This window comes from Patiria miniata, unplaced genomic scaffold (assembly GCF_015706575.1).
Source record: "Patiria miniata isolate m_02_andy unplaced genomic scaffold, ASM1570657v1 HiC_scaffold_20, whole genome shotgun sequence".
NCBI lineage: Eukaryota > Metazoa > Echinodermata > Asteroidea > Valvatida > Asterinidae > Patiria > Patiria miniata.
Window position 1 is genome coordinate 13897706 of NW_024037059.1, and position 55455 is coordinate 13953160.

The 55455-nt window shown below is 40.7% G+C and overlaps 4 protein-coding genes across 5 annotated transcripts; 3 read left to right on the forward strand and 1 right to left on the reverse strand.

The window, feature by feature from the left end:
• Positions 1-5688: 5688 nt before the first annotated feature.
• Positions 5689-15122, forward strand: LOC119728441 (monocarboxylate transporter 12-like). The gene is made up of 4 exons (XM_038200682.1): positions 5689-6162; positions 8293-8436; positions 11854-12663; positions 14372-15122. The coding sequence occupies exons 1-4, from the start codon at positions 5961-5963 to the stop codon at positions 14494-14496; spliced, it is 1281 nt and encodes a 426-aa protein (XP_038056610.1). The 5' UTR covers positions 5689-5960; the 3' UTR covers positions 14497-15122.
• A 2212-nt stretch (positions 15123-17334) lies between these two features.
• Positions 17335-31663, forward strand: LOC119728442 (multiple epidermal growth factor-like domains protein 10). 2 transcript variants are annotated; one of them, XM_038200683.1, is made up of 9 exons: positions 17335-17487; positions 20596-20643; positions 21591-21715; positions 23395-23588; positions 25073-25168; positions 25555-25647; positions 27983-28075; positions 28173-28283; positions 31579-31663. In XM_038200683.1, the coding sequence occupies exons 2-9, from the start codon at positions 20626-20628 to the stop codon at positions 31632-31634; spliced, it is 786 nt and encodes a 261-aa protein (XP_038056611.1). In that variant the 5' UTR covers positions 17335-17487; positions 20596-20625; the 3' UTR covers positions 31635-31663. The 2 variants fall into 2 exon arrangements, with proteins under 2 accessions (XP_038056611.1, XP_038056612.1); XM_038200684.1 differs by having other exon boundaries at positions 28188-28283.
• Positions 31664-32534: 871 nt separating this feature from the next.
• On the forward strand, positions 32535-37658 carry LOC119728443. Its single transcript, XM_038200685.1, has 4 exons — positions 32535-32784; positions 34594-34869; positions 35905-36180; positions 37152-37658. Exons 2-4 carry the CDS (start codon positions 34677-34679, stop codon positions 37559-37561), a joined length of 879 nt encoding a protein of 292 aa, XP_038056613.1. The 5' UTR covers positions 32535-32784; positions 34594-34676; the 3' UTR covers positions 37562-37658.
• Positions 37659-45983: 8325 nt separating this feature from the next.
• Positions 45984-53673, reverse strand: LOC119729005 (extracellular matrix protein A-like). Its single transcript, XM_038201486.1, has 7 exons — positions 53196-53673; positions 51787-51863; positions 50831-50902; positions 48537-48632; positions 47694-47840; positions 46763-47047; positions 45984-46172 (listed from the first exon to the last, which is right to left on the reverse strand). The coding sequence occupies exons 2-7, from the start codon at positions 51851-51853 to the stop codon at positions 46009-46011; spliced, it is 831 nt and encodes a 276-aa protein (XP_038057414.1). The 5' UTR covers positions 51854-51863; positions 53196-53673; the 3' UTR covers positions 45984-46008.
• Between the last annotated feature and the right edge of the window lie 1782 nt (positions 53674-55455).

Consider the following 55455-nt stretch of genomic DNA (forward strand, 5'->3'; position numbering starts at 1 on the left):
ATCCTGCTGCTGATGTACTTGGCAGTTCCTTGTTGTTTGCAGGAGTAGGATACGACGACAGTGGCTGAATGTCTACGTGTTGTCCTGCTGCTGATGTACTTGGCAGTCCCTTGTCGTTTGCAGGAGTAGGGACATGTGTAATTGGTGCAGAAGCTGTTGGGTCATACGATGACAGTGGCTGAATGTCTGGCATTCGAGATGGAGGTATGTGTTGTCCTGTTGCTGCCAGTGTACATGGCCTGGAGGCCACAAAGGTGACACTTTGTGCAGAATGAGGTTGCATACATGTAGGTGCTGAATGAGGTTGCATAGGTGCAGAATGAGGTTGCATAGGTGCAGAATGAGGTTGCATAGGTGCAGAATGAGGTTGCATAAGTGCAGAATGAGGTTGCATACAAAATGTAGGTGCAGAATGGGATACGACTTCAGGAATTTTAAAGCCCATAAAAATTCAGTTGGTTACATTATCATAATGTCACAATACAACTTGCATAAGTTGTAACACACAAAAAAATTAAGAGTGAAGTTCTATTGAGTCTCCTACAGCCTTCTTCGACTGCCTTTAAACACTCGCCTTGTCAGTAAACCTCAAACTTCTGACAGAGATTTGTCTTACTCTTAAGGTTCACAAACACAATTCTAGTTTTAAAGAGTACTTCTATTAAGGCACCTACAGCCTTCGTCAATTGCTTTAAAACATTCACGGTGCCAGTATACATCAAATTTTTGACCAAGAGTTGTCTCGTTCTTCAGAATTTCCTTGATTCCTCAAATCCTCAAGGGATGCAGTTGCCTGTTTCCCTTCGCACCCTTACAATTGGATTCCCTGATCTCTTTCTCTGAAAATAACAAGCGGACTAAAGATAGGGCAAAATTTGCCTCCAAAGGACGAACCGTTCTTTACGCCCAAATTATGTTCGAAGACAGGGGATGAAGGGCAGTGGAGCTAGATCTTGTGATGGAGCGAGTCGGTGATGTTGGCGGGGGATCTGTCTGTGTCAGGGATGCTGAAGGTGTTGGTAGCTGATATAAGACTGGAAAGTCAGAATGCCTGATGTATTCCTTGATCTCACATACGTCGTTCGCCATTCTGCGGAGCATCACCAGATCCCTTGTTGGTAACGTACCACCTGGTTGTGGGTGGTGATGGGGGAGCTTTTTTTTTTAGTGGAGACCAAGGATCCTGTATTGTAAACAAAAATATTGTTTGTCTTCACAATACATGTACTTTCTTCCAAATATATCCTCCTAGCAAAAAAATTGTCTTCTCAATAATTCCTTTTACAATTTTTTTTTTTTTAAATTAAAAAAAATATCATCCCTTCCCATCTCAGCATACCTGGACCAGAAAGGGTTTCAGTTTTTTTAAGGTGACTGGCTATCCAGCGTAGCACAGCCCATTCAAGTAACTCTTGACCCAGTCCATTGCATTGTTGAAGATGTGCTGTTCCTTCCTTTTGCGTTCGTCTGGGGTGAGGGCCAAGGGCGGATCCAGAACACAAGTTTTGGGGGGGCCAAAAAAAATTTGGTCCCCCAAAAAGTGGGTCTAAAAAATTACGGCGTGAGGTTCCAAAAATTTTTGGATTCTAGATGCTCTGTGGTGCGATCTGAGGCAATTTCTGACCACTTTAACCAATTTTTTGAGGAAAAGATGGTGGTGTACTCATTGCCTGCCTTTATTGCGATTTCACATTTTTGGGGGGGGCCATGGCCCCCTTTGGCCCCCCCCCCCCCCCCTGGATCCGCCCTTGGTGAGGGCCTGTCTGTTGGGTGGAAGTTCCTCAGTGAGCACTGCCGGTATCGAAGTGGAGGTTCAAGGCTGAATGGCCGGGACTTTATGAGAAGATAAGGGCGTCCAGCTTGCACTGCTTGAAGAGGTGGCCATAGTAGGTTTCATTAACTGCTTGGTTCAAGTTGAAATCCGGTCCATTGTGTTGTTGAAGATCTCCCGGTCCTTCCTTTTGCGTTCGTCTGGGATGAGGGGCTGTCTGTTGGGTGGAAGTTCCTCAGTGAGCGCTGCCGGTATCGAAGTGGAGGTCAGTGCTCGGGTGCATGGGGACCACAGCCGCTCCACGGGGTTCGAGGCTGAATGGCTGGGATGGTACAAGGTGGCAATTAAGGCATCCAGTTTGCGCTGCTTGAAGAGGTGGCCATAGTAGGTTGCATTAATCGTGTGGTTTACGGTGAAATCCGGGCCGCCATCCGCAATTAGTACAAGGTGTGACCTCTTCCGCCACCCTCCGATTGGTAATGATGTCATTCATATGAGTCGAAACGTGACACAGGTTCTGGGGACTTCTGTTTACAATAGTAGCCTTCGATCTTCTGGGGAGCCTAAAAAGAACACAGGTTTGGAAAAATTAGGAAAAAATACGACTCTGTTTTAATATCAGAATGTTTGTGGGCGGAACTTCCTGGGCAGTATTACATTTTATGCCAAACCAGGTTTTTTTTTCGATAACAAACTACCAGTGACACTGAATGAAACATTAGGAAGACAGGAAGGCAAAGTTAAGTCAAATATTGCGTAGGGACTTTCACGTGCAGTAGATAGCCGAGTCTCATGTTTAAAGTTAAAAAGTGTACACTTTTAAAGCTGGTTATAGAGCATGTTTGGGCAAGAACATATCCAATATAAATTAAACACAAGCATCATTCATTGTTCGTTGAAATTTGGTTGACCAAAAAAAACCAAGCATTTCATGTAAATTTAATTCAAGCGACAAATAAGTTGACTCACTCATACTTTTCCCGACCAAGATTTTCTTTGCTTAGCATTTATGGAGCCGGGGAACCATCTGATGAAGGTAGCCACAGGGATCAATGAAGTACCAGGGAGTGGGAAAGTCATGGTAAGGGTTTTTTTTTTTTGGATTATTTATTATCAAACCCTTGTGACCAGATGGTCGATTTGCGGTTTAAGGTACCAAAATTATTTTAAAAAGTTAAAATAACAGTTAAAATCACAGTGGTCATTACATTAAAAATATATACTACATTAATATTAGATATAAGAAATAAACCAAAATGGTACAAACCCACCCTTAATATTCAATAGCAAAGCCCTATACTCCTCATTAAAAAAAACAAGCTACCAGATTAAAAGGAAATGAGCTGAAAAAAAGGTTTGGTCAACTAAAAATTCCACATACCGGTACACAACGGGATGATTGAAAAAAACAAAAAACAGGGGCAGTCATCAGCGGTAAAGAACCGATTGATCTGGATGTGCCTGTTCACAGCTTCCACCTCGTCGCCATGAAGAATCTTATTCTTGTTGTCCACGGAGTACACCAGAGACGACTTTTGGAATTTGGAGGCTAACTCCAAGGCGTACCTCACCAGTACCTCATCTTGGGGAAATCGCACCTTGAATGCTTTTTTTCATATTGGATGCATTGTCTGTTATTAATTATTTGATATTATAATCATCAAGGACTACCTCAAACGATGAACTGAACTTGTCCCAGGAGTGGGTGCCTTGGAAACGTTTGCAGTTCATCAAAATGGAGTTTAGCTTCTGGTTTTCAGGATTTCTTTTTTAAAATAGTTTTAAATCACAACAAGATTGAAAATAAACTGTGTCTAATCTGAATTTCATTCCAACAGATTTCAACAACACCTACTGATGGGCTTTTGATGGGTTGAGTTCAATTAGAACTAATAGTTAATAGACACGTTAATAGTTAATAGTTAATAGACAGTTAATAGTTAATGGCCCGTTAATAGTTAATGTCCCAGACATAATGTAATTACAGTACCAAGTGGTGGAGTACTAGCTGGGCTGTCTGTTGAATTGATTAACACTTGCAATTCCTACAATTCAAGTTGCCAGAAGAGTCAGTATTTAGACCATGCCCTTACTGTAAAACAAAATCGATGTTTAAGCATTTCTTTACCCATTCACACATACGGAAAACCTTTAAAATTGTCTTGTCCATTCATACTGATTATTTACCAGAGGTGGCAGCAAGTCTTTTTTTGCAAGTCCAATTCAAGTCACAAGTCATTGTTTGCAAGTCCAAGTCAAGTCACAAGTCATTAGGTCCAGTCACAAGTCAAGTCACAAGTCATTTGGTCTAAAAACAAGTCAAGTCACAAGTATCTTTGTCCAAGAACACGTCAAGTTGCACATTATTTTGTCCAGCTGTAATAAGCTAAAAGAATTAACCTGGCGTGAACTTACGAGTTATTTTGAACATGCCTCCTTAATTCCCCTTTTTCAATGTGTTGCAATTACTATTCTTGTAGTTTATCACATATCTGTCGGATATTAGCCCTTTGTATACTTTAATAAATTTACTTTACATTGTAGAAATAAATGTTGAGATGACCGTGAAAAAAAGACTTCCTCACTCGATTACATGTAGTACACTAACACTTTATTGTTCAATTTTCATGTAAACTAAACGCCTACCAATGGGTTAGGCTATCCGGTATTTTACATGCAATTGACAAAGGCCTGCTTTCTTTTCATGAAAGGTTCCTTTCAAAGTTTGTTCAACCAATACATTAAGCAAGAGACAATTGGTCATTGAAAACTGTAGTTTGTTGTGACAGTCTTATTGAACACTTTTTAAACTAGTGGGAACTATTCATTTTACTGGATTCAGTCACTGAGGTCTATTTTCTGGAATGAAAAAGCTAATTAAAAGTATAATAGCTTAATTAAAGTGTATTGGGTCGCTCGAGTAGCGTCTGACTTGGGTTGGTAACAAGTCATTTTGCAATCCCAAGTCAAGTCACAAGTCATTGTTTGCAAGTCCAAGTCAAGTCACAAGTCAAAGCTGGTATTTACAAGTCAAGTCACAAGTCACAAAAATAGCGACTCGAGTCCGACTCGAGTCCAAGTCACATGACTCGAGTCAGCAACTCTGTTATTTACATGTATTATTTTACGTATTTGATATAAAGTCCAATGCAAGTTCAACTGATGAGTCATGAATTTGACGAAAGGGCAATTAGCAGCATTCAAAATGAAAATTGAACTGTCAAGAGAATGTTGTTCACTTTTATGATTAAAAAAAGCTGCATCAGCGAGAAACATCCACTGAGTATTGTTACAGTTTGAAGAAATTGAAATAACCCTCAATTTGAGAGAGGGCCTAAAGCTGCTGATTGGCCTCTTAAACAGAGCATTTCATGTACGTGATGTATGTGTGTGGACAGCATTCTCAATTGTCCCCTCATTGGTAAAGACAAAGCAACATGAAGGAGAAATGCAAGAATGCATGCCAGTAACCAGAAACTTTTAAAGACAGGTTGTACCCACAGGTTGTTCAACTGTGGGTCTCGGTGCAGAAACCAGAACTCACATGCAGTTTGTTCCACATCATCAGAAGCTATTTCATCAGATATCACGATCTATTTTCTACAGTATTTAATTTCTCAGTTCATTGCTGAGCTTTTGGGCATTGAGGTATTCAAAATGAGACGGAACTGGGCACAGGCTAAAGTGGAGAAAAACTTCTTTTTTTGTAAAACCGAGTGATGGTGATTTTTTTTCTTTCGATTTTCCGATTGATGAATTATTTGTAATCTTTGATAATTTGGAATAGTCTGCGGTGCCTGCCTGTGCTTTACGTTAGCGGTTTTTTTTGTATGCGGTGTCTGGCCGGGTAAAAACAGAATCAAGCTGTCGCGGCGTGAGTAACGAAAACACGATTTTTTTTTTTTTCAAAGTTAAAATGTTACAATCGTATGAAGTATCGCATTTCATGTTAGTATGAGCAAATTGGAAAGGAAAGAATTATTTTTGAGGAAGTGTGGACGTAATAACTACAATCGAACGTGAAAACACGTATACACCAGTCTAGACAAACTTCTCTGGCGCCCTCCAGCGAGAGTCAAGGTGCAGTCTATAATGATCGCAAAGCCGCAGAAACTTCAGTTGATCTTTGCTGCATGCAGTGAATGGAACACGTTTAGAATAAAAGTCGCTATAATCTCTGTTAGACATCATGGCGTCAGCCGATTCACAGAGAGAATTTGATTCCATCGGCTGTGCCCTGGTTCTTCTGTCCTTCACCGTCAACTTATTGTATGGATGTGTATTAAAGAGCCTCGGTGTGCTGCTACCGACACTAACGGACCAGTTTACGACGAACACATGGATCATTGGCATTGTGACATCATTGATAGCCGTTGCCTCAGATATCACAGGTGAATGTTAATTGTCAATTAAGAGTGCGTTATGGTATATGGCATGTTTCCATTTGGCACGTATTGCTCCATTATAGATTTGACATTTATTGCTCAATTATATATTTCGTCATGTGTTTTCATTTTTGTTTATAATGTATGGATGACTGGTCCTTCTGTGTAGTGTATAACAACCCAACAGGAGTTGTGAGCTGTCCCTGGTACATATAAAGAAGTACAGGGGACAAAGCAAAGCGGAATCCCAATTAGCGCAAGGTTGCATGCAAATCATAAATACAGTGGATGAAGCCCAACTAAGACTGTACGCCCAGCTCTACGCAAGACATAAAGGGAGATGTTTTCTTTCTTCATTGATAGTTTGGCCTGCAACACGACAACAGTCATTTAAATTTCTGCTTGACTGAATCAAGTTTTCACCGTTGCCGCCCCACCGTCCACTCTTAAGCAGCTTAAAAAAGTGTAGATTTAAAACAAGTAGCTAACTAGAGAGATAAAATATTAAAAAGATTAAAGTTAATTAATCGAGTTGAATTAAGTACGAGAATAAAGGAAATGATGGTTAAAGGTGAACTAAATTATGAATACAACTAAACACAATAATTACTTGAATTAAACCGTTAGTTGACAGATATACATGTGATAACCATCAATGCATGCCTGACTGAATTTTGCCACTATACTATGCTTGGAATCGGATTTCATATAACGTGCGTGTATGCAGCATTCGTAATATATCATTATACACAGACTCAAATTAAAGGAACCTTCACACATTTCTTCTGTTCTTGTAGCTTGTGCCACAGCCAAAATTGTATTGCCGGACACCGATTGTACTATCCGGTTAATCAAAGACATAATCGCAATATTAAAGCCATTTGCGTGTTAAATTTGAATAAAATCTGGAACGCTGACTTAATACAATGCTTTGCACGTTTTAACCTAGCATTCTCCCGACCAAAGAGACTGTTACTATATCACGTGATTCGGGGCAAGCCTTATGCTAGCAACCCCCAGCTCCGGCATGGTCTGGTGTCTTTGTGCCATTCTCACCCATTGTGAACGATGTATTGGTGCTACGCAAGAGCTTGCCCCGAATCATGTGATTAGCAACAGTGTCTTTGGTCTGGAGAATTCACAGTTAAAATGTGCCAAGCATTCTGAGCAAGTCATTGCACCAGACGTTTTTCAAATGTAAATACCAAAGGTTATAGGTTACACGCAAATGGCTTATTAGCGGACACGCCAGGTCCGAACAATATAATAAGATCACGCAAGACAGCAACGCATGGGCACACCGGTCTCAAACCATGGGCACTGGGCCTAAACTGTAACACATGGGCACACCATCAGGCCCGGACAAAACATATAGCAATATCTTCCCACCAATGTTGCACACTTAGTCGGGGAGTTGAACATAATGCACGCAAAAGCGTAAGATTACCTAACATTTCATTGGCTGAAGTTATTAAACCCCATTTGGGATCAAGGTGATTTTTCATTTCACAAAACATAACCCGCCCTTGAACTAATAGGACGCCATTGCGCGACGTCGCTTCAAGGAATTATACAGGCTGCGCCGTCCAGACCACTTGCCCGCCCGTGTTGAAAGACAGGTAGAATAATATTTTCAATTATTAAGACACTGCGGTAAAACTGGGACAATAATACGCGGAGTATAATATCTTTTACCCTACATGTTATTATGGTAAAAGGTGATAAGTTCACACATAGCGTGTACGGTGTACAGACCGGCGCGGGCCGTTTCACACATATTCGTTTAGTCGTTATTTCATAATTCTCAACCCAAATTGTATCAAGCAGTCTCCGTTGTAATAAGAAAACATTGTGTCACGAGATCCCCGGATTATTTAATCGTATTTTTCAACGATAGTGAAGAGAAACTTGGAAAAACAGGTGGCTGATAATTGATATGTGTAACTTGAGCCCCATGGCGTTACGTAGACTACTGTACGCGCGAGCTGAGTTGGACCATGGTTGGACCATAGATCAAGGAACAGGTCATGGCCACAATTCTCTACCTGTATAAACGGCTTTGTGTGGCGTCACGGTCCGCAGACCCGTTCACAGACTACATATTCATTGAGACTCAAAAACTTTTATTTGTCCAAGGTCTATTCACCGCACCTCTGGAAAATCTGTTTGGTAGCCGCAGGGTGGTCGTCGTAAGCACTTTGATGATGTGCCTGGGTCTACTCGTAGTTCCGTTTGCAACAAGCGTCTTGCAGCTAGCCGCTTCTTTAGTTCTACTTGTAGGTAAGGTATCAAAGTTACAACAAACATCTGACCAAGAATCAAGGGGCCAACGAGAGCCATGCTGCGAACCACCCCCCCCCCCTCCCCCCTTCTCTACCAACTCCACCTCCCCCCCCCCCCCGAAAAAAAGGTGACGATTTATTCGGTATTAGAAGCATGGCAGTAGAAATTTGTCTCGCAATAGTCAAGACCAAAATACGACGAAGGATCCCAGTATACATTCGAGTTTATCTCAGATTTTAAAAAGACATTTTTTTATAAAGGGAATATATCACCGTTTTTACGAACAGCCACACACACTATATAATTATGTTGATTTTGAAGAAAAGTGTTTTCGAGATAATCGCGAAAGAAGTTTCTCATATGTTAAAACTGCACGAAATACTTTGCAACAACTTTGTGCAGTAAAAAAAACTTCACATGATTCTATGAGAGCTGAATTTTTACAGGAACCCAGTAATTAGATATAATTCTACTGTATTAATTAATAAGTAAAGATATGTGGCTCTTCGTGAAAACGAAAATTCAAGCTTCCTACTTATTGACCTTTTCTGTTCAATAAGTTGTGTACACGTTCAAGGGGCCAACATGTATGTGGCTCTTCGTGAAAACGCAATACTCAGTTTTCGAGATATCTACCCCTTGCATCATTAATGTTATTTTTGAAATTAATGATGTGATGCTTACAGAAACATGTCAAAATGGTGAAGTACAATGTTTTAAAGCAAAATAGTGAAAAAAATCGAAATCGAAAAAAAGAGGTAATTTTTGGTATGTGTGGCTGTTCTTGAAAACGGTGATGTGTGCTTGGCCGGTTTAGGCGGTTTTAAACAATTTGTTTAAAGCCAGAGTCCACTATCCAAATACTAACTGACGTAATTATTGTTGAAAAACATACATGTACATGTACATGGTTGAAAGATGGCAAAGTGACTAAACTCCCTGTGAAATTATTCTTTCTGGCAAGCTGTCATTTTGAAGAAATCAACGAAAGAAGGCCTTTCCAACGGTGCGTCTTAAGAAGCACCGTTGGAAATTTCCGTAAGTAGTTCGTTTTTGTATTCGGTGAAGCGCACGCAAGCGTTGACACGACGCACACGCGCGTGCAGTTGCTATAATTCGTCGGATCGGTGCGCGACATCGCGTGGCTGCAATTGGCTCAGTGAGAACGTGTCTCGGACGCTGAATCCAGGCCCAATTCAAAACATGATTCAGCAACTTTTGATTTGAAATCGGGATCCTAGAATGTTGTTTTTCTCGAAATATACAGCTGAAGCTGAGCTAAAACTTCATCAGGTTAGTTGTTCAGCACCCTTCTTTAGAGTTTGATCACTTTTGTTGCTTCAAACGAACAAAATGCACAAGTTACAAATGATGGACTATACCTTTAAGAAGCACCGTTGGAAATTTCCGTTTACTTAGTAGTTCGTTTTTTATTCGGCAAAGCGCGCGCAAGCGATGACATGGCGTACACGCGCGCGCGGTTGCTATAATTCGTCGGATCAGTGCGCGACATCGCGTAGCTGCAATTTTGCACGTACCCCCCCCCCCCTCCCCCTGCAAACAGGAGGCTGGGAAGGGTCACTGATATCTAAATAAAGAATGGATAGCGGATATCCCGACCTCGTCCCCAGGGTGTCGAGCAGTACGCGCCCACCGCTACCTGCTCTCTCAGCCTAGTATTGGATCATTTGCATGTGCAAAATGTTTGAACACGTATGCAAATGAGGAATAGTCTGGTGCCTACATGTACGTCACATTAGCGTTTGTTTTTGTATGCGATGTCTGGGGTAAAAACAGAGTCAATTCGTAGTAGCGCGAGCATGGCGTGAGTTACGAAAACACGATTTTTATTCAATTAAACTGTTTCGATCTTAACGAAACAATATGCAGTATCACATTTCATATTAATATCAACAAATTGGAAAGGAAATTAATATTTTCGAAAAGGCGTGGACGAATGATCGCGAAAACACGTACTGCACGTTGTGAATAAAAACACCAAGTACACGATAAAAATCCATAACTAGCCAATTGCGGTATCGAATCAGGATACAGGAGGAAAGTTTCCTATCCAGGGTTTGCTATTGGAAACCGTGTTGGAAATAAAGTAAGCACTGGGGACGAAGTTGGGGTTGCTGCCAATCACTTGAAAATAACATATACATGTACGTTTTTAACATGATGGCGCGCGTCATGTACTGTATAAAGGACGTATGCGATATGCGATGTGGATTTAGGCACAGACCGAGCGCAACCCAGACTTGGCCAAGTCTATGTGAATATCGGACTTTGAAATAATGACTCACTGGTAGTATATTGCGCATGCATATGTGGGGAATTTGAACGTTCAACCAATGAAACGTAAAAGGCACCGGATTTCATGGGAGTCAAAATTTCATGTGACACTGGAACAGTGTTTAAGACCAGCTAGCCATGTCTTCATCATCCGTTTAATACCGGCCACGTGACGGGCTCTCGACCAATAGGAATGCGTAATCGGTCCTAGGTATTTTTGAATAAAAATTAAGTGAATCGCGATGGTACAAAAGAAATCATGGTGCCAATAAAGACGGCAACTTGTCCTTTGTAGATCACCAGCCGGTCTCACCGGTCCGAGTCGCCAATATGGCGTCAAGTTCATCCATTGTGCGGCTAGATCCGCTATCCAGTCTTAATAGAGATCAGTGGAAAGGGCTGACGAATTAATGCTCTGATTGGATAGATCTTGCGTGACCACGACCCTGCAAGGTTTGAAACGGCCGTTAAGACTGAGTCATTCATCACTCTTTTATTTCCATTCATTAATGCGGCGCCCTTTTTTTGGTTAAAAACATAATGTAGGACAATCTGTAAAAATTATCTGAATTGTAAATTTTCAACTCCCGTCAGTTGCTCAGGCTCCGTTTCGAATTCACGAAGGCTCGAAATGCATATCATTCGACGCTCAAAATGTGTCCACATGGTCCGCAATGAAAAATAAATCACATCCGGTATGGTGTGTATGCATTTCTATGGCAAACTTTTCGGATAGTATTTGCGCGCATTGGCTAACAGCAGTCTCCAGCTTAATAGATGCTTTATACATAGGCCATAATAAATTACCCAGAATACCATCCCCACTTCCTTCACCAGATTCTGTGAAGCTCCAACCTCGTCCCCAGGGTGTCGAGCTGTTCGTGCCCACCACTACCTGCTCTCTCACCCTGGTATTGGATCATTTGCATGTGCACGATTTTTGAACACGTATGCAAATGAGGAATAGTCGAGATAGTAACCCGCCGCGGCGAGATAGTAATTCGCCGCGGCTAAATAGGAACTAAATTTTTCTTAATTTCTCTTGGCCCTTCTACGCTTCCGTAGAGTGGCATGAACAAGATGAAATTTATAAAAAAAAAAAGTTTTTTTTTTTTACAGGAACGAGTATTGGAATCCTCAATGTTCTGAGTAAAGCTTTACTTGCGAAGCACTTCCGTCGACATTTAACCGTCGCCTGCGGCATGGGCAATATAGGGCAGGCGATGGCTCTTCTTGTTTTTGCCCCCATGATGCAGCTTTTCCTGGATACATACGGCTGGAGAGGGGCAACACTTTTGATGGCTGGGGTCTGCTTTCATGCCGTACCATTCGCTGTCCTCGTCAGAGATGCTGATCATAAACCAAACTATCAGCCCCTGCCAAGTCGAAATGAGCATCACGAAGCAGACTCACCTGGCAAGAACTGTCCTCTTTCTGCATTTTGTCTCCGTCTCTACAAGGCTACGAACCTCAGAATCCTCCTTGAGTTCAATTTCGTGATAATGTTTATGCTCCGATTCGCACTCAATATAACCTTCAACACGTGGATGGTCTACTTCGTCCCCCATCTTGTAGCCAAGGGGTTCTCGCCCCAAGTGGCCGCCGCGCTTTGCTCGCCGGCAGCGGTAGGGTACCTCTTCGGGACAGTCATCTGGGCTCCTTTCATCGACCGTGGTCTGGTGAAGTGTACATCAGGGATAATCGTGAGCAGCTTGGCTTTGGCCATCTCCTTTTTGGTAGATCCCTGGGTGAATAGCGTCCTTGGTATGGCGGTCATCAGCTTTTTGCTATGTCTATTCTTATCGGCGTTGTATACCCTTAATGATGTATTTACTAAGGAACTGTATGAGGCGGAACGACTCACGAGTGCGTTCGGATGGATTCGAGCTTTCGGATTTCTGCCTAGGCTAATTGCTGGATTTTTCCCTGGTAAGATACACAAGTTTGAAATAAATTTATGATCAGGAAACAAACCAAAGAGTACTAGGGCTGTAAGGATCCGTTTTATAATTTATGTGTACATTATCAAATTTAATGGAGCAAAATAATGTACAATGTAGTTACAAGTGAAGCATAGGCGTAGACCGCGGGGGGGGGGGGGGGGGGGGTTAAGGAGGGTATTTGCCACCCAATATTTTGTAAAGACTGCTCTTTTTTCAACCATTGCCCTTTTTTCTGAACAAGTGCCCTTTTTCAAAAGAAGTTGCGCCCTTTGTGCCATCTGCCGTTACGGGTGCCTTTTTTGTTTAATTGCAAGCGTGTATCGCCCTGAAAAGCACCATATATTGTCCGTTAGTGTGCATAATCGTCAGTTTTGAGCAGCGCCCCAATCGACAGATGGCACCAGCCCCCCCCCCCCCCCCCCCCCCCCTTATCCTCGCCTCGGCATGCGCAATACTACCAATAAATAAATATTCGAGTCCTAAATTCATACTACACCAGCACAGCTGCGCTCTGCGCGACGTGCTCGCCAATCTCCACATAAGGAGTTGTTTACGAGTACTCGGGAGAGGTACAAACCATTACATAGTAGTTAGAGGGGTGTTTATAAAAACATATATGTATTTCTTGGCTCGTTTTGACCCATGGACCGAAAAGGTATTTATGAATTAGACTTAATGACAAGTCGTTAGATAGTCGTATTTTGTCTGTGAACGTTACTTCAGGCCGAACTGCATCGGTGCGGCTGGCATAATACTAGTACGTAATCGGCCGGGTTGCGACATATCTAACGACTTGACGATTATGTTCTCGCACCGTTATTCATATATGCAAGCGGCGCAATACATATGCAGTGCATTTTTGCGGTGAGATCCAATCGCACACCGCTATGCAAATGAGGACTCATTCATCCCGTTACAGAGTGAGTTCTTCTCAATGCGTCGGGGACATGTTTGCAGATCGGGCGACGTTTGAGCTGCCAAATCCCTCAGCTTGATCAATTGTGTATAGAAATATAATGTATCATTGTGATATACTTGATTTATTTGAGTCGTCTATGTCCTATAATAAATTTTGTAATGTTACACAACACAAAGTACAAACCCTCGAAGTAATGAGAATGACCTTCCGTAGCGGCCTGGAATGCACGCTGGAATCTGAACCAATCAGAGTGCTCGCATATAATTCGCTAGCGATTCAAAATACTCCCATATTTTGTGTACAAAATAGAAAACGTTTTCGCCAAGTCGGTTATTGAACATCAATAGTCAGCATCATTTAGTCTGGGAACCAGGCTACGCGCATTGCAGTGATATTTTGCGTGCATGGAGCCAGTAACCGGCATTGCGTACTTTAACAATAACCGACTTGGCACCAATTCTATTTATGAATGGGAATAAATATGTGCTTGGCCGGTATTAAACAAGTCCGTTTAAGACCGGCTTGGGACACCGTGGCCTGGTTGCCAATAATTTCCTTCTTCTCCGGCTGGGGCTATTATCAGCATGCATTAACCCAGCCGGTCTTAAACGGACTTGTTTAAAACCATTTTTTCCTTATTAATAGTGTCATTTGGGAAAAGAAAATGTCCACTACACCATCAAATGCCATCGCCATCAATATAGGCCTACTTACACTTTTTTACACAACTATATGTATTTTTTTAAATAATCTTCTAAGTTTGTTCTTTCTGTAGGTTGGATTTATGAAACGAGAGGTAGCTACGACGTGGCATTCGTCGTCTTCGGCTTTTCGCCTGTTGTCTCTCCACTCCCGATGGTTTTTGGACAACTCTGGAAGAGCCATAAAGAGAGGATTTAGGGTGTTAATTGGTGTGGCAATAACCACCATCTTAACCACAGATTCCGATTCATGATATACACCTTCATACGGAACTGCAATTCTCAGTTCATTGCTGAGCTATTGGGCATTGAGGTGTTTAAAACAAAACGGAATTGGGTACAGGTCGTAGTGGAGGAGAACAAACACGAATGGGGGTGTGTTTTTTTTGTGTTTTTTTTTCGATTTTCAGATTTGTTAATATTTATCTTTGAAATGTTTACTACACATTATTTAAAAGAAATAGTATTCGTTGATTCAAAGTGTCTTATGGGAGAAAATAGATGGAATATTTCATTTTCACGAATACATGTGTACATAACTCGAAACTTTAAAGACCTTTTTCTCAGTAGTTTGCTCTTGACATGTTGATACATTGTAAATAAGAACTCTAAACAGCCATTAATTGTCAACGGAATGTCCGATTGAAGTGCAACAAAGTAACTTGTGGGGAAAAACTGGGGGGAAAAATAGCATTAGTCTTAATGTTATTTTCTGTTGTAGCCTTGGGACATCTGAAAGTGGTGCTCTTTTATTATTTGTGGAGCTTATTTAACCCCATGCGTACGGGAAGCGGTCATGGCAGCGGCCGCTAATCCTCATTGGAATGCAGTTGCCAGCTGTGGTATGCCGTGGCACACGGCTAGTGGGTAGTTCCACAGCTGCTGCTTTTGTGCAGTCCCGCTACTACACAAAGGATGTGCAGTCATGCGGGCCACTTGCTCTATGTGTGGAGGAATGTCCCCATTACACCCCGTCCTTAAGGGGTTAAGAAACAAAAACAAGATAAAATAATATTTTCAGCACTTTGTTAAACGATGGCTCCCACGGCTATCAAGGGGCCATGGTCTGCAATGATCCACTTTCCACATTAATTTTGTTTATTTGATATTGGTCTATCTCTGTGTCAAATGTGGCACCTCTAACACTAAATGCACCATAGGTTAATTTGCTGTTCCACCCACTATACAGCCGATTTGAGTGATTTAGGGGCACGGTAAGCAAAAATGGATATAATGAGCCCAAGTTTCAAGACAGACCAAATAGGGTAGGGGCACAGTATTTGAGGGTGTCCTCGAAGCAATATACACCTCGATAACACGAATGTGGATCAACTTGGGACCAACCACATTTTTCTTGGTTACCCACCATCCTATGCAGATGGTAAAAAGTGACACTCGGTCACGGTGGGACCGTTATTGTGAGACAGCAGTGGCCCAAAATATAGTTTCATGTTTAAAAAAAAACTCCAAAAATTCAGTGGTTTTTTTTGCTAGAAGGCAAAAATACCGGCTGTTTAACTTAAGAGCACTATTTTCGGATGTCCCAAGGTATACTACAACAGAAAAAAACAGGTTCGTATGGGTGTAACAGTGCAATAAAATTCTCATAGACACTAGTGCTAAATGCCCATAATTCAGAATTCTTTTAAAAATACTCGGAACTCTCACAGGCATTTAACCTGCACAGTAAAATGATGATCAACATGTCATCTTTCATTTTTTTTTTCATTTTGTGGTGGGTTGACCGTTGACTTTTCGAGGAATTCTAACTCAAAGAAGATGACCCCTCTTTTTCCCAAAGTAGAAAAGTAGTCATCATGAAAAAGGATCCCTCCACAACAAGACAAAATAGTGCCACTTTCGAGTCCAATTAATTGCATTTAAAATGCTCAGATTTGGAAGCTTCAAGTCCGGGCCAGAGGTTCATTGCAATATCTCTTCAATTCCCCAATGATATGCTCTCAGAACTCTCTAATATAGAATATTTTGAGGGTATAACTTTTATTCATGAGCTCCGTGGATGGGTTTAGGCCTATTTACAGGTGTACACCCGTATAATTAAATAGCAGCCTGAGACTCCCGGACTATATACCGGCAGTTTTAGTGACGAATGGAGCTCGAGGATAAGATGTATTGTTCTTATTGGTAGAATAAAAATGAATGAATGAATGAATGAAGTAAAGAAAGGGGTCGATTTATTTTAAAATTAAAACAATACTTAATGTTGTCCCGCTGGCTCGCCCCTAGCTTCGCATGACTGGCAAATTTGCCTCGCTGCGACAGTAAGGTTATCTACGCTTGGTGTAAGTTCTCGGGTGGTTTGGAGTAACCTCTGAAGATGAGCGGCGACTGTCAGTACTTTCCTTATAAAGCATATTTATATTTAAACTATAGGAAACTTGGGCAAAAATGGGGCTAACGCGGGAAAACAGGTAAATTAGGCACTAGACCGAAGTGATCTTAGCAGATTGTAAGACAAGTGACAGTAACGTCTTGGACGACATTCAACGGGGAGCCACTGAGCATCGGGCATTTACACCAAGTGTGACTATTGTGAAAAATGTTGCCTATTAATGACGGCTTCAAATGGTGGATCAGTGCGTCACAAGGGACAATCCACATGCCTGTGTCTATCCGGAATTTGCGTAATATAAGTGCATTTGTAAAAATATATAAGCGCCCTCTTTTACTCCGGCAATTAACTTTGAACCTGGAACACAGTCTGATGTGATAGAAACGACTGTAACATAGTCCAGTTTCCAAGTACCGATTTTAACCATGATCCTATTCGACCGTTTCTTAAAGTGGGTCATTTTTTCGGGACAAAGTTTCTTGCTCTATGGTACGCCAAAGTACACCTCCTCCCTCCCCCGCAAGCAGTCCCCATCCACGTACATGTAATCAGTTTTGTCAGTCGGCAATGTCCACTGCATGCCCACCCCATCCCATGGGCCCACCCAGTGTTCTTTCGTCAACGAATAGCGCCATCTATTGTCTGATCAGATTTTTCTTCTTTATTCTTTTTTGTCAAGAGAGGGCGGTGTACTCCCCGCGGATTTGATTAGGGGATTTCCCATGGGATTTCCCCAGAAATCTCCGCGTTGATGACGTTCCCAGAATTCAGAAAGGAGTGGTTGGTCCCCAAATTCTTCTTTCATGACCACTTCAGAGACTTCATGAAGCTCAATTGGTGAGATTTTGATGATTAGGCTAGCCTACAATCCTGGCCAAATCTCGCTGCGCTCCATCAGCTGTAGCCCCACTACTAGTGGCCACATGCACACTAGTGGGGCTCAGGAAGTGTCCCAACCATTTTGGCCGGGATTGTAGATTGAGTATTAACTCCAGCTCTAGAGCTGGAGGCACAACTACATGTACGTTAAGAACCGGGTCGTAAGAATCCCGAAATCCCGGACTGTATTTCCTCAGTGCATTACAAAAACGGTCCATTTTCCCCTATATTATAATCCCGACCCAGATTCCATAATTCGGCGATCGTGAAATGTACATGTAGGGCCCCTGTTTTGTTTTGATCAAATTGGAGTCAAAAATGTTTTTTATTGCTCAAAAATCACCTTTACAATCAAAAGCAGACTTTTCTCAATTCTATTTCTAATAACACCTGTTTTGCAATTTTGAAAAGATTCTTGGGGTAGAAATCACGATTTTCCTGCGCGGTTTGTGCCTTGCGATTCAGGGCGCTGTGCGGGCTCACGGTACATCGCGCGGTGATCGCCATCTTTATTTTCAGGTCGCGTGTTGTCGCCGTGCTGTCATCGTCATTTTACCCTCAAATTTCCCTCAAAAAATCAAAACCCTGCCCTCTATCTATGACATACCTGTTTATTGAGAATGACGCCAACTAGTTTGGTAGGCCCAATAATTTTAAAGTGGATTTTGTTCCCTTATAGGAACCGCGCCCTACACTTAACGATCGCACATAATTCATACCTCATACGATGCAGCAGACATTCATGAAACTAGTATTAGTAATAATCGACTTCAAACAGAACAACGAAGACTAAAATATGGAATTTTTCGATGATTTTGGTGGCGATTCTCCAGAAATTATGAGAAAAAATGATCGCGCGACACTATTCTGCCGACTGCTTTGACTAAAAAAAAACATTGGCCATCAAAAACATCAGATTAACCTCAAAACAGCCTCCAAATTACTAGATATGCCACCTGAGGTACAAGGAGAGATCGATGAGTAAAATCTAGGTACATGTACTAAAGTTTGCTTACGAGTTGGATGAAAAGTGAAATTTCCCGTTCAATTCCGAGAGCTCCCCTCATGATCGATCGTGAACACGTTAAATTTCCGACTCGTGTTTGAACATCGCGATGTGGACGTACGTGCCCAGCGTTCATTCAATGGTCCCAGCACGATTCCGTTACCGAGCGCGATACATCGATTATGATAATGAGTAGACTGCATATGGATCTCGCTTGTACACACGAGTGCATTTCGAACGATGATACGGAGTCGGGAACTAGGGTAGCTATCAGCAGAAACCAGTTCAAGCTAGTCTGCTTACTGCATGAGGTATGAATTATAGAATCTGGGTTGGGATTATATACGGGAAAATAAACCGGGGAAATGGACTGGGGAAATACAGTCAGGGATTTCGGGATTCTTACGACCCGGTTCTTATAACGTAGTTGTAAGAACCAGCTCTAATGCGATAAGCATATGAGCATTGTTCAGTGCGGGCCATAGACTAGGGTTAGTCCGAGTAACTAGGACTCTACGAATCGCCTTTTTTAACATTTGAACATGGTCGGGCGATAGTAGACCAATCACAGGGCACTTTGATTGCATCACCTGGATTGGTAACGTGGTTGTGCCTCCAGCTCTAATGTGATATGCATTAGAGCTGGAGACACTCAAGCTAAGTTCAAGCTTAGTCCGAAAATTTGGGACTCTCAATATGAGAGTCCCACAACTGAAGGTATTGAAAACATGCAAAACAAGAAAATAGAATGGCACACTCATTTTGAAATCACTTGACTTCCCTCTTATGTGCACAACAGTGAAGTAAAGTCTCCTGTGAAAAGACCCACGTAGACTGTACAGTGCAGGTGTGTAATATAGCATGATGCCCAAGTGTGTACAGTTGACATGTTATGACAGGAATCAGGAAACAGCTGCCAGGATTCAGAAATGTCTGTACACAGTAAGAGAATCCTGGGAATACTTGGCAACGATTGGTTTCGTAGTGTGTGTCACTTTCTGTATCATTGTGGGTTAAATAGACGTGTACATGTACATTTGTTGGCCCTACTAATTTTGTTAAAGGGTTCGTGTACTAATTTTTAATGCAATCCTTGAAAATGCACTGCTGTGTCCCATTTTACCCCACTTTCAATTTTTGTTTTGCCATTTTGAAGGGTATTTTTAGCGTCTTCCTGGAATGACATCACAGCAACAGCAACACAGTTGTCCGGAAAAGTTTGGACAATTTCAAATGTTTAAAGTGCACTTTTCAATATCGGAAACCAATTTTTGGGATGTCGATTTGTTTTCATACATTTAAGAGGAGTAGAAAGTTGCACAAAATGTGTTCTGATGAGGTTGGTGATGAGTATCACATGAGGACTATTCAAATGCTCTCATGTAAGTTTTACTTACATACATTGTTGTACACTCACCAAACTTAATGCACAATGGGTACTAGTCCGATTTGCGTAGATAGGTGTATAGTTGTTTAGTGTAGCACTTTCGTCACAGATAGCATTGCTGACAATGACACAGAGCATTAAATAAGTCCTACGTATGTTTTTCAAACACGTGTATGTCCATTTTTATTTTAAATGGGAAATACCCAGACTTGGGCTTTAAGTGCTCAAAATGATGCAAAAGAAGATCAGGCCAACTTTACTCTTTCTTTAACCGGCAAATTTCTCCAAAACTGGGCAAAAGAAAAGTTCCTCAGTATTTCACCAACCAAGTTTGAAGACTCAATTCCATTTTTAAAGGAGACTTTTCTTCAATATTCGGCAAGTGATTTCAAAATGAGGCTAAAGACTAGACTTCTACATGTCCATCCATGGTCCAACTGTTTGACAAGACTGACTTCTTCATTCATTGTCATTAGTCTGGTGCCTGACTAAGGAGAAGTGTGTAGAAATAGTGACCAGTACCCGACATCCTAGATATTTCTTGTATTGCATGTTTTCAGTACGTTGGGACTCCCATACACATATTGAGAGTCTCAAATTTTCGGACTGGGAAATACCCATCTTGGAATGTGTTTTGATGGTAATTTAGTTTTTCTCTTGCAATTCTTCTCAGGTTGCTTCAAATACATCTACTGCAATTACCATGAACATGAATCTTCTGGTGAGTTATCTAAAGAAAAGTTCAATGTAGGGCTGTCCTGCTTATAAATTGAATATTTGAATATACGATCATCAACCCAATATTTGAATATAGGCCTATCTAGCTTTTTAACTGGTTTGAATATTCGGAAGGAGCAAACTATGCACCACACGACTGTGATGTTTATTAATCGTAAAATTGCACCCCTTTGTTGTCAGATGCTGCTGTTTGTCGGTGGCGACAGCAACTTTTTTGTCGACAGCAGTTCGATTCTCATCCTTTTAGCAGGCTTAAGCCCTTGTCCATTATAAATGACTTGCTGCAAAACATTCAGTTTAGCAGCCCATAACATCGACTGCTGCATGCAAAGTTTTGAATACTCGGTCCAATGCAGTTTTGAGTACCCTAGTTCAATTGCAAGCACCCCGGCCATTTTGACAAAATACCGACTTGCAGCACCTCAAAAAAGTTTTAAGTCTTCACTGTTTTTCGACAGATTTCTTCTGACAACCTTGTCAGAGTATTGAACATATTTAATAAATAAATAATTTAATAAATTAACCCCATGCCCACGGGAAGCGGTCATGGCCGCGGCCGCTAATCCTCATTGGAATGCAGTTGCCAGCTGTGGTATGCCGTGGCACACGGCTAGTGGGTAGTTCCACAGCTGCTGCTTTTGTGCAGTCCCGCTACCACACAAAGGCTGTGCTGTCATGCAGGCCACTTGCTCTATGTGTGGAGGAATGTCCCCATTATAACCCGTCCTAGGGTTAAGCATATAACAATATTTTGAAAAGTTCCAAAGTTTTTATATTTCTAATGTATAAAATACAAAAATGTAATCTTGTGGTCTTTGCCCACAAAATGAAGTAGATTTTTTGTTTGTTTACATTTTGTAGCATGTTCTTCAACTTGGCGTCAATTTTAGCATTTTTTTTGTTGATCATGTTTGATTGCCATGATTGCAGGCAGTCCTTTCCACAGGATTTGTGGTAATCGTTTTGTCCAAGTATGCTGAAGCTGTTCTTTGGCCAACTATACATAGAGAAGGGCGGACTGGAAGTTGCAATGTTGGTACAACATGTGCAGATGGGTAAGAAATGTTATTCAGTAGTTAACTGGTGTTATGAAAAACATCAATTTAAAAAAAAAATGTATTGCACCTTAAAAAAAATGTATTGCATATTGTTTTGTATTTTATTTATTTAGGGATAGGCGTGAAAAAGGGCACTCGCCTATCTATCCTTAAAAGGTAGACAACTTTTTTTAACCCCCCCCCCCCCTAAAAAAATGGCTACACCACTGCCTTTACATGTAACTGGGTTTAAAGTGTATGATCCATACCATGCCAAACAGCACAGTATCTTACACCCCCATTTTATTTCAAACCAATGCAAAATATTTGTAACTATCATATATTTCTGTCTTCTCACTTGGGAACGCCACTTGGGTACGCCACTGGTGTATGTATGTGGAATTAACTTGAAAATAGGTCATGTTCTGGTGAACACAGGGGGAAAAATGCTTTCATATTCATTGTCCTCCATAGCTTCATCGACACCACAAAGCAGCACTCCACGTGTTAAACCATATTTTTTTCGGTTTTCAGTTTTTTACATTTTTAATTATTATTCATCAAGGTCTACCATTGCATGAAATTTCAAAGTTTCGAAGAGTTGTACTCTAATTATCCATGGCAACTTTGGAACAAAAGTGACAATTTTTGTTTTCACAAAGTAATATCAATTTCCATTTACCATTGTAATACATGGAGCGCACTGTGCTCAAATGCAATCAAAAACGTTTTCACGAAGAAGCACCCTCCTTGTTTGAGTGCGTGCGCTGACCTCCGTTTTCACAAAGTAGCACTCTCGTAGTGTTGTAAATAATGAAGCGTACTACTTCGTGACAACAGAATGTATAGTTTCGAGGGATTTTTGTTTAACGAACTAGCACTCACTTGTTTTCTCCTATTTCTTGTTGATTTAATATGCAAATGGGTCAAAAACAGCAAATTTAATAATTCAATACATCAAGTGTCCACAACGAGAAACCCAGATGAAAAAACTCTGCAGTTTTGAAGTAAAGTGTTGTGCTAGAAGGTGTTCAACTTTAAAGAGGTTGTGGAATGCTCGAAGACATTTCCGTCATTTTTCGGGTATATGTAGCCTAAGGTGTGATGAAATAAAAACGACTATTATTTCTGTCATAAAATGAGTACAAAAGGTACTTTTGAGAGCTATTTTTCAAGTCCTGTCATGCCTGTTTTGACCCGAACGTGCAATTTGTGTAAAGGTCGTCGTTGCGGGCAGCAAACAAAACACAGTAAATCGTGACGTAATAAACAGGACTCCCGATGCAGAGTAGCATAAACGAGTCCTGTTTATTACGTCACGATTTACTGTGTTTTGTTTGCTGCCCGCAACGACGACTTTTACACAAATTGCACGTTCGGGTCAAAACAGGACCTGAAAAATAGCTTTCAAAAGTACCCTTTGTACTCATTTCATGACAGAAACAATAGTCGTTTTTATTTCATCACACCTTAGGCTACATATACCCAAAAAATGACGGAAATGTTTTCGAGCATTCCACAACCTCTTTAAACACTGTTTTCTTCGATTGCTAGTTTTTACTGGTATTAAAGTACATGAGTGCTACTTCGTGGTGTCACTGACGATATTACCAAGTCAAGTTGGCAAAGGGCCAGAATAAAGTTGGTTCATAAAAGTATGTGTGTAATTGATTTCTGCTTCGTTCAATTCCTTGTAGATTCTATTGTGCTGGCGGAGAGTGCCTGAAATGCTCTCCCTGTCCAGATCTCAACACCTATCATAAAAACCAGCTAACGGTCTTTCGAGATTGTCTACGGCAGGGGCTGTGTCCTCACGTATGCAGTCAAATGTATTTACCGCTTCATCAGCAAGCCAACCAGTCGTTTTGTTTCCATCTGCGCTCATCACAAGGTACGCTATGTTGAGCTTGTGAAGCATTGGCCGTGTTCCCTGACTAATGGCACATGTGGGTGTGATGGTTTTCTGACTGGTGTCCTGTGGATAAAACGAAAAAGAAACTGCCAATATGGGCGAGCTCAGTTGGTACACGGTAGCGCCTTGCTGTAGCGTTACACGGGATTGCAGACTCAATTCCTGGCTTCAGTCAGTTTTTTTTGTTCTTATAATATGTGTAAAGGTACCATTAAAGGGAAGATACAACATTTGCAAACATCATAAAACGAATTGAAACGAATGAGCAAATTATCACGAAATATCTTACTGGATTGTTAGGGAATGACAGTCTCAAGCATCCTGTAAAGTTGTGGCTCCTGGTATGCTGGCATTTTCAAGAAAAAATGTATTTTTCAAACTCTGGTCGGCCGACCAGCGTTGGAGAAAACTGGCTTTTTTTCAAAAAGTGCTCCTAATTTTTCATATTGAGTTCGTCTGCATTTTCTTTGCAATTGATTACACACCTGTGAAGACTACAAGCCTGCTAGACTGATTCTATGATCTTACAATTCCCCAAACTCTATAAATTGCTCCGTTTCATCTTAAAAGGGGTCAGGGAACCAGACTACAAGAATATGATTGGTTTTCTTGGTTTTTCCAGCATATACGAACCCAAAACTAAAACAAGTCAGTGTAACAATATTTGCAATAACATACTAATCCTCTCCAAATCCATTTATTTCTGAAAATTGCAGCAAAAGCAAATGTTGTACATTCCCTTTAAGGAGACATGTGTTATCGTAAATTCTTCGCACGATGGGAGACATCGGTCATTAGGGAGACATTTTCATGTCTCCCTAATGTCACAGCCCCCTTTAGAGGCAAAATCTTACCGTCGCAATTAGATTATATTTGTTGCTCGTGGTCTACTTAGTAAACATACCAAAATTTATGGGAAAAGGACAAGGGAATTTTGGCTAAGGGCACATTTAAGTTTGAAACATTTTGTACACAAGTCTATGGGGATGTTTCCCAAATGTCCAATCCAGGGTTATAATTATTAATATTATTATTATTTATTTCTGGTAATGAAACCAAGGATTCCTCAAAGGCACCCTAGGCACTGTAGCTCGCAAGCCTGAAGAAACCTGTAGAGAGGAGACAGTGAGAAGAAATTACAGTTTTTCAGGTGGGAGGAAAACCCCAGAAGAATATTCTGGGAAAAACCCACGGAATCAGGTAGGGACTGAAAACCCAATCCACATATTGGCCCAGGCGGGATTCGCACCCGGGTCACAGCGGTGGAAGGCAAGGAAAGTACCACTACGCCAACCTGACTCCCTTGAATATTAAATAATTAAATCGTGTCAACAAAGTTTGTTAAAAATCAAATTAAATTTCACTGACATGTCGCCTTGGCTGAAAATTAAAAAGTGGAACATGCTTTATTTCTATAGTTTAATTTCTCAAAAATCGATTCACTCGCCATTTTCTGCTTTTAGGTTGTAACATACGATCATGTGACAACGAAGGTACGCTAGACATGCAAGCATGCCGCTGCTTATGCAGCACCAACAGGAATGGAACCGATTGCTCTGGTACGTACTGGTTCTTGACCTTTTAGGCTGTCTATTTTTGTTAAGAATCTAGTATCTGATTACTAGAAACTGCGTTTGACCAATTATATTCAAATATTCGAAACTGCAATTGCGTGCTGCGCAGGGAAAAAGCTAGACAAAAAGTGGGCCAGTTAAAAATTACCTGTAGCAGTGGATATGGGCGCTGCAGAGTTTCGCAGTTTATAAGTATTGTATAACTGTAAAAGGGCGTTAACCTGCTGAAAGGATAACGCCCTACCTAGAGCAAAAGTTTTAACTGCTAAAACCTTATCATTATCAAACCTTTTTTCAGGTTATAATACAAGTACTAAGACGTTTGACCACTAGATCAGTGTTACATTTACCTTTGCATGTATTTTCTTCAGAGTGTGGACTATCGTGTTTGAATGGAGGCACACTAGATGATTCAGATTGCCAGTGCAGATGTGATAAGGACTGGACCGGGATGAACTGCTCTGGTAAGGACTACTGGTGAATATGGGTTCCGTGCTCGAACTTTTGTGAGCCCAGTTTCATAGAGCTGCTTAAGCATAAAATTTGCTTAAGCACATACAAAAATTGCTTAGTAAAATCAGGTTTCCCGCCAAAACTCCATGCGATATTCACTGCTTGTGACTGGTATTTAGCTGTTGTTTACTTAGCATAACAATCGCATGGAGTTTTGGCCGGTAACCTGATTTTATTAAGCAAGACTTTTTTGTGCTTAAGCAAATTTTGTGCTTATAAGCAGGGCCCAATTTCATAGAGCTGCTTAAGCACAAAATTTGCTTAAGCACATACAAAAATTGCTTAGTAAAATCAGGTTTCCCGCCAAAACTCCATGCGATGTTCACTGCTTGTGACTGGTATTTAGCTGTTGTTTACTTAGCATAACAATCGCATGGAGTTTTGGCCGGTAACCTGATTTTATAAAGCAAGACTTTTTTGTGCTTAAGCAAATTTTGTGCTTATAAGCAGGGCCCAATTTCATAGAGCTGCTTAAGCACAAAATTTGCTTAAGCACGAAAAACACATTGCTTAGTAAAATCACGTAACCCACCAAAACTCCTTGCGATGTACATTGCTTGTGACTGGTATTTAGCTGTTGTTTACTTAGCATAACAATCGCATGGAGTTTTGGCCGGTAACCTGATTTTATTAAGCAAGACTTTTTTGTGCTTAAGCAAATTTTGTGCTTATAAGCAGCTCTATGAAATTGGCCCCAGATGTGTGTACTGATTCATGCGCTAAATTATGAGCTACATGTAGTTTACTTCATGTTATCTAGAGTGCTGTATTTCCTATTACTATACCTCATACATATTCATGATCGAGAGCCGAGTTATCACTGGTTCATTCACCATCGCGTGTCAGCCGCTAGTTTTGTTGTTTACCAAGGGTTCTTTACGAAGCAATCTTAGAACTAGTGCACGGGCGTAATGCGCACGCGCGAACATCACCCTTGCAGCATGCAGGAGCTACATGAAATAAGATGGGCACACGCACAACAAGACTTTACCGAGAAAACTTATGTGTAACTTCATGTAATTTTTGTGAATATGTATGAGGTATAGTAAAACAAATAAAACATGGTTTTAGAAGTTGAAACATGGTTTTAGAAGTCGGTATTAAAAGTTAAGACTAGTCGCCGAGGGACTAGTCTGTCAACTTCCAATACCTTGGGGAGCTAATATCGATTATAACACCTCACCCACAGATTCTGTATCTCGATTGGCCGAGATCGAGTCACATGGCATTCACTGTTTTTGCTATCTCACTGTGCACTGCCAAACGTACTATACCCGTAGCAACCAGAGTACTATACGCATAACCGGTATTGTGTGCAAATGCATATGGGTGTACGCATTGCACGTGTTCTAAAATGCTAGCGCAACAGAGCGAAGGGTTCAAACATTTTGTGAAGGGGTAGTTTTGGAAAAGTGCAAGTAAATTCTCAACTAATTTTGTATCAAAATAGAAATTAATCAGTTATCGCTTAAAATCAAGCAGAATCTGTGGGAGAGGTGTTATAAAACAAATATTGACTGCTTTATCTCGAAGTGTAGTAAAACTAGCCTCCCTCGGTGATCCATGGAGCATTCTATTTTCCCTCGGAATGCTTCATGGATCACCTGTAGTTTTACTACACCACTCGAAGCAGTCGGTACTTGTATATTATAACACCTCACCCACAAATTCTGTGTCTTGATTGGCCGAGAGCGAGTCACATGTTACTTTCTTAATTTTGCTATCTTTCTGTGCACGGCCGAAAGTACTATGCGCATAGCAACCAAAGTACTATACCATTAGCAACCAAAGTACTATTTCCACAGCGTGGTATTTGTGTGCAAATGCATGCTGGTGTGCGCGTTGTGCGTAGCGCGTATTATTCCAAAGAGAGCGCGCCGCAGACTTGGGTTCAAACATTTCGTGAAGGGGTAGTTTTTAAGAGAGAAATACATTTTCCACCAATTTTGTATTGAAATTGAAGTTTATTTCAGCTGTGTTCAGATTTAAAAAACTTAAAATATTAAAATCAAGCAGAATCTTTCGGTGAAGTGTTATAAAACAAATATTGAATGCTTTATCTCGTGGTGAAGTAAAACTAGCCTCCCTCGGTGATCCATGGAGCATTCTATTTTCCCTCGGCTTCGCCTCGGGAAAATAGAATGTCCATGGATCACCTCGGGAGGCTAGTTTTACTACACCACTCGAAGCATTCAATATTTGTATACTATCAACCCTCAAACCATGTTTTATTTGTATACTGTTGGGATCAGTGATTGATCGAAATCCGCATATACTTTTTTTCAGAGTGTGGACTATCGTGTTTGAATGGAGGCACATTGGATGTTCCAGATTGCCAGTGTAAATGTGATAAAGATTGGACCGGGCGGGACTGCTCCAGTGAGTACTTCATCTAAAAAAAAAATGATCAAATTTGTTTGATTAACAAGATGGAAATGCGTGCCAGGGTGATTGCTTTGACATTTTCTATTTTTAGAATCATCATTTTCAGATTGCGGGCTGAAGTTCTGTCTGAATGGTGGTACACTGAATCCTACAGCATGCCAGTGTTCGTGCAGTGAGGGTTGGTCTGGACACAACTGCTCTGGTGAGTGCAACTACATGTACATGTACAAATAGAAAATCTCAGGGATGTAGTCCACAATATATATTGACTGCTTCGAGTGATGTGGTAAACAGCTAGCCTCCCAGGGTGATCCATGGAGCTAAAGGTTCTGTGACACTGTCAAGTCCATGCATGGCGTTCATATTGCGTTGGTGAAATTCTTTAAAATGTAACAAAACACGCCAAAGACACAGGATTCATGGCGCGAGTGGCTTGCAATGCGTCTCTGTGAAGTCCACCAGAAGTCTAAGACGTCCGTGTGGCGTTCTATAGCGTCCTTGCGGCGTTCTCTATGAGTTCCATTGAAGACCAACTAGAAGTCTGTGCGGCGTCCTCTGCATCCTGGCTGCATTCTCTGCATCCTCACTGCGTCCTCATGGCGTCCGATAAGTTGTGACTTTAAAACGTATGTGGGACATCAGCTGCCAGAAGTGCGGTGTGTATAAATACTTGGCCCAAAACGGGCGATAGTCATTGAGTCTTCATGTTTGAACGGCATAGACGCAGGAGAGGTGCAGTCCTGCATGCACGCCCAGTTTGGCAGTTTGGCATTCAGCGAAGTCCTTGGAGTCCCTCTGAAGTCCTCAAGTAGTATCAATGAGTCCCCACGACGTCATCTGCGTTCTCACCGCGTTTTAGTCAATTTTCTTGGTCGCAGTATGAACTCCATACCAGAACGTGACAGTGTGACAGGCCTTTAGGAAATGGAATGCTACATGAATCACCAAGAGAGGTCATCAGCTACACCACAAGTAAAAGCAGTCAATATTTGACAGGGCTCGAAATTAGCAGGAGGAGGTGGCTAAAATGCACCCGTAAATCTCCAAAATGATCCCGTATGCTTAGTATAATTGTGGAATATCCCCTTGCGCAGCAAGGGTCTATGATATGTGAGCAGAGTCGGTGATTAGTTATGAAACTAGACTGCGTCTTGACCTCGAAATTCTGACCATTCAACGGGCACCTTCTATATTGAGTCTTCGGTAACCCGTTATCATAGACATCTAATAAAACCTAGACAGGACATATCTGTTATGCTTTTACGTTGTGAATTGTGTTAGCAAAAATAGGCTACGTCACGCAGCCTGTAACAATATGTAACGCGATGCGTGAATGCCTGTGGCTTTGAATGATCATCACATAATTATTTTAAATAACGCGGGTAATGCGAATGCCCTCTTGCACGTTCACGTCGCGCAGCATTTTACTAACGATTTTGAAAAGCCAATGTCGGGTTTTATTTATTCTCTATGCCCGTTGTTGTATTACAAACACATGGCATCCAAATCGACCAATCAACAGCTTAGTCCAGATTTCGGAATGAGTTCAGTGACGTCATGTCGACTCGGATTGGCTGGCGCGAGGGGCTGCATAAACTTGCATGCTTAGGTATATCAGACGTTGGACTGGAAATAGGGAGGGCTCCGTTGGACAACGGGTGCCGATACCCAGACTACTGTATGCTCTGATATCAAGAGCAACCACTCTAAGTGCCCATCTCCGTTTCAACATGGAGGAATTCCTGACTTATTTTATTTGCGCCACAAAGGCTATCGAAACTGGCACACAACTTTGCCTTCATTAATGTAGAAATACATTAAAGCTATAGTCCATCATTATCAGCCATCCAAAAAGTAACTGGCGTAATTATTGTTGAAAAACAAACTTGGTAAATGAAAGATAGTAAGGGAACTAAACTCCCTGTGAAATTATTCTTTCTGGGAAGCTGTCATTTTGAAGTAATCAACGAAAGAAGGCATTTCCAACGGTGATTCTTAAGAAGCACCGTAGGAAAATTTAAATTAGTTATAGTAGTTTGTTTTGTTATTCAGCGCAGCGCGTGCAAGTATTGGAACGACGCACACGCGCGCGCGGTTGTTACAATTCGTCGGATCAGTGCGCGACGTCGCGTATAGCTGCAATTCAAAACATGATTCAGTAACTTTTGATTTGAAATTGAGATCTTAGAATGCTGTTTTTCTCGGAATGTACAGCTGAAGCTTAGCTGAAACTTTATCAGGTTAGTTGCTTAGTATCCTTTATTAGATTTTGAACTCTGTTGTTGCTTCAAACGAACAAAATGCACAAATTACAAATGATGGACTATAGCTTTAATGTAGAAATACATTAAATGGTCGATGATTCTTAAGAATAATGGAGATTTTAAGTTGTGCACTCCACTATTCTCAATGTTTTAGTCATTACGGCCGCTAGCCAACACCGGCTGTATATCACTCAGTATCAGTGTGCATGACTGCACTGTGTAGCGGGCAACAGACCACACGCTGCAGCAGAAATTTCGTGGAAACAGGTAATGCTGTATCGCTTCAAGTACAAGCGGTACAACTCAAAACAAATAGATTAAAACGGAAAAATTACACACCCAGAAAAGAGAGATCTCGTTCTGGAATTAACTCGCAGAAATGTTCGTTCAATATCAATGTGTGTTTAAAGGGAAAATACAACATTTGCAAACATCAAAAAATAAAACTACCAAATCATTTTGAAATACCTTGCTGGACTGTTAGTGAATGACAGTGTAAAGCATCCTGTAAAATCATGGCACCTGGTATACTGTCATTTTCAAGAAAAGTGGTATTTTTGTATCAATTTCCAACGCTGATCGGCCGATCAGCGTTGGAAAAAACTGGCTGTTTTTCAAATACTGGCCCCAGTTGACCATCGCACTTGTTTGCAATCGATTACACACCTATGAAGGGTACAAGCCAGCTAGACTGGTTCCCTGACCTTACAATTCCCCAATATATGTAAACTAGCTGCTCTGTTTCTTCTTAAATGGAGTCAGGGAACCAGACTACAGGAAAATGATTGTTTTTCTTGGTTTTTATAGCATTTTCGAACCCAAAACCTCAAAAAAGTCAGTGTAACTATATTTGCTATATATTTCCAACCCCCCAATTCCATCCATTTCTGAAAATTACAGCAAAAGCATATGATGTATATTCACTTTAATAGGCATTGTTGCATTTTTGAAGGACAGAATAAATACATCTTATTCTCTGCCTAGAGAGCAGATATAATGAAAAACTAGAGTTTGTTCATAGAATATATAGAATAGTGTCTGGTATCTTGCCAGGTATGGATGATTTGGGGCTGTGATCTGAGTGCAAACCTAATAGTTGGGATCTTTTTTGATTATTTGCTAAAAGGGAAAAGTCAAAAAGTGTATCACCAACAATCGGAGGGACTCAATTTTTTGCTCTGCCTGTAGCATGTAAAAAATTCAACTTCTGTTTGTTTTTTTCCTGAAATACAGAACCACAGACGGAGGGAGGAAATCCTCCTACCCAAACAAATGTCGACGGTAAGTAAAAACCCAGTCACTATGAGCAGCGCAGGTGGACCCCAAAGGAATTTTATTTCAGAAGGGCACGTGTGGAGTGTCGTGGTCTCATGGTCTTTAACATAGAACTCATAGTCTGCGGATAATTCTGCAGGTTGTGGGTTTGAGTCCAGCCTGGGGTTGTGGTGCGTGTGCCCTTGGGCAAGGCGCTTTGTCACACCCCACCCAGGAGTAAATGGGTACCTATGACGGCAGAGATGGTCATTGTGATTGATTTTAGCTGCTTTGCGCTGATATGCCATCCAGCATCATGTAAGCTGTGTATACTCCTGGGATCATCTTTAAAATGTTTCGTTGGCCCGATGATTACTTGTCAAAAAAATAATTGTATGCACTTTGATCCTAGCTAAACGAAATATATAAATAAGTATCCATTATTATTTTTTAAATTATTTAAAGCTATAGTCCATCATTTGTAATTAGTGCATTTTGTTCGTTTGAAGCAACAAAAGTGTTCAAAATCTAATGAAGGATACTGAACAACTTACCTGATGAAGTTTCAGCTCAGCTTCAGCTTCATATTCCGAGAAAAACAGCATTCTGAATTGCAGCTTTACGCGATGTCGCGCACTGATAGCAACCGAATTATAGCAACCGCGCGCGCCTGTGCGTCGTTCCAATGCTTGTGCGCGCTGCGCCGAATAACAAAACGAACAACTAATTTAAATTTTCCTACGGTGCTTCTTAAGAAGCACCGTTGGAAATGCCTTCTTTCGTTGATTTCTTCAAAATGAGAGCTTGCCAGAAAGGATAATTTCACAGGGAGTTTAGTCCCCTTACTATCTTTCAACCAGTATGATTTTCAACAATAATTACGCCAGTTACTTTTTTGGATAGCTGCAAATGATGGACTATAGCTTTAACAACCAGCATGCAGCAAATGATCAAGAAAGTGGTGAAAACAGTTATCTTCATGTGGGGGAACTATACATGTACACATATGTTTGTAATTTCTTTATTTTGGAGTAGGCGGAGAGCCTTTTCCACTGTATGTCTTTGGAATCATCGGTGGAGGAATTCTAGCTGTTGTTGCTACTTGGTGTATTTCGAAGAAATTCGGATGCAGTTTCAAGTCAAGTTCCCCATCTCTTGATGTAGAAAGAGATGGCCTCATAGAATGTGAGTATTACATTGAACTATCCACGCGAATGCGATTGCAAAGCGAATTTGACGTCATGAAACATTCGCTGCGAAATTCGCCTGGGTAAAAATATGTTCAACTTTTACGAATTCGCAGCGCGAATTCTTGCCATGACGTCACAAATTCGCGTTCGCTTTCGCTTTCGCTTTTGTGCCCAGTTTGAACCGGGCTTTAAGGATGTAACTTTGCATTTCATTTTGTAAACATTTAGCAAATATTTTAAGAACCGTTTAAACATTTAAACGCTAAGCCATTTCACAAAATGAAGGCTGACACCTGCCTTTATAACTGCTGACTGGCATTATTGGCATGATAAACATAACGATTGACATAATAAATAGTGGCAGTCATTGAACAAATGAAACTTAACTATGAGCACCCCAAATGTGATCAAGTACTGCAGTTCTTCTGAGTTTTTATGAATTAATTAGATTTGAAAACATCTTTAATTATATGTGATATGTATGTTTAAGTCAAAGGAATATCGCGTGAACGTAGTCTTTTTTTATATTTCTTGTTCGATTAAACATTTGGAAAGTTAGTAAATGGATTTAGAATTTATTTTAGAATCTGAAATTGCCAGGCAAACACCCCCTTTGGAGAATTGGATGAAAACGAATTTTGGTTATTCTATAAATTTTCGGCCTACTTTTTCCTATCTCTGTTGACATATATTTGTAAATTCTGGAAGCATTCCATGGTGCCTTAGTTCTTCATACATGGCGGTGTAGAGCAACTACTAACCCAACAATAGTAAATTATATAAGACATGTGCTTGCTTTTCCTTAGAAAAGGGTCCAAAGATTACAAAGTTTTTTAAACTTGGGTCCCCAAAAAATGCAAGAAAGTAGAGGCGACTATTTCAAGGCGAGGTGTAATTAGCTGGCTTGCATTTGCAAGGTGCACGCAGATTTACCTCATTATCAGTACGTGTCACTAAAGTGTTAAAATGCAATGCACCGTATTTGTAAATTATATGCGATGCAGTGAACATGTACAGGACTGGTAAAGAAAAAGCGGCACCCAAAAATAATCATGACATGGAAGCCCATTTAATAAACTACTTTTAAGTGAGAAAATCATTTCAATTGCTCTACACGTAAAAATGTTATCACTATTTAAACGAAGTAACCCTAAAATCAGTTTCGTCCAAAAAAGCAGTGTGTGTTCTGACTGTTTGGAACAACAAAGAAAATGACACAGAATACTTGTTTCAACAACTGTAGAACACACAATATCTTTATTAACAACCCTGCTTTGGCTAACAACAGGATTTCTATAATCCACTCTTCTTTTTTTAATGGGCCTTCAAAAGGACTGTGTTGAACATTTTTAACTTTCTAAACTGAGGTTTTATCACTGGTAATTTTTTAATACAATTGTAACAACAATTCTTGAAATGGCATTTTTGGACAAAATAGATTGTAGGATCATTTCATTTAAATGGTGACATAAGTTGAACGGATTGAGCAATTGAAGCAGTTTTTTTTCAACTAAAAGTAGTTTATTAAATTGGCTTACCAGTCATAATATTTTTGGTGCTGCATATTTTTTTTAATATGAAATATATTTCTTTGGGTATGGTTTCCGCTTTTTTTTACTCACACTGTATATGAGGTAAATTAGTTGCAACGCAGTATCTGTGAGGTACTCTATATGCAGCGCAGTGTATATGAAAGAAACGGGTATTTTGATGGACTGGACACATGGCCGTTTTAGTCCGATGAAATTGCAGTATCAAATTCATGATATAACAGACATCTCTTCATAACCTTATCCTGATTTAGGTTACTTGGAAGTGTCTGGCATTACCCAGCAAAGCATCTCAGTCAAGGCCAAGAATCCAAGCCAGAAATTCAATGGCAAGAAGATGAAGTTTTCTTGTCAGAAAGCAGACAGTTCACAGGATCCTCTTCAGAAGTGGTCTAGTGCAAGGACGTGGAACATCGATGTCATCTTGCAACACACGTTTGAAGAGCTTCTCCCGGGCGTGAATTACGTCATCTCACTTCATCAACACAGACATGTGCAGCATGCGGTGAGAACGCAAGACGCCACCACATGTGAGTGAAATTGGATGTCGTCGCGTCAGTGCAACAAGGTCGTATCTCCTAAAATGGCATGAACGCAAAACGCGAGTTTTGGAATGTCAAAAGGGCGTATCTCGCTTAAGATAACCCGAATGTACACGCAAAGTCAATGGACGTCGAGATACGACCTTGTTGCACGGAGCGTATTTGCGCGAGATACGACTTTGTTGCAGAATGGAGTTACGACCTCGTTGCACTGACGCGACGATGTAGGTTAAATAATAACACAGCTGGTCCTGTGCCTAATAAGTGGTGAGCGGCATGTAGTACAGTGTGAAAGACCCGCTGAAGGTAACATTTGAAAAGGAAACATTTTTTGAAGCAGTGACACTAATAATCTATTGTTTACCTTAATTTTAAACGCTCACGGTTGAGAAAGTTTTATTCCAAACTAATACTTGGTGTAAACAAACTTGACACACTACTGTTATTGTTCTGCACTGTACTGTTTTGCACTGTTTTCCCTGACCCTCTCCAAATGTGATACGATCAAGCTAGATGAGTCGTTTTTCGACCCTGGTCAAAATTTGGTTTATTACAGATTTGAAAAGAGCACAATCTCAGCATTACTGCTGTGAAAACCGCATCCTGATACCATCTTTAGTTAAAAAATTATGGAAGTCGGAACACCAAGAGATGTGATGAAGTGATGTGATGAAGTGGCCCTACATGTATTTTGGCCTGCATCTCCAAATGAAAATTCCCGACAAACGACTCATGTAGCTTGATCGCATCACAAATGTCTCCACTTTTGAGACAAGAGTGAATGCATTTCTCATGTCTCAGCAGTTTTGTCAGTTTTTATGTAGTGTTCAAGGCCATTTTTCCATCTTTTGGTAGCTTTATTAGGCCCTTGTTGTGATAGTCACGTGTGTGAATACAAGTCTGTGTGTTCAGCATTAAAGCTTCAGAATAATAAAGCAATTGAATGTGCCAAATAGTTTCCCGTGATTCATAAAACAAATCTGTATTTAGTTTTTATTTGAATGTTTTTTTCTACCATAACAGATTATCCACTGTCAGTCGATGTGAGTGGCACATCTGCCACCATCAGTGGTCTGAATCAGCTTCACATCAATGCTGTACAAGTCTGCCCGTGCCTGATGCTGCCTAGGTGTAAGAACTGGATTAACATCTCTCCAGGACAGAATGAGTTGGTAATCTCCGACATACCTCCAGGCATTGAGTACTTTGTGAAAGCTGGAACTGTAGACAGTGAGCAGCTACCATCTCGACAGAAATTCAGATGTAAAGTAGAGGGGAAACTACATGTAGATGTACAAGGTAAGACTGCATCTCGCACAAAAAGAAACTAAGCAGTTTTTATAATCATCCTTGTTTACATATTTCTCGGTGAACAAAAAGGGGCATAACAGCCTGAAATCCCCCCAAATTTCATGTTTTAGATGTTTACTTATCCTATTTCAAAGATCTGGTTGCAAGGAAACTAACCTAATGTCTTAATTAACGTTCCCGAGAAAAGATGAAAAACCCCGGTTGTTTACATCGGACGCAGCGGACAGTTTTTGGCATAAGAACATACATGTACTTATTTCAAGCCGTCTCTATTCAATAAACTGTACACGTTGTGTGTGTGTCGCATAATACCCACAGCAGCAAAACACAAATGTTGTTTCTAACACGCCTGCGGAATGCGAACCTCTGTGTTGCTGGACCGACAACTAGCATCAACAGCTCGATTTTTCAGAGACAAAATTGTGACCCTCAAAATTCGTTATCGCATTTCATTCTTTCCATTGCATTGGAAAAGAGCTTCTTTTTATCTGGTGAGGCCAGGGTGCGTTTTGGGACAAATATTTGAATGAAACGTGATCAACGACCGACCAATCAGATAATGAGGATTTTTTCAGGTGTTGTATAACATGAAATTCGCGAGACTGCCACATATTCAACAACTGATGTGTGCCTGGATTGAAAACTAGCATCAACAGCTCGATTTTTCGGAGTCAAACATTAATTGTGACCCTCAATTTGTTCTCGCAAGAAAAACACCCAGTTTTTAAAGTAGTGTTACTGATGTGTGAACGTTTATATCCTACTTTTAAAGGCGCTTTCCAATTAATATAATTTTGTTTAAAAAGTATTTTGTAGTCCAATTGGGTGCATTCCAGGCCGGATAATATCCATCTTATAAAAAGTGGGATATAGGTTGTTTTTTTTTATTGTTTGTTTGATTACTCTTGACGAAAATGTGCAAAAAACATTACACTCTTTCAACCTCTGTTTTTCCCCAGAAATCACACAGGACCACAGGACAAGCAACTGCGTAACTTTCGAAGAAGCTCTCAAATCTGTTGATCTGAAAAAGTCCCTACAAGTCGAGTTTGATTCTACGAGAGATAATCCGCATCTGCCTGAAATGGTCGCCCAGGCATTGGGATTGGATGGAGATGATCGTAGAATCATCACAGGTGCCAGTAGTGAGCACGTTGAGAAACTCGATCAAATCCTGACCAGCAGGGACAATGACACCCAAGTTCACGACCTAATAGAGCGCCTTCTACTCATGGAGCAGAGGAGTGATACGGAGATGAGGCCAAGGAAAGAAGCAGAGGCGTTCTTAATCAAAGTGGTTGGACACACATGGACCCGCTTCCATTGCCTTGAGTGCATTCGTCTGCTTCACCAAGAACATAGCGTTTAGCATTGTCAATCTGCAAACACGGTAAAACGTCACATGCTTAACCCTAACTCCCTAGGCATTTTGCTAGGATGCAACCTGAATTTCGCAAAAGGGCAATTCCACGGTTACTCACGTTACATTTTCGTAATGTGAGTAACCAATTTTGTGCGTCTTGTTTATCATACTTAACACATTTTTCTGGATGTCATCTTTGGTGCTTAGGTAGGTCTAGGTCTACTCTATCTACCATGGGGATAACAGTTATTAAACCTTTTCAGTAAGGTAATTACAGCCCAAGGAAACTCAAAAGTACATCAAAAATGTAATGTGAGTAGCCGCGGAATTGCCCAAAATCCTCCACCTGCCTCTATGCAAAAATTGTATTCAGCCTCAATCCTCCAAAATCATCCGTTATTTCTTGAATGTGGTCCTTAGAAGGGCGACCACTGCCTCAAACCTTCAAAATCCTCAAGCAATCACTGTCAATGGGTGGTATGTATAAAAACTAGCATCTGCTCTTACTACCAATTTTTAAGCATTTATTTGCATCTGTATGAATAAAATCAAGCAAACGCTTTGACTAAAAAGCATTTGCTGAAATCTGAAATGATTTACTTTTTAGTTTTTAGCTTTTGCCAGACTTTAAGTTTTTACTTCGTTTTGTATGAATAAAAAAAGTATTTAATGCTCATTTTTCAAGGCTGGGTTGGGACAAAAAATGCTGCATTTATTAATGTTAATTGCATAAAATTAATACAGAAGATGTTCACAAACTACATATAACACCATACACTTTATGGATCTTTCAAAAACTTTTAATCTGCTTTTTTGATATTCCGATAGTGGAAGAGCAAATGTCCACTTTTCGTTCCAATAAGTTAATGCTTATAATGATTTTGTCCATACATGCAAGTACACACAGAGAATTTGTGGATTTTCCTTTTCCATTCAGTTTGTGAATAGAATTAAATTCTTACCATGTTACTAGAAGTTATTTTATTCTGAAATAGCTATGGGCTATAGCTATAGCTAATAAGTACCCAGTCAACCACCAGAAAAGGTGAGTTGGGGTGACCTAGACTGGTTCCTGATCCATCCACTGCATATTTTGAATGTATCCCAAGTTAACTGGAGGCGGGGATTAGTCTCGGAGACTATCCCAAGTTGAATTTGAACGTATTCGCGCGCCGATGATGCCTGATGCTCACGCGAAGACACTGGCTAATATAGCTTTTGCTCATTTAGGAAGTCGTGCGTACTTGGCGCGCGAACCAAAACAGTACGCGCCCGCTGTGTGTCCAGTCCACGGAGTTCTCAAAAGAGGTAAAAACGCGCCCTCTTTTGTTGGTGCATGGAGCCCATAGGTAATATGTTGTAAATATATGTGCGGAGCTTTCAATGTAATCATGTCATGATGCTGTGTGGAAAACTATTTTTCCATCATCCAAATTATAATTGCATTATTTTTTTCAGTGCAGTCTGAAAAAGACAATGGTGGAAAGAGCTGGAAGTCCAAAAAACTTAAATTTCAGAATTAATGGCAATATACGACAATTGCGAATATCAAAAGACCAAACTACCAATTATTATGAAATGCCTTACTTGACTGTTAGTGAATAATAGTCTCAAGCATCCTGTAAAATCATGGTAGCATGGTGTGCTGTCATTTTCAAGAAAGGTGATATGTATCAATTTCCAACGATGGTTGGCTGACTGTCGTTGGGAAAATCGATTTTATTTATTTATGGTAATGAAACAAAAGCCCAAAGAAACCTATAGAAAGGAGACAATGACAAGAAATTACAGTTTTAGAGGTAGGAGGAAAAGCCCAGGAGAATATTCTGGGGAAAACCCACGGAATCAGGCAGGGACTGAAAACCCAATCCACATATTGGCCCAGGCGGGATTTGAACCCAGGTCACAGCCTTGGAAGGCAGGGAAAGTACCGCTACGACAATTACCCGATTCCCCAACCTGAATATCTGTATTGATAGTGTAAAGAAAAAGTAAGGAGTTTGTGATTGACATTTGTAAAATATTGTCATTATGAGTTATAGGTTGTACATAATTATTATGTACCTCAATGCTGTACATATAACAGCTTTTGTGTATATATTCATATTTCTTTTGCTCTCACTTGGAGACAAATGAGTTTATATTTTTTGTGTAATCTAGAGTATGAGCGAACATTTGAAATTATTTCCTATTTGCTTATTATACGTATCTTATTACAAAATTCAGTTGCGATTCAGTTGTGTAAAGAAATCTCTGGATGAAATCTGTATTGTGAAGATAACAGGACTGTAAATGACTGAGTGAAAGTGCATTTTAAATTTTGGACTAAATTATTTACAGCTAAACATTTTGTGCCTAGCACAACTGCAATGTGTTCAGGCTGAGTAAGAGGGGAGTTGTTTTGTATTGCTTAGGTAGGCGTGGTCGAACATGTTGTGCAATCACTGTTACTAAATTGAAATAAAAGAAAATCCTCGGAGATAAGGTCTGTTGGCATTAACATCAAAACAAGATATGTAAAAGTACAAAGAATACAAATGGGAACAGAGATAGAGTGCATTTTATGTTTTAAGAACTTGCTGTTAAGGGAGAGCCATAAAACAGGGCTTTTTTATTCCTTTAAATGGAAAACTTTATTTTGTTCATTACAAAGGAATTTTTGCTAGTTATCTGAAGGGTATTTGAACTCGGAAGTCATGACCTCCGATTTCATTCGTCTTGACTGTTCAACTTCATGAAATGACTTCAAAGTAGTGATCTTGCTCTTATCTTGTTTATAAACCGAATTTTATACTACCTTTTTTAACTACATGTACCTGTAAACACTTAATTTGTTTCATATTTTGAAATACAGAATAGGCAATAAAATTGTCAGATCAATGTGAATTTAACTATTTTGGTACTTGGTTCCAAATTCTATGGATGTTTTTTTTCTGGAGTTTAAAACTGCGAACACTAGGCCTATGGTTGCAGGCCAGTAAATCGGTCCGAAATCGTGGCGCCGGCCAAATCACGATTTGCATGCCCTCAAATTCTTCGGTATTTGAGCATATTGTGGGCCGTGAACTTGAGGGTTTGTAAAAAATATGGGTGGAAGCCGTGCACAGGACTGAGAGCTGTAGTTCCGTGCAGTTTGAATTGGAGCCCTAAAAGCGCTCTATTTTGCAATGGAGTGTAGGCGTCGTTTTTCAAAATGGCGATGGGCTTCAGGACCACTTTAAGGGGTGATCATCTTCGGATGGAAATTTCTCCTAAAAGTCATCGGTTAACCCCCCGAAAATTGAAAACAAAATGAAAGATGATGAAATTAGCTGAAATTAGATGTCGGACCATTTTACTGGTCTGCACCCTGAAAGGTTTATTTATTATTGGGTGATTCTGAGGGTCAGAATGGATTAGATGTTTTCGTTTGCATATTGTGACAAATGTTACCAAAGAACCTTCAATATTTCTGTATTAAATGAAATTTAAGAACTATTGTAACGTGATGATAAATCAAGGATTTAAAACGGATTTATTTTGAAATTTTCCACGATTATAAAAAAAAAAAAAAAAGTCGATTTTCCTTAATTTTGCCAAAGATATCATTTTCCTAATAACAATGTATATGTATTTACATGTATATAGTCGATGAACTATTGAAGCCTGCATGCAGTCCAAGTTTAATTCAGGCAAGTTCAGCAGATTTTGTGAAAGTTTAGTTCAAATTGGGCTTTTTTTTTCGCTCCTGCCTCGTTTATTACTTCAAGAAATCTGGGAAAAATATAGGTCTAACTCCGACCATTTAGTCCCCATGCACCCAAATCCAACGCGTAGTGGAGAAACGCCTGGTACAAAATGTACTTCGACTTGTTCAAGAAAGATGCATGGACGAGGGAAGACAAAACTGAGACATGAGCCTGACTGCAAAGGAGATGAGCAAGGAAAAATAGCAGAAACAGATCACGATCCAGAGTTGTAACGAGTCACTGATTTTTGTGACTCGAGTCGAGTCGAGTCATTTTAAAGAAGTGACTCGAGTCGAGTCGAGTCACAGTGTGTGGTCGAGTCGAGTCGAGTCAAGTATTTAGCTTGAGTCAATTCGAGTCACAAATATTTGAACACTATATAATAATTTACAATAAAAAGCAACATACACAAGAGAGAAAGAATACAAGGCACCAGTCTATTACGAAAATCCAAAGACATAAAGTATGCTGTATGGTACCCAACCAACAGTTTCCATTGCTAGCTCACGACCCACGTCACAGATAAGAAGATGTGAAACTTCGGTCTTATAACTGGTTTGGCTTCGGGTCTAGATTTTGTTGTTCGCTGATCGCTGACAACGTCAAAACCTACTTACATTATACAAAACTGTTTCTGATTATTGAAAGGTGGTCCCGTCCGTATCCATTTTTTTGTGTGAAATCGGGACATAAATTTAGCCAGCGTTCCAACAAGAGCTTTATAAGAAATCGCCCGAAACCAATGAGGAAACCACGGATTGAGAAATGCGTTTTCAGTCTGGTTCCGGGTTTAGCATTGCATGCTATAGAACCACCAGGTGGGAGTCCGCGACACGGTGTATGTTTGTTGTATCATTATGGAGGAAGGAAAACAGACGGCCGCTGTATATGAGCGTACACTATTCGCTACGGAAACGTATTACCGCCACACATTTTTTTTTTTTTTCACGTACGTACGTGATAGTTTCACGTACGTACATGATAAGTTTCACGTACGTACGCGATAAGTTTCACGTACGTACATGATAAGTTTCACGTACGTACATGATAAGTTTCACGTACGTACATGATAAGGGATAACCCATGGGAGTGTATAGGAGGACACTAAATACTATCGGGTACAATGGTTTGCCGTTCTTTTTTCACATGCTAGGGATGCTTATTTATGAACAGTTCACTGAGGCCTGACTCAGAATTGTAAATATTGGTCATATCGCTACACTAAAGGATATATTGGACAGCTACTGTCAGGCTGCCGCAATCGCCTATAGTAGGTAGCAAGTTGGATTGTGGATCAATAGGTCCCTGGTTCGAATACACTTATACATGTCTTCACTTTGCATTCATTAGTTTTTTTTTCTCCAAATGTGTCTTTGGGATAATTTCAGTTGAGGGAATATTTCAGTTGAGAGAAACAGAGAGTCGGAGAACCACCTATAGGTGTCTTGAAAAACAATTGGGAGTGTGCACCATGAGTGTCATGGTGTCCATGGGAATTTTGCATGGCAAATGCCATGGAATATTTCTGTAAGGGTGGTCTCAATCCTCCAAATTCGTCCATGTAGCAAAGAGTATTTTGAAGGAATTGGGATGTTTAGGGTTAAAAGGAAATGGAATTCTACCACCGAAAGCTCGCATACTATTCCCCTGGTATGTGAACACGCACGTACTAAAACGCACGCAGTAAAACACGTGATATACTGAAACTTATCACGTACGTACGTGAAACGTATCATGTACGTACGTGAAACTTATCATGTACGTACGTGAAACGTATCATGTACGTACGTGAAACTTATCACGTACGTACGTGTAACTTATCATGTACGTACGTGAAACAGAAAACTTATCATGTACGTACGTGAAACTTATCACGTACGTACGTGAAAAAAAATAAATAAATGTGTGGCGGTAATACGTTTCCGTAATTCGCAAACATAACGTGACGTGAACAAAAATTGGCAACGCGAACGGCGCGGCGTAAGTCATTGCAAATATTTTTCGCAAGTAAGTTTTGCTTTTATTTTTGGGACTCGAGTCTTATTAGCCTTCCTCGAGTCGAGTCAAGTCATTCTGGTGAGGGACTCGAGTCGAGTCGAGTCATTTGCTCGCAGTGACTCGAGTCGAGTCGAGTCATTTACCCGTCGGGACTCGAGTCTAGTCTGGACCTACAAGATTATAAATTTTAGCACCGCGATATGTCAAATAATCAATGGCAAAAGGAAACTGTGATGCTTTGGGATACTTGTTGAAATTATGTCCTCGCGAATCCGCAGCGAATAAACAACGAATCATTCCCTACTTATGAACTACTTATGAGAAATATTTTTATACAACGCTACGAATTTTATTTTTAATGTTAGCCGACGGAATGAAAATGTAAATGAAAGAGCTTCGGCCAACGTCTGGGTCACCAGTTTTAGGGACTAAGTTATATTATAAATATGTACCCTAAATTAATATCTGGAGTCTGCGCTCTAAACTTGCAGCGGCTTCTTCTGGACTCCTGGTTGTTCGTCAAACTTCTCTTGGTTTGGTCGATGATAATTATTTACAGGCGTATATACAAAAACTAGTGTGTCCTTCCACGGGAACAGTCACTGTAAGGAGCAAACACTACCTAATGGTTCCTATTCCCGTATCCGGACACATATGGCATAAAAATGGCGACTGGAACTGTAGAGTAGACGACTATAACGCTGCTAAGTCTCTACACAGCGAAGGAGTGGGGTGAAAGCATGTGCTCCTGGTTTATATACCGACGCGTAGAATGGAATGTCCTGCCCTGCCCAGTCCAAAGAACTGAACACAATGGGCAATAGAACACAAAAATGCCTTGGCCACTAGGGCAGAACTCAGCTGCTGTAGGAATTTCACTACAGAGTCACCAAAAACTGTGACTCGAGTCGGACTCGAGTCGAGTCATTGACTCGAGTCATTACAACTCTGTACACGATCATTCGTATCATCAGTTCCCGAAGATCAAGAAGACAAATTGAGAAAACATCTTCTATTTTGGCAAGAAAGGGCGGAAACATCGGAGGGTACAATACAGGATCTGCAAGGCAAAGCTCCATCGTCAGGCGGGTCAGGAATAAGCCCATGCTAGACCGGACCTCACCAAGAAAATGAAATATGAGAACCTTGTCATTCAAGAGGATGTTCTACCTCTGGAGGAAACATCTGAAGGTTTGTCCAAAATTCTACATTTATTTTCCAAACCCTATTTTGAGTTAATAATCCGATATAGTATTACATGTAAATGACTAAATGTATAACATTGAAAACACCATATAAAAAGTGGAGGAAAATACATGCATATTTTGTTTAAGACTGTACATGTATATACTAGACATTCCTACATTACCTTAGCCTGCTGCATTGTTCAATTCCGGTTATAATTAATTGCTAAATTCTACAGGTTCGCAACTTGAATTTATAAAGACCTAGAGAATAAAGGAGCAAAATATAAAGTACGATGGCGCTGACTTTTACCCTCACCCCTAACCCAAATGTATACCTTGTCCTACCCCCACGAATGTTGGTATTTTTAACTCCACCAAGGAGGTTATGTTTTCATCGGATTTGGTTCGTTTGTTAGTTGGTTGGTTTGTCTGTTAACAAGATAACTCAAAAAGTTCTGGACGGATTCGCATGAACACATTTTTAGGGGTGGTCCTTGGTAGAAGTACAAATCGATTAGATTTTGGAAGTGATCCGGATCTCGGTCTGGATCCAGGATTTTTTAAAAGGATTCTTCACCATTTATGGGGATATTGACAATATGGCGGGGAATTGTTCAGCCTTGGCGGAGGTTTGCGCTCTCTGAGTGCTTTCTAGTTTATTAATTGGACCAGGCGAGCAATCGATCTAGCCTTTTTGCGACATTAATTTAAATTGTCCTCTAAATAGGAGCCCAAGCATTAGGGAGACAATGAAATGTCTCCCTAATTCCACATGTCTCACTTCTGACGCTGAGCGTCTCCCAAATGCTATAATTTACCATAGTTATAATAACCAACCTCTTGATTTACAAGTGTATAGGCCTACTGTAATACATTCATCTTTAAAAAAAAAATCTATAATTTTATGCTAGTTAATACTTCCCCTGTTTCCCCCTCTAAATCATATTTTCTCTTATTTCTAACTTTGTAGTTATAAATTGTTTATTAACATGCCCTATATAAGAAAAGCTAAAGGTTATAAACGTATAATAAAATTTTAATGGTGAACTTACAATAATTCGACTTTCTAATTATAAATGATAATGGTGAATATCGATTAGGATATACGTGTTACGATATTACAAGAAAATCTGCTAAATCTACAGACAGGGTCGTCAGTGTGCAATTTAAACATGACATTGATATTTGTGCTTAAAATTGCAGTTTTCAATTTGTCTCTACTTGACGCATTGCATGGTGATGTCAGCAAGATTCGGAAGGGGTATAGGAGAACCTGTGGAAACCTGTTGTTTCGATGTGCACATCTTCCATTTTGTAACAACTATATTGACACCAACATATAGTGACACCAACGTGGTTCCAAGGATTGTATAGATAAAGTTTGAGTGCTTATTGTGATCTATCTGAACTGACGCAGATCAACTTCCTCAGCTCTCTACTAGCCTGTCCGTATTTATGTTAATAATAAAGCGCAAACACAGCGAGGCCATGCTGTGAGTCGAGAACGGCAAAGCTCCAATGGAACACGTAGGTGCGTAACCTACTCAACCGCCAGGAACCCGACTAGCCAAGTCGCCCCCAGCAGCAGACTCGTGTAGTAGACAGATGAACTCGTGGAACAAGTCCCACCGGTCATAGGAGGTAGAGATGTACTCATATTTGGCAATTCTGATGTACTCATATTTGGCAATTCTGTTTGTAATTCTGTTGAGTATAGAAACAATACAACATCCAAGCAATAACCTCAAACGGAATTAATACAGCTATACATCCACGGGCTACTTCAAGTTTTTTCATCTTAAAAGGGGTTTCTGGAAATACATGCGGAGTCTCTCCCAGACTTGTATTCGAGTCACCAAACATCGAGTCCGAGTCTGCGTCCAGTCGAAGTCACGAGTCTCATAGGTCGAGTCAGAGTCCGAGTCACGAGTCACCTTGAATGCATATTGGAAATAAATTGTGAGGTACTGCTAAAACCTTGCAGTGTAAAATGTTTCCATTCTTAACAGCTTTCTCTCATTTCAAGAACTGGAAATAACAAAACAAGGCACCAGTGTCATGTGGAAAGGATAATCTGGTACTATCAAGGTTGCAAGTCCGAGTCATTCGTCATCGTGACTGAGTTCGAGTCCGAGTCACTGCGGAAAATGAGACTCGAGTCCGAGTCCGAGTCACGATCGAATCATACAAGTCTGGTCTCTCCATAATTATTTTCAGCTGTGTAGGGTCTGGTGTCCAGGTTTAACTGTTCATATGACAATATGTCATTGAAAGCGATTAACTTGTAAACTTACCCAAAACAACGTTGAAAGTACAGGTAGCCTCTCCTCCAGCCGTATCAGTTGCTGTGCAGTTGAAAGTGGCGTCGTTGCTTGTAAGATTTAATGCACCGCTGGTCTCAACGCAATGTATGGGCAGGGAGTTGTTAACGTTATCGGTAGCTTTGACGTCAAGGTCAGATATGATTTCGCTTACTACAGTTTTGCTCGTCCGCACATCGTTGCAACTATCGATCGTTGGTGGTGCACCGTCCTTTGCAGCGCAGGGTGTTCTTGACGAAACACTTACTATCGCAGGGTCTAAATATCACAAATGCACGTACGACATTAAGAAAGTATCAAAGCGGTAAACAATCCTCCACATTTTCCTCCGATATGTCAGGGTCTAATAAGTTCAAAGCATTGGTAGAACTTATCAAGGATTCCAATAGGACTTCTTATCCGGTTTCCAGCGGCGTAGCCAGGATTTTTAAGTGTGTGTTTGTCTGGGGGGGGGGGGGGGGGGCAGGGAGGCACCAGCATATTATGATGGGCACCAAGGGTGGGCCAAACAACAGCATTTCCCCTTAATGTCCAGACCACTGCAAGTGCAGCACATCCGAAAAGTGGGGAAGGGGAGGGGGAGAGGGCACCTATTTTGATTCTAGAGGGCGCTGTTTTTGCATATTATTTTTTTTTAACATGAAGGGTACCGTTAAGGGGAGTCAAAAATAATCATTTTAAAAAAATCATTTAAAAAGACTTTTCCTTGGAAAGCGGCCAATTTCGCATTTTTGGTGGGGGGCCGGCACCTGGGGGTCACTGGGAATTTGGGGGGGGGGGCCTGGGAATTGGTACGTCCCCCCGGGCCCCAGCCACAGATTTTTGTGATGAAACATTGTCATAACTACATGTATACCTATACAGATTAGCTGGTGAACCATTAGCAACGTGTACGCCTACGTACCGTAACAAGCCGGGTCGGAAGCCGGAGGCGTTGCTGGATTACAGTAACAGCACAGGACGCCCTCTCGTTGAGATATGCACTTTCCGCCTTCTGCGCAGGGAGAACTTGAACAGGAGTCTTTCAGCGGTGGGTCATATGGTATTCGGACTATTAAAAACGAGGTATGAAATATGACCAATTGAAGGAAAGATCACTGATAGTTGACATTTTCTAAAATGGAGTTTGCTCGTTAAAAAGGGACATCTTTAAATCGGCAAACTCATGTTTGAAATTAAAATTATTGCAAGTACTAGGCCTACATGTAAAAAAAACCGTGTCCTACATTGATCCTGAATACCTCTGTTATCCCGTCATGGGTATAAAAAACTAGACACAGCAACAAAGGCTGTGGTCACGCGCTCTTACGTTACGCGAAACGCACAAGCTTGTCTAGGTTGTATCGATCTATATGCCCAGCCGTAATTGTTGTATTACAAAACACTGCATTCGAATTGACCAATCAAACATTTAGTCCTGATTTGGAAATGAAATGACGTCACGATTTAGTGATGTCGACTTTGATTGGCTGAGGCGCGGGATCACATAATTCTGCGTGCTTAGATTATATCAGACGTTACACAGGAGACTTGGCTCCGTGGATAACGGGTCATTTAACAGACTAACCTAGAAATTTTTTTCATGCATATCACTCCATAACTTTTTGAGTTATTTTGTTAACAGACAACCAACCAACAAACCAACAAAATCAGATGAAAACATAACCTCCTTGGCGGAGGTAAAAATGTCACCCAAAATGTGACCTCATAAAATCAGGTCTATAGGCCTAGTAGAGCCTATACCCACCCGTTGAGCATATCTGTGTTGTTACGCCGTTGCATTCCCCGGTTGCCACGGTAGGCCTGCCTGGGTTGATGCATGTGTTGGATCGGTTGCATGAATCTGCATGGATGGAGAGAGTGTCCATAAGAGATTACTTAGAGATTGAGAATGGACCGATCCAGTAAGCGTAATTTTTATTCCTAGGAGGGTTTAATAGGGGCAATGTCATGAATAATTCAGTAGTTTCGATGGGAAAATTATGTTTATCCATGAGAACGGACAATGACATCAACAGCATTGTTGTTAGTTACTCAACTAGTTACAATACATTAAAGCATTTTAAAGAACGGTTGTCGCCGAGCTACCACACAGTAGCCTATTGGATAGCGAGATGAGCTTATAGACCGCTTGCAGACGCGTTCGATAATCGACGCGCGAAGGCGCGCGACGCCATGTTGTGGGACAAAATGTGCATGGATAGATATGCGCTTGACCCACAACATGGCGTCGCGCGCCTTCGCGCGTCGATTATCGAACGCGTCTGCAAGCAGTCTTAGATACAAAGATCCCTGGTTCGAATCCACGTCGTCGCTGCTCATTTTCATCAGCTATTTTTCTTCTCTAAATTTATCACTGAGATAATTTTAAATTAAGGGGAAAATAGAACGATAACCTAAGTCTTGCAATGATTCAAAGGAAAACTGAATTATTCATGACATTGCCCCTAACCCTCCTAGGAAAAAAAATTACGCATCCAGTAAGCCCCTCCCACTGCGCATGTGGGCAAATTAACACGTGCCCCTCTCCAATGCCACACTGCATTTTCCTGCCGCGCGCATCATATGCGCGTGCACGCACGTCGGACTTTTGTGCACGCATGTCGGACATAAATCACGGCTGTGATTGGTCAGAATACCATGGGGCGGTGCTTACTGGATCGGTCCATTAGACCGCAAAGGATCCAAACCAACAAAATAATGATCCCTTTTTTTGTTAATTATCGTAAATGTACCGTACTTTATTAAAGCCAGAGTCCATAATTTGCAGCTATCCAAAAAGTAACTGGCGTAAAACATACTTGGTTGAAAGATAGTAAGAGGACTAAACTCCCTGCCAAATCATTCTTTCTGGCAAGCTGTCATTTTGAAGTAATCGACGAAAGAAGGCATTTCCAACGGTGCTTCTTTAAGACGCACCGTAGGAAAATTTAAATTAGGAGTTCGTTTTGTTATTCGGCGAAGCGCGCGCAAGCATTGGCACGACGCACACGCACCCCCGGTTGCTATAAATCGTCGGATCAGTGCGCGATATAGCGTTGCTAGCTGCATTCGGCTCAGCGAGAACGTGTCTCGGACGTTGAATTCAGGCGCAATTCAAAACATGATTCAGCAACTTTTGATTTGAAATCGAGATCCTAGCATGATGTTTTTCTCCAAATATACAGCTGAAGCTGAGCTGAAACTTCATCAGGTTAGTTGTTCTGCACTCTTCTTTAGATTTTTAGCACTTTTGTTGCTTCAAACGAACAAAATGCACAAATTACAAATGATGGACTGTAACTTTAACGTACGCGTTGTCAACACTTGCAGCGATGGATCCATGGTTTTTGAAGGGGTGGCTGAAGTGACCAAGTCCAGAATATTTGAATGAGGTAAGTGAGTTGCCATCAACCAAGATTTAGATTTTTATTACATTGTACAAGTAATTTAAGCATTGTTAGGATGGAAGGCTAAGATATAATCCGTGGTGGATGGATTGCTTGGGGTGACACTCCGCCCCCTCCCCCCTTAAAATTGATCCTTGCTATCAGAAATATATACTAAAAAAAAACCTAAATTTTACAGTGGTCCATGAAACGATCAATGCTGTGAAGCTAGTCATCTGAGTGAGAACCAGAGATTACACACAGGAATTCAAATTCAAATGCCATTCGATTATAGCATCAAGATTGAAACATTGTTTTTACTGTCTGATTTTGTGTTTTGTATAAATCAGGTCCCCTTTCTGAGAATGAAAATGGTAATTTTGTCTGTTTTCCTTTGCAAATTTCGTTCATCGTATAGTATTCATCAATGCGTATCGGTGAATGATCCGTACATGGCCGTGGTGGACACTGCAGCTACATTATGTGTATTTCTATTAAATTAGGAATAACCTGTTAATACAGAGTATGCAAACTACGTGAAAGTTATTATAAGTATATATCATGGATGCATCCTATTTTGATTTTATGAAATGGAACGTGCCACATATCTTTTTAGTATTTTGTTTTCGTTATTCGGTATTGGTGCATTTAAATGACATGTATATACACTTACCAAAGGTAGCCGCTGACTCATCCCCATTTGTGACGCAGTCGTAACTCGAAATTGATGATGAGTTACAAAAATCTATTTGAGAAATAAAAGTACCAGGGTAGATTACATGCCGTGTTCTACCATTTAAAAAATTCTCACTGCCGTATTTATTCTTCGCACATGGACATGCGCAAAAACACATGCGCAATACCATAAAGGAGATACAAAAATTGATTTTTGTAAGCGTTTCCATGGAACGCTATGGGGTACTTGCATGTTATACGTGCATTGTTCCCCCTTATCCCTCTTCTTTAGAATTTCCCTAGTCTGGCACGGTCGAACAAAAACCGACTTGTGGAGTTCCATTGTTCCTCTTTTTTTGGGGGAGCATTTCCTTTTTTGGGAGCACCCAGAGTTAAGTACCCTCCGAGTACGCCCATGCAGCGGCGTGGTTGGGTGGGGGCGGCACGCCAAAAAACCACTCGTCGCCCCCCAGGAGCGCCCCACTGGAAATGTGTAAGTCATATGAGTGACCATGGTTAAGGGGTTTAACAGAATTAACCCCCCCCCCCCCCCCCCCACTAGCCCCTATGGTGAGAAACAAGGCTACGACGGTTCACCCATGCGTACAGTCCCTCAGGAATTTTAAGGAAAGATGATCTGATGATGTGCTATTATATTATAGCCTAATCCTATCAAAAACATGCATTCTGAGCCATGTTATTACTTGGGTCAATATTGGTCAAGACCCCCATTGGTTTGTTTACAGGGGCTAGTATGCCAGGGAGAGTGGAAGGAAATTTTGACCGTTTGTGACCTCTTAAATAGCTGGAGGGTTCAACTAAAAGTCGAGCATTCTCGACCTTTTTCGTTGGTTGTCTACAACTCCCCGATTAATTTGATTAGCCTCTTAATTCATTTAAGAAGACAATTCTTGGCTAAAATAGTCCCCAAAAGAGTACATATACATTACTTACCAGCTTGACTACCGCTCAACCAACCGGCCATTACGACAAAAGTAATCCACTTGAAATGGGCACCCATCTGGATAATTCTGGGAGAAAAAGATAAAACTAGAGATTTGTGTTTGTCGAGTAACCAACGCTGGGTGATCGGTCCAAAAACTATTTCACAGGACATTGCCAAGTTGTGAATATTTTCATGTCAGAACAGAAAATGGATCATGAAATTCAGCCCACCTTTGGATCAGAGATGATGTTGGTTGAGACTTGAAAGTTACAAGTTCGTACCATAAACCATTGATAAGAAACCCGCAGAGAATTATTGTCAACAAAAAAACTTGGAAGACGGAAAGAAATTTACATGATATAGGTGAATCCTTATACCATTTAACTAATTCAAACTAAATCAAATTTCTTCATGCATGCCCGCCAAAACTATTGCCCTTCCCATACGTATGTTTACCTCACATACCTCGTGTGGACATTCCGTCACCGACACCACGAAGTAACACTCTACCGTGTTAAAGCATATTTTTTTCGATTTTCAGTTTTTTGGATTTTTAAACATTATTCATCAAGGCCTACCATTGCACGAAGTTTCAAAGCTTCAAGAGCTTTACTTTAATAATTACGCTAAGTATCCATGGCAACATTTGCGCAAAAGTGACAATTTTCGTTTTCACGAGGTAACACTCAAGTTCCATTTTCCATTGCAATGCATGGCGCGCACTCTGCTCATAAGTGAGCAAAACGTTTTCACGAAGTAACACTCTTCTTGTAACAAGTTGTATGAGCGCGCGCGCGCTGACCTGAAGTTGCACTTTCCTCGTGTTAAATACATTGAAGAGTGTTACTTCGTGAAAACGAAAATTTACAGTTTCGCAGCTTTTTCGGTTTCACGAACTAACACTCATCTTTTTTCTCTTATTTCTTGTTTATTTAATACACAAACGAGTGAAAAACAGCTGATTTAATAAATTCAATTCATCAAGTGTCCACAACGAGAAACCCAACTGAAAATACTCTGTCGTTTTGACGCAAAGTGTTGTTTTAGAAGGCGTTCAACTTTAGTTGCCGTTTTCTCCGATTGCTAGTTTTTACTGGTATGTAGACGGGTGTTACTTCGTGGTGTCGGTGACGATTCCTTTGTTTTCGTGTTGTTAAGAAAAACGGTAGAAAAAAAATCAGTTTACTTACACCGTGAACACATTTTCGACCAAATATTTTTAAGAGTGTTCCTCTTCATTTTGCGACGGATAACTCTAACCTGCAAAGCCTCTAAACCTGTTTTCTATGGCGGGGGGGGGGGGGGGGGGGGGCGGATTTCCCTGTCTGGACGTGGACAAGTCCACACAACGTCGCTGGGATTGTGTGCATATAATTCCACAATGCATGTACACCATCAGAGTGCATGCTATACTAACCTGCGTCTCCTTACTGCAATCCAATGATGTCCCGTGTCTGCGTGATTGATTTCTGGTCGGTCCGATTTCTGCTCTTTTTGGAATCCAAGTTCATCCAGCCCAGTTGGATGATCAGAAATCGCCTTACCGTATTGCACCTACTTGTGGTGTGAGAAACTTAAAGATTGTCTCCAGCGGTTGGGTTGAATCTACACGTATCTGTCAGTTCGGAGCTATGAGCGTAGGCCTATCTATTGCTCGTTAACCCTAGTTTCACACCAACTTCAGGGAGGCAAAGGTTGTTTTTTTTCACCCGGTATTCCTAACAGCAAAGTTAGTTAGAGAAAAATCAACCAGTGACTGATCGAGGCCCGACCTTAGGATTGCCCCATTTTTGTCTCGCCCTACTCAAGGTTATAAAATTTGCAGTTATGCACAATCTGCATTTGAATAGTATTACCGCGCTTTCAGTAAAGCTATAGAGGAAGGAACACGAACTTCCTCCCTCCATGGTAAAACTGAAAAGAAAAAAACATGACATGACGAGCAGTACCCAGACTGTACAAATACTGTGTGGGTGGAAACTCGCGAATGAACACACAAACAACTTGGCTTTGGGACTGTGCCATGAACTACTGCCAGGAAACCATGGAAAGATTTACCACCCACAAAGAGGTGATGTTAGGATAGTTTGTGTCGGATGATATTGCAGCCGACCCGAGTTACCTTTGTACCAATCAGCATCCGCGTTTCCTTCATGACCCGTGATTCCTGACCTTTTTTAAGTGTAATTATAACCCGGACAAACAAATTGTCAGGGGGAAAAAACGAAAGAAACTAGAGATTCGCGTTTGTTGAGTTACAAACGCGGAGTCCCGCTAGCTCGGTGGTCGAGTGGTAGGACGTACGTACGTCTGCACTAGAAAGCAGGAGGGCGTGGGCTCGAGTCCAACCCGAGTGATTTTTTCCATCTTTCACTCGGGAGGTTTCTGCAGTGTTTATACGTCGGTGAAGGGCAAGACCTAATTTTGATTTGCATCACCCCAACGCAAACATTCTATCTTATGAATAGTTAATGCAGTACCTGCTGCTATATACATCAGATTCGATCCAGCCCGGCCGCGAATTTTCCTTTCCCACTAGTGACGACATCCGCATACATGGTTGTCTAGCGCCCTCTACGATACTTTTGTGATACGTACGCAGGTATATTATTATTATTTTCCCCAGTCGATACACGGGAGGTTTTGCATCGCGAGGTTGCGGGTTCGAATCTTGGTTTTGCACCTGAATTTGTTTCATTTCTAATCTGAGGCTTTGGAGGATTTTTTTAAAAAGGCTAATGAAGTCTGAATTTCATAATGCTCGAAATCATTTTTTTTCTAATTTTATATTTTCTTCTCATGTTTTTAGAAAAGTTAAGTCCAAAACGCCATAGCGTACACCCATATGCGGATGTCGTTTGGGAAAAAAAATCGCAGCCTGGCCAATCCCGTTAGCTCGGTGGTCGAGTGGTAGGACGTCTGCACTAGAAAGCAGGAGGTCCTGGGTTCGAGTCCCACCCGAGTGATTTTTTCCAACTTGAGTGATTGGGCAGACAACTATTTCATTAGACACTACCCAGCTGAATGTTTTTATGTCAGCACGGAAACAAGGATCATGACATTTAGCCTTTCCACTTCAACCAGTCTTTTGGGGTGTGATATATTTCAGTGTACACTATTTGTGCATGTACAAGTTGTTTCCGGTTTGAACTTAGTTCAGAGAGGATACATGTCCATCATAAGTTAAAAGAACTTGTGAAAAAAAAGGGAATTGTGTATTAATAACACCTGAATTCCGGTTTGATGACGTCACAGCATTTGCAAGCCAAAGGTCAACATTGCACCGGATATCATTATTTGGTCTACTAAGATAGTCAGGAGACACCAATCAAATGATGGATTTACATTTTTTTTAATGATCATTTTGAAATTCTCCTTTAAGTAACTTCCGGTCTCATGACGTCATGATTTTGAAACCTTTCCAAGTCATTTGCGGTTGAATGTTAAAATTGTTACGATGATTTTTAAATTCAAAAAGTCAAACTTTGATTTTCCGCTAGAGAAAGGCGCCCGTTCGGTTGATGACGTCATCATGCTGTTTTGTGTGTTTGGCATTACTCACTAGACACATTCATGATGTGTTTGTCTGTAGTAAATTCACTTTTGAAAGTGACAGTAATACGGTTATGATTTCGTGCGCGGGATTAAGAAATAGAGAATCTAATGCAAAATGTATA

What these genes read in the sequence shown, in the direction of transcription:
- LOC119728441 (XM_038200682.1), top strand. Translation starts at nt 5,961, where the DNA reads ATGGCGTCAGCCGATTCACAGAGAGAATTTGATTCCATCGGCTGTGCC. An exon ending in TTCTTTAGTTCTACTTGTAG is followed by an intron (nt 8,437 to 11,853) that starts GTAAGGTATCAA and finishes TTTTTTTTACAG; the next exon opens with GAACGAGTATTGGAATCCTC. An exon ending in AATTGCTGGATTTTTCCCTG is followed by an intron (nt 12,664 to 14,371) that starts GTAAGATACACA and finishes TTCTTTCTGTAG; the next exon opens with GTTGGATTTATGAAACGAGA.
- LOC119728442 (XM_038200683.1), top strand. An exon ending in CCATCTGCGCTCATCACAAG is followed by an intron (nt 23,589 to 25,072) that starts GTACGCTATGTT and finishes TTCTGCTTTTAG; the next exon opens with GTTGTAACATACGATCATGT. An exon ending in GAATGGAACCGATTGCTCTG is followed by an intron (nt 25,169 to 25,554) that starts GTACGTACTGGT and finishes TATTTTCTTCAG; the next exon opens with AGTGTGGACTATCGTGTTTG.
- LOC119728443 (XM_038200685.1), top strand. Translation starts at nt 34,677, where the DNA reads ATGAAGTTTTCTTGTCAGAAAGCAGACAGTTCACAGGATCCTCTTCAG. An exon ending in AACGCAAGACGCCACCACAT is followed by an intron (nt 34,870 to 35,904) that starts GTGAGTGAAATT and finishes CTACCATAACAG; the next exon opens with ATTATCCACTGTCAGTCGAT. An exon ending in ACTACATGTAGATGTACAAG is followed by an intron (nt 36,181 to 37,151) that starts GTAAGACTGCAT and finishes GTTTTTCCCCAG; the next exon opens with AAATCACACAGGACCACAGG.
- LOC119729005 (XM_038201486.1), bottom strand. Translation starts at nt 51,853, where the DNA reads ATGGGTGCCCATTTCAAGTGGATTACTTTTGTCGTAATGGCCGGTTGG. An exon ending in GTTGAGCGGTAGTCAAGCTG is followed by an intron (nt 50,903 to 51,786) that starts GTAAGTAATGTA and finishes TTTCTCAAATAG; the next exon opens with ATTTTTGTAACTCATCATCA. An exon ending in TTCCGACCCGGCTTGTTACG is followed by an intron (nt 47,048 to 47,693) that starts GTACGTAGGCGT and finishes TGTGATATTTAG; the next exon opens with ACCCTGCGATAGTAAGTGTT.